The sequence below is a fragment of the Xiphophorus hellerii genome, chromosome 7 (assembly GCF_003331165.1).
Source record: "Xiphophorus hellerii strain 12219 chromosome 7, Xiphophorus_hellerii-4.1, whole genome shotgun sequence".
Lineage (NCBI taxonomy): Eukaryota > Metazoa > Chordata > Actinopteri > Cyprinodontiformes > Poeciliidae > Xiphophorus > Xiphophorus hellerii.
The window spans coordinates 28,336,224-28,393,435 of record NC_045678.1 but is presented as its reverse complement, the minus strand read 5'-3'; the positions used below and the strand labels follow the sequence as shown (position 1 = coordinate 28,393,435).

The 57,212-nt window shown below is 37.8% G+C and overlaps 2 protein-coding genes across 3 annotated transcripts in view; both read right to left on the bottom strand.

The window, feature by feature from the left end:
• Positions 1-15,571: 15,571 nt before the first annotated feature.
• Positions 15,572-47,627, bottom strand: efnb2a (ephrin-B2a). The gene is made up of 5 exons (XM_032568160.1): positions 46,827-47,627; positions 33,341-33,624; positions 21,048-21,140; positions 20,307-20,411; positions 15,572-16,977 (listed from the first exon to the last, which is right to left on the bottom strand). The coding sequence occupies exons 1-5, from the start codon at positions 46,937-46,939 to the stop codon at positions 16,565-16,567; spliced, it is 1,008 nt and encodes a 335-aa protein (XP_032424051.1). The 5' UTR covers positions 46,940-47,627; the 3' UTR covers positions 15,572-16,564.
• A 3,130-nt stretch (positions 47,628-50,757) lies between these two features.
• Positions 50,758-57,212, bottom strand: part of arglu1a (arginine and glutamate rich 1a) — a 9,000-nt gene continuing 2,545 nt past the window's right edge. Inside the window, exons 3-4 of one of the 2 annotated variants that reach the window (XM_032566674.1) lie at positions 54,215-54,298; positions 50,758-52,161 (exon numbers count right to left, since the gene is read on the bottom strand). In XM_032566674.1, the coding sequence (XP_032422565.1) occupies positions 51,997-52,161; positions 54,215-54,298 (249 nt within the window). In that variant the 3' untranslated portion in view covers positions 50,758-51,996. Of the gene's footprint in view, positions 52,162-54,214 lie in introns of both variants that reach the window. The other variant, XR_004339774.1, reaches the window with a different exon arrangement.

The window sequence follows — 57,212 nt, the reverse complement described above, 5'->3', positions numbered from 1 at the left end:
GGAAACGACACACAAACCTCTGAAGAAGAAACTGATCGCAACTTCCTTCTTTATAAAATGAAAATGAGGTAGCGTCAGATTTTAGTGGTTGTAAGATGTTTCTGTTGTCTTTCTGCCGCTAGCGTTAAGCTAACATGTTTGTTTTGGTTGTATTTACCCATAATGCCCTGTTTTGATGTCCACTTCCTGCATTCGGAGCGGTCTCCCGTTTGCTTCGCGTTCACATATGCATTCGCTTCCAGAGTTCACTTCAACCAAGACCGAGGTTTGTAGGCGGAGCAGAGTTTGGGTTTTTAGTCGTTTTTAGTTGAATTATTTTAGCTGGCGCCTGAGTTTGATTGCGCATTCCCACTTCTACAAACAAACCAGACTTTTTTTAAAGAGTGAACTGGATTAAACATGGCTGGTGTGAATGCAGTCTTAGTTTACCCACAAACAGCATCAAGTCAAAAAAAAATCTTTATTCTGTTGATGCTTTCAGGCTTAATTTCCAACTTCTAGCTCATAAACTAAAAAGATGATTTATCAACAGTGGAGCCAAAAAGTTTCCAAATGAACTGATATTTAATGAGGTCGTCAGTGTGGACGCCCTGTGTGTCGTTTCTCTGTTTTGTCTTTCTTTGTGAGTGTTCTTCGCTGTGTGTGCATCGCGTCTCTTTGCTGGCTGAGCTTCTGAGAGTCGTCGGAGACAGACTGGCTCTTTGACTTCGGCAGCGATGCTATCGCCGCTCGCTGCACAGACTTGGCTTTGTCTTCTTCGCCGCCTCTCCTCCGCTTTGGCTGCGTCTCTCTCCAGGTTTCCCGTTGCTCGTGGAATCTCTGAACGATGAGAGGCGTAAATCAAGACAGAGAAAATCAACAGTTTTCAGAAACTCTCCCGGGAAGTCGGAGAATATAGACGATAAGACAAAGCGTCTCTTTTTACCGTGTTTGTGCCGAGTTAGACGTGGGAACTTCTGGAAAAGTCAAATAAACTTTCCAACAGGTCACAGCGGGAAACCTAATAGGAACTTTTGTTCTGTCACTTCGGACAAACTTGTGGTTTCAGCTATTTGAAGCCACTCTGCTTTGATGAAACTGTAAAAAGCAACTCCAAATATGGCTAATGTGCATGCAGACCTGGTGGAAAAAATCATCTTTAACAAACAACAATTGGAGAGAAACATGAAAAGCAACAAAGGAGAAGAAGAAACAGAGGAAACATCCACCACAGCAGGAAACGGGGAATTTATTCATCATTTTTATAAACTCATCTTTCCTGTACTTTCAATTCACACAACATTTTTATTAAAAAAAAACAAATCAAACGTGATGTGTGCATATATGCCCAGCATATATAAAACTAAGTACTTTTATTTTCTATAGACCTAGTTGAGCTTTAAATTTTAAACAACGTTACTTTATGATTTTTGGTTTCTTCTGCCACATTTGTTGCTTAAATTCAATTACAAATGTGCTCAAAACTTTGTTGAATATTCCATTAAATAAGAAGCACAATTAAAATCACATTTGAACAAATAATTAACAAACATTTGGCGCCTTGATTGGCGGTAAACTGAAGCTAATGGCTATCTTTACAGTGGATCCCTAGTATTAAACAGGGATAGAGACTAGCTAAAATACATGAATACTTATTTTGTATTCTTATACTCTGAAAACATTTCTAAACACCACATATACCTTAATATACAATCTAAGACAGAAGCTAACATTTACGGCTTTCCTTATCTCCACTTTTTTTGGTTTCAGCCAATTAGCACCAAGGAAAATGAATCGAGCTCCTGGATTGGCCGCTTCCGATATGCCAGCCAACAGCGAGTCAAGTAGCATTACGCCTAGATATTTCAGTTAAAAAATGGTAGATATGCTCTACGAAGAAATCCATGAATAAGAAAATGATTAATTTCTCGTGAGGCGGAACCACAGGGCTCCATTCTCAGATCTCTGCTTTTCATATTTAAGTTACTGCGAACATTTTTAGACGTTAATTCGTCTAAACAAGGTTTAAGTTTTTCATCGATGTTGACAATAAATTTACAAGACTTTTGGTAGCCATATTTCTGCCTAAAAGCAAATTAATGTTGGTAAAAAATTGGGATTTGTTCACCAACAGACATCTTCAAATAACAGTATCACTCTATATGCTGATGACTGTTGGGCTTATTTCCATTCATTGCAGCAGCTTGGTGAAAGTGTCCAGCTTCTGTCTGGTCTTACTTTGACTACACTAGGAGATGAATGGATCTAAAATTGCAGAATTTCCATCATAAAACCTTTTGCTTGGACCTGACATCACCATCAGAACCTCCTGTATTGATCTTTCCTCCCTGGCCTCATATGAGAAAACCATTATCACAGATTTGGACGTGAAAATGGATCCTGCTCTAAAACCTGACAGTCATGTAAACAAAGTGGTCGATTCCTGCTTCTTGTCCAGTTGAGGCAGTTGTTAAAATAAAGCCTATTTAGTCTGAAAGCGCCCTGGAGAAAGTGGAAACATGCTTTTAACCTCTCGTCTTGATTACTTTACTTTATGAAATTAGTCCGGCTTATTTTGTCATGCCTGTTTCCTCGCATATCTTCTGGATTGTGAAACGTTTGACGGCGTTTTGATGCCGAGTTCAGAGATTTTCACCCATCCATCATCTGTTTTCTCTGACTCACTGGACCTGTGCCGTCCTTTTAATTGGCCAATTTAAAAGCTGTGGTAGATTTCCTGACTTCAGGGTGTGGTAAAGTCAAAACAAACTCCATCATCTTTGGTATAAGATCAGGTCTGTTTGACTCCAAGTGATGCTCCTGGGAGCCGTTAAACATTTTATCTCTTAGTTTGAACGTAGACGAACTCTGGATGCTGTTTACTGCCAGGATTAATGTTTTAGAGCCAGTTTCAGCCTGAATTACTGGGGATTTAATGCTGAACAGACAAGGGAGTTCTTTGTATCCTGAATTATTAGACTGACTCCTCTGAACTGTACACAGAAAAATGTGGATTACATTAAATCAGTTTCTATGTTTTATTTTTCCTTCAAACTTTATACAGTCTGTTTCCTGTCACTGGGTAAATAGAAAAAAGAAAGGATACATTTTTACCAAAAAATTCTGCAATTTTGAGATTAATCTCAGAAATTTTCTAGAAAAATTAAGGGCATTTCTGAGTTCAAAATGTCCAAAAGAATTGTGAGAAAAAAGTCCTACATTTTATGATTATCTCAGAAATGTTCTAGAAAAAAACCTCTCAGTTAAAATCTAAAGAAAATGTGAGAAAATACTGTGAAATTTTGAAATTCATCTCAGAAATTTCTTAGAAAAAACATGGACGATCCTGAGTTCAAAAAGTAAAAAAAATTAGCAGGAAAAAAACTCTGAAATTTTGAGATTAATGTGAGAAATTTTCCACAAAAAACTTTGAAATCACTGAGTTTGGATGCAAAAAAATAAAAAAATTCAGAAATGTTCTTGGAAAAACTCATAAAATCTCAGAGTCAAAAATTTTCAAGTTTTGAAACTCAGAAATTTCTAGAAAGATTTTTATTTTCTAGATGTCTGAGATTAATCTGAAAACTTCTAGGATTTTTACTGTAATTTCTTTTTCTATGTTTTTCCTGCCTCTTTCATTTTTCCACGGATCCTCCGAGCGTCTGTCGCCTTCCTTGCCGCGTCCCGCCGCCTCATCATCGCCTAATCACACGGATCAGTGGAGATTATCCAGAGACGAAGGTGGGAGAAAACAACAGGCTTTTGTTTCTGGACTTCCTGTTTGTTTCTCCACCACAATGGGCCGAACCTGCCGCCGATGATTTCCCCTTTCAGCCAGCAGCTAATTCAGCCATTTATATTTATGTATGCTAAACCCCCGTCACTCTGCCACTGAGACAATGGAAATCACGCTGAGATTTATGTTAATTTTCCAACAGAAAACATTAAGATAGAAAAAAGTTGGATGGGAAGTATTCACTGTAGTTTTTCATTTTGTGGAGAAATGGCTCCAACGTGTTGGTTTCCCCTCTGATGGTGAAAATGTCGCCATGCTGGGGGAATAACTGCAGCTCTGATTCAGGTTTATTTATCAATCAATCATCTTGATTGATAAATCATGTTGACTTGACTACAATGTAGCCAAGAATAAAGTCAACAATCTTCAGTTTATTAAACTAAATCTGAGTGTGGATTGTGCCTTTTTGACTTTTGGAGCTCGCATATTTATTTTAATTTTCTAGTCAATTTCTGAGATTAATTTTACATTTTCTGGGGCTTTTTGTTCTTTTGTTTTTTTAAATTTCAACTTTTGGAAGTGAGAAACTTTCTTGATGTTCCTAGAAAAACTTAGAGATTTGTTTCAAAATTTCTGAGACTTTCTTTAACTTTTTTTTTACTTTATTGCTTCTTTTGTGCAATTTCTGAGTTTAACCTAAAACAAATTTTGTTTCTTAATACAAATGTTCAACTTTAGGAAGTGAGAAACAACAGCAATGGGTGACAAAGCCGCTCCTCTCCGCCCACTAAGGGTTAAATTTCTGCTTCAAAACACAATCTGATTGGACACTGGAAAAGATAAATGTTGCGTTCAAGTTGTGCTAAAAGTAGTTAGCATGTTTAGCATACCAATGCTAACACGTAGCAGCAGCACAGACGACTTCAACATCTTTTTTAAGTGAAAATGTGGCTCATTTTGTCGATGTAAAGTTTCCGTTTGAATTTAAATGTGTTTATCTGGAGGAAGAATCCCAATCCTATCAAATATTGATCTATAAAAGGACAAATTATAAGCAGTTATCACCCCAACAGAAACCTGTGTGGGTGTGTGGAATAACCAGAGTCTCTTGGCAAACTTTTACATATGGTAACGAGTGACGCACAGAAAAATAAACGGCTTTGCTGATGAATAATCAAACTTTAGCGGAAACGCAGCAAAGCCAGTCGGATTAAACACTTTTAAACCTGATACTTTTGTTCCTCCTCTCTTCATCAAAGGAAGGCGTGGAGCAGCTGAGGAGCCTGGCTGTGAATGAAACACATTTCCACAGAGTCTGTTCTGACTGGGCCGCTTTCTAACGAGCTGAAGGTGTTGGCTGCGTTCACATTCCTCTGCAGGATGTCGACACCCAAAGGTTCACGTGTGGGAACGTTTTCACCATCAGCAGAGCCGAACTGAAACTGTTTCATCACTTCAGATTAATGTGATCCTCCTGCTTGGCATCCAGACAATCTAAACTTTCTGGTTTATGGTTCACATTTCTAATCTGACAATCATTATCCATATCAGATGTACTTCGGTTGGAGTTGATGAGGAATGAGCTACATTTAAACATCAAATATTCTTGGAAACCTCAGAGACTCTTCAACATCACATACAGCCAGTTTAGATGAACAAAAGAAGGGTATCCACAAAAATTTGAAATTTTTAGATGATTAAAAAATAGAAAAAAAACTAGAACTCTAAGTTTGAACAGTCAAAAATTCTCTAGAAAATAATCTGAAATTTTTAGATTAATAATTGAAATTTTTTAGAAAAAACAAGGAAATTTCTAAGTTTGAACAGTCAAAACTTTTGGAAAAAAGTTACAAATTTTGAGATTAATCACTGAACTTTTCTAGAAAATCAAGGACATTTCTGGGTTTCAATAGTTACGAACTTTTCTTTTAAAAAATCAGAAATTTTGAGGTTGATCACTGACATTTTCTAGAAAGAAACTTGTACATTTCTAATTTTCAAAAGTCCAAAATTTACTGGAAAAAAACCCAGAAATTTTTGAAATAATCTCAGAAACTTTCTAGAAAGACAAGGACATTTCTAAATTTGAAAAGACAAGAATATTCTAGAAAAAAAAAATTATATTAATCATTACAATTTTCTAGAAAAAACAACAAAAATTTCAAAGCTTGAAAAGTAAAAAAAAAATCTAGAAATAATGTTAAATCTTGAAATGTTCTAGAAAAAACAAGAACATTTCTGAGTTTGAAAAAGTTTTAAAAAAGAATTCTAGAAAATGTTTTTACATTTTCCCAAAAATTCACCAGAATCTTTAGTTAAATTTCTAATTTTTTGTTTTCATTTAGTGGGTAGAGAATCCAGAAATTGTACTCTACTTCATAATAAATAAAGTTACTCAAGTAAATGTAATTGAGTAAATAAATGTAAGTAGTTACTACCTAACTCTGGCTTTTAATGCTTCAAAATATTTACCTGGATGAATCTGCATCAACAGGGTGTGTTTATCAGGAGATTAACTGGGATTATTTGTACAGAAATAGATGAAAATATTAAAGGGCAAATAAAATATGAACCCAGGTTGAATGAGTTCAAAGGTGTTTTCCTGAATATACAGGAAATGTAATTTTTGTGTGATATTTGAGCTGATGACGAACGACTGGTCTGAGTCACTCTGCAGGAATCCGTGTGGGATTAGCTCCCTAAAGTAAAACAGCAACTTGATGGCTCATCTTGTTTACGCTCCCTCATGTTTCGGTGACGTGAGAGGAAATCAAAACTCCCGTGTTGAAACCAGGACTGAGACGTTTCTGTGCAGTTTGGTCCAGTCTTTGCTCATAAACACCAGGAACCAAAAGCTAAAACATCCAAACGGTTTCGGATCATGCAGCCGTTTATCTCTGATCAAAAGTTGTTCAAATGCAGAATGCATTATTTTCATGCCATAAAAACATGTGAGCAGATTTATACATCCAAACAGACAGGGGCGTGTCTACATTTTTTCTTAAGGGGGGCAAAATTTGTAGAAAGGTAGCATGTAGCCATCATGCTAATGTTAGCCTTATAGCTAAAATAGACATTTTAGCTCATTTTCAATGGTAGCCCACATGCTACCTACATATAGCTATTTTAGCTTTTACACTAATGTTTGTATACTGAATGGAGTCAGTGTTAGTCAACATGCTATTGAATGCATTTTAGCTAGCTTTGGCATTGTTACTAATTTTCAACATCAGATTGGAGTGTACTATAACCGTCATAGACTACAAATTGAAAACAATTGTTTAACACCTCCCTTTTCTCCTTTATGTTGCTGCGTTTCCTTCTTACTGTTCTTAAATATCACATACACCAATCTGCCAATTCATATAGGAATGGAAATCAGGGATTTTTCACCTCTGATACCGATACAGATAACTGATGTTTAGTATCGTCCAATACCGATACGATACAAAAAGCCAATGCTGAACTGACTTAAAATGTTTCTTTTTCTTTAAACACAGATCTCAATGTACTTAATCATAAATATATTTGATAGTCTGCACCAGTTCAACACGCTTAAATTTAGTTTAGTGAAGCATTTAAAAACAACACAACTTTAATTTGTTCAAATAAAATAAATAATGAAAAAAACTGAAACTAACGAAACCAAATAGGCTGACAAACCTTTAAAAAGTTTCAGAAAGTGCAATTAAGACTTCTAAACATAATGTGAAATAAATAATAAAGCATGACGTCACTAAGAGCAGAAAGCATAGAATTAGACAAACTAGATCTTCAGGACAATACTGCCATTCCGGCATAATCTCATGCATTTGCATGTAAATCTTAATTAATATGTAATTTCCAATTTTAAAAAAATAAACTTCAAACAATTAACCAACAACTAAATTATTAATGGTGGTTATAAAACAACAAAAGGAGCGTAACATTCAGAGGATTCAAACCGGGCCCAAACGGTTCTGAACAATGTTGAACTACAGACATACGGAGAGGTTAGGGGCCTGAGAACCCGAATCGTTCCCCAGGATAAACCCTTCAGCCTCGTCAAAATGAAAAAGCCATTAAAACCCCGCAGCGCTGCGTGCTCTGCTGCGCGAAGGCCAGGGAGATAAAACAGAAACATTGAACAGGGAGAACATCCTCCTCATCATCAAAGATCCGGGAGATGACGGACCACCGTGGGAAAGCTGAACGATTCGAGGCTCGGCTTGTTTTCTGTTTCCACCTCGGCCTCGCAGGCGTCTCCGTTTTTCCTGATGAACAGTCGGCAGGCGAACTCCGGCATCATGAAGACGGTTTTATTTTTCGGCTGGCGTCTCATAACGAGAGGGCTTTGAAGACAATGTGGTTAGAAATGACGGATATATCGCCTGTGGCTTTAATAGCTTAAATATTTGGTGCAGCTGGTGTGTTAGATGACGAAAAAAAAAAAAAAAAGGTTGGCGAGTACTTCTTGGTTTTGTGGTTTTCTGTTTTTTGGGGTGAATTTCTTTGTTTTACTGGGGACTCAAGTCAAATTTAAGTCACAAAAAACGTCTGATTTGATTTAAACTCTAAACACATGACATGAACTCTATGTCATTTCTCTAGAAAGTCCGGTTTGTTTCGGGAGGCGGGAATTCATAACACTCTGGCCGCCTCCCAAATCAGGAAGTTAGCTGTAGCGCAGGGCATCATGGGTAAATACAACCAAAACAAACATGTAAATCTAGCACTAGATTGGAGAAATGGCTCGTCGTCTTTTACCAAAGACAAAAAAAATATCCTAAAACAGCTAAAATCTGATGGCACTCTATTTTTGTTTACCTTTTGCCAAACGCTAGTCGCCATTTTGCATAACCGCCACCAGAGCTGTCAACTGCTAGTGTGGAAAAGAAAAATCTAGTTCACATCAGTTGGAAAGGCTAATAAATAGATTCATAAATACAAAAATGGCTACCAGTACATTAGTCAACTCAGTATGGAAAAATGTGTGTATGAACTCAGGTTAGTTAAAATGCTATGGTTAGCCTAAATGCTGTCACTAGCATGCAGGGTATCACTGGAATGTGTAGCATTTAGCATTGACCTATGCTAATATATTAGCTACACATTGCCTGATTTGTAGCTAACCTACATTAACCATACATTAACTTACATATTAGCTACATTTGGCCATATTAAGCATATTAGCCAAATTTAGCTAATAAAGTTTGCTGAATTTTATTATCTAATTAATATTAATATTAAGCATATTAATATGCTTAATATTAAGCATATTAGCCAAATTTAGCTAATATGCTTATTTTAGCTTAAGGCTAACTTATAATAAGTAATAAAACTAGCAAACCCACTTTAAAAACCAATTAAAACTTTATTAGACAAACAAAAGTCGCTATGAAATAAAATTAAATAAATAAAAACTGTTATTATCCTGCTTCTTGTTTGTCCAGAACATCCCACAGATGTTCGATTGGACTGTGAACAAATGCAGCCTGAGTTGATTCCCACACAAAGCCAAGAATCTGAGCATGCTAATCTAGCAGGCTAGGCCCAGAAGCTTAGCTGGCTGGCTAGCTGGTCGTTTGGCCGTCACAGCTATAATCTTACTGACTTTCTGGCTGAGCAGAGAGCTTTGGTGATGAACTGATTTGCAGGTCTGCAGAGGTGGAAGAGAGATGGCAGCCTGCTGGGTTCGTGTCTCTGCCTGGCCGTGTTTTGGCAGGACGTTGTCCTGACTCACTGGCAGCAGAGCTGGTTGCGCAGGCTAGCTGCCTGGACGTAGCGGCCAAAAAAAACAAGAGTGACTCACTGGCTTAAGGATAATTTGGCCCTAAGCACTGATAGGGAACATGATCCTGTAATCAGTGTGTCCATATTACATCAGGGAGAGAGCTAACATGGAGACAGCAGATCAAACTTGACTGCAATTACTGCAGCTCTGCATTAGCTGTTAATGTTGCTACAATATACAGAAACTCTGTTATGAATCCTGCTTTACTTTCATACCAAATCCAAACAGAACTAAAGATTGTTGTCCTCTTGTATGAGCAAAATGCAAATATTTAAAACTGTAAGAGCTGTAAGAATTTATCTATATCTGAAGATAACATCAACTCTTTAAAATCTTATGAGCTTTTAGTTCAGGGGTGTCCAGACTTTTTGTTTTTGTTACGTGAGCCAACATTATCAACTCAAAGGTGCTGATAATCCAACATTTTATTTTTTTCAACTAAAACAGTTTTGTTGAGAATTTGGTTCCTCCTCAACAATAAACATAACATATTTTAATTAAAACAAAGAAAATAGTATTTTTTTTTCTGTAAGAAAGGAATGTGCGAATCATTGAAGATACAAAACCTCAAAATGTTTCACGTTTTCTTTATTTAAATAAAGATAACCACATTACTCATTTATTTTGGGCTCGACTGAAGGAAACTGAAAAACATTTAGTCTTTTCTCAGCAATAAACACTTAATCTTTATTTTAATAAGTTATAATAGTTTTGTCCTAATTGAATAAAAAAGTTTCCATCTGCATCAAACACCTGAACTGGTGAGGCGAACTTGGTTTGTACAAAAACATCCCAGTGACCCTGGGATGGCCCTCCAGCCACACTTTGGACACCCCTGGGTTAGCTTCATTAGAAAATTGAAATGAAAGGATCCCAGATGAGAACTTTGGTACAGAATAAAAGAAAAAGCGTAAGTCAGTCACTGAAAGCTGGTGCCAATAAACACCAAAAGCAAATTTTCCAGAGTTTTGGGTCAATTCAAAAATAATTACCTACTTAATTATGTACATATAAATACCTTCATTATATTCTTCTGTACATTCAATTTATACACTGAAACATATTTTTTTTTAACATGTCCTGACATCAGAATAGTAAAAATCAATCCAATATGGCGAATGAAACAGCAGATTGTAAAGTGTTAAGATGCTAACATGAATTATACAGTTGAACTGGTGACACTATCTAAGTTTGCTTCAGACAGCAAACTTTATTAAATCCAACTGGTGTTCAGATTTTTAAAACAAAGCCTGGTTGTCAGGGGTAACCGTCACTCGCGGAAAACCGAGACTTTCTAACGTCTTGCAGCAGCTAGCATTCGCTACAGGAAGATGTATTAGATTAAACTATTTAATTAACTCAACTGCTCCGGGACTACAGGAGGAACTTAGCTTCAGCTAAATTTGGTTCAAAGCATCTTTTATTAATGTTTTTTGTTTTGCACATTGCTCCTGTTTTAAACTATCTAATGCATTCTCCAAACTAGGATTAGCTAGCTAGTGCTAGCTAGGAGTTAGCAACCTTTACAAACCTATGAGTCATTTTTTCTTATGTCCAGCTAAACATTTGTTTAGAACCACAAAATTGCCACATTCCTTTGAAAAATACACCTAGTATATATATTTTAGGTGCAATAAATTAGCTTTTTATAGAAAACTGCGTCCAAACACGTAGATTATCAATAAACAAATTACTTCATAAGGACAAATATTCCTTACATTATTATCATTCTATGCATATATTGCAGGAAAAACAGCTAAAGCTGCCATTTTTGAAAGTGCCGTTATATTTTAAAACATCCGTGTTCTTTAGCGTCATTTGGGCTAAAATGTGTTAGCATCGTTGCTAACGCCTTTGCTGCTGCTGCAATGTTTCACATTAAGTTCCCATCTCCTTCAGGCGTATTAGGGTCTGGCAACTTCTCACGCAAATATCTGTTTTTTAAATTTTACAAGAAAATTGTTAATTCTCATTAGTTATAGTAACATATCAGTAATTAGCAACAGGCTGTAATGAATGAGGCTGCATTATGCATGTTATTAAAAGCTGAACCATAAAAAGAGAGTAATAAGGCAGTAATAATCTGTAATAAGTGGTAACAAATTGTAAAAAGACAGTAATAAGACGTTATTTTTCAAATTCACGAAGCACTCACAGACAGCGTGTCCATAGGAAAAACATTTTATTGAAAAACATTTTCAGTTTGTAACAGACTGGTGGAATGTGTGTCATTTATCCTCTTTGAAATTAATTTAAAATTCTGAATTTCAAAATGTCTTTTTTTTTCTTTTTTAATCTTCGTCACAATCTGGGCCATCTGACACTGCGAGGAACGAGGGAGCTGTAACCGTGACATGACGAAATAAAACGGGACAGACGATAAACGATGCAAATATAATACTGTTACTTACAAACTGGACTGAAATAAAACCATCAACGGAACATAAGAGAGAAAGAGAGAAAAAAAACAAACTAATTTAATAAATATTTATGGTACACACTTATGGCACAAATATGCAGCAGTCGGTTTGGCAACTTTTCTCTTTTTTTATTATTTTTTTAAAACCAAATTACCATGGAAACAGTGCAAAACGGGAGGAAGTGGGGAGGACACGGGCTTTCCATAGAGCGCTAGCTAAAATACATAGCAAAAAATTCAAATTTTATACAAAACATCTTACTTTAAGAGTTTATAAAAATGTTTTTTATTGGGTTCTGGTCAATATTTACATAAGCTATTTACCAAAAAAGTAGTATGCTCTGTTTTACTGAAGTGTAATCCACTTTTTCTTTTTTTCCATTTACTTTCCTACAAAGGTGAATAAGGCTATTGTAACAACCCAGGATCCATATACAATACAAACATTAATGTATTTACAGGTTCTTACCTACAGAAGTACGGTGCAAATTTACTGAGTCAAGTGACCAAGGGCTGACCATACGAGCAAGGCATTTTACAGTCGCCTGAGGTGCTTCCCCCAGGCCGCCGCCGCCGCGCCGCAGAGCTGCAGCCGAGCGGCGGCTGAGAAAAGGACGCCAGATTCAAAGAAACTAAGGAGATTGTCAGATTCTGCCGCAGACAGAAAGCAACTAAAAAGCCATTCCTCTGTTTGTGTTTGTCTTTTTTTTGTTTTTCGCTTTTCCTCCACCTCTAAATACCTGTCCAGGTTCTGTTACTGACGCTTTGTCATGATTTCGTTCTTCACAGTTTGCACTACGGCACGTAGTCAACACTGCAAAAACACAAACGATTACTATTACTTTTGTCTAGTTTCTACTGGAAACCTCTGAGTACGTTTGAAATAACACAAAAATAACTTACAAATAACTTTTCTGCAAGAAATAGGAGCTTGTTTTAAGTAGACCTGAAACGATTAATCGAATCAATTGTGATTAATCAGTTGTTAAAATAATCGATTAATCGTTAACTGGAGCATACAGATAAAAAAAAGGCCTTTTGCTGAAAGACTGCAGTCATTGTTGTTATTAAATCTAAACTGTACAAAAAATATATACATTTAGCATTGAAGATGAAAAACCTTCTTTATCTCTAAATACGTTCTACATAGAAATCAAATAGCATTTTTAGCTTCATCTGGTTTAAATTATGTAAAAAATCTCCTACTAAGCATTTTTTGCTGTTAAATTATTAATATAGAAAATAATCAATCGAATGCAATACTTTTTTAGCTGCAGATGCATCTTTTGCTACAAACAATCAACACTAAAGAAATACTGCATTTTAGGCAACACTATTTTTATTTTCTTAATTTCAAAAGTTATTTAATTATTTGATTATTTCATTCTTTTAATATCATGTAAAAATCAGGCTTAAGTGGCTTAATGAAAATTTGCAGAATATACCAATCTGGTTAATCGATTAACCATCAGAATAATTGATTAATCACCAGAATAATCGATTAATCGCAGAATAATGAATTAATCGCCAGAATAATTTATTACTGAAATAATTATAAGCTACAACCCCAGTTTTAAGTCAAGATTATTTTATTTATAGTAAGAAATTTTTCCCAAATGAAATAATCTGCCACTGGATATATTCATGTTTTCATCAGTATTAAGGAATTGTTTATTTAAAACAAGCTCCTGTATCTTGCTAGAAAGTTCATTTTAAGTTAGTTTTCTCTTATTTCAATTGTACTAAGATTTTGCAATAAAAACTTGACCAAAATACCCGGTAAGTTTTGTTGTTTTTGCAGTAAAAACTGAAAAAAAAGTAAAAAAAAAAAAAACCAGACAGACTCATTTTGTTAAGTTGGTTTGTTGTTACATCTTTCAGTGGTTAAGAACACTTTTTTCTTTTAGAATTGATTAAAAAAATAAATAAGAATTGCATATTTGCAGATTTTGTAGCCTCTCAGAGGCACAAACCTCAGATAATACAAGGCTTGGCTTTTTCGGTGAAATTTGATGCTCATGAATCGATGGAGATGCGAACAATGGGCTGATAAATGCTCAGGGAGAGGCCTAAGTCACTGCTGAGATGCTGCATGAAGCCACTGACACACACACACACACACACACGTGAACACACACATGCATGGGGAACATGGAGGGCGTGTATGAGGAGAATCGGGCACACTGGGAACTTTCCTTTGGGACAAACGGCTACTCTGCACCTTATTTTGGGTTGGGGTAACTCGCAGACGAAGCCGGGACCCGAACCGTCCAGATATCAAATAATCAAAACCTAGATTGCATAATGTGCACTTATACCACTTATATATTAAAATTAGTTTCTTCCTCTCCACTCCGCCTGACAACACCTGTGCTCTGTGTCTATCATAAATAAATTTTATTATCTTATTTTTGTATTTTTTTTCATCTTTTAATGTCCTTTTTTCTCTTTTAAATGTACATCTATTGGATGTAAAAAAAAAAGAAAAACTGAAAACTCACAGGAAGGAAATGCTAATGGAGACTGAAAACAGTGAAAGTTTAAGCTGATGTTCCTGTGCTTTACAGAAAAGAATAGGAGAGCACCGGCCAGGCTGAATTTTGGGTCCTTAGGGTACCCTTAGTCATCACCGGACCCCTGAGGGATCCGTTACAGTACCTAGAACTGCTTCGCTCTGACCTCCACCAGGTCTTACAGCAGTAAGGCGAACTGGATTTCTTATTGCCCCTGTGACGCGTCATGGCCGCTCTCCCATCTCCGGACGTCGCCGCGTCTCTCTCCGGCGGAGGAGAGTGGAGGGACGAACGTTTAAAAAAAAAAGGAGGGCTTAAAAGTGCTGCGCTATGCAAGAGAAAAGTCCTCCACCTCCTCCTGTTTTCAACTGAGCTGCTGCCACGCGTGAGCTTCAATGACACATCGGGGAAAGGGAAAGAAAACTCTATCTGCACTCGAACTATTCCAGAGGATTACGGCGTCGCAGCAGGACCGCTGTAGACGGAAAGTAAAATAAAGGAGGAAGTTTCTGCAAAAAAAAAAACAACTCAGAAATTGTGAGATTAAGCTCAATAATTTTCTGAGCTAAAAATGTTGAAAATTTGTGAGAAGAAAAACTCTGAAATTTTCAGATTAATGTAAGAAATTTTCAAGAAATAATTTGGACAATTTTGAGCTCCATAAGTTGAACATTTGCAAGAGTAAAAAAAAAAAAAGAGTAGTTTAATCTCCAACATTTTCTACAGAAAACTTGGACAATTCTTAGGTCCAAAAGTTTAGAATTTGTGAGAAAAAAGCTCAGAAATTTTCAGAGTAATTTTTAAAAAACTTGAACATTTTGGGAGTTTGTAAAGTTGACAATGTTTGACTTTTGGAAATTTTCTAATTTTTAAATGTTGAACGTTTTGATTTTTCGAGCAGACATTTCCACGTTTCAACAAAAAGTCTCTGAAATTTTGAGATTAATCACAGAAACGTTCTAGAAAAAATACAGCAATTTTCTGAGCTCATAAAATCAAACATTTTTGAGTGTCAGAAATGTTTTGAGCTCAGAAATGTCCAAATGTTTCTAGAAATTTTCTGACATTAATATAAAATTTTCGGAGTTTTTTATTGCAATATTTCAACTTTTGGATTTCAGAAAATTCTATGTTTTTTTATACAATTTCTGAGATTAATCTCAGAATCTCTGATTTTTTTTTTGTTTTGTAAATTTGCAGAGAATTTCCTTGTTTAATCTACAAAATTTCTGAGATTTTTCTCTTTCTCACAAATTTACGACTGAGCTCAAAATATTCCAAGTCCTTTCTAGAAAATCTCAGAAATTAATCTCAAAATTTATTTTTATCGCAATATTTAGAATTTTGAAACTCTGAAATTTTTACGTTTTTTTCCTAGAAAACTTCAGACATTAATCTGTGATTTTTTTTGGCAGAAATTTGCTCCTTTTTTTCTGCCCAAAGTGGCCGTGATACGCCGTCGTAAAAGTATAAAAAACAGATATGAACGAAACCAGTAAATGTGGAACTAAACAAAGAGACTCAATCTTTTTTTTTTCTCTAAACCTTCAAGTAAAACGCGAAATAAGACCGAGCTGAGGATGAGGAGGGATGCTGTGATCGACAACACGTCACATTGACCCGTGAGTCTGTTTCTGTGCACAGGTGAGTGTTTGTGTGATGGTAGTCATGTGGGTGGACAGGTGAGTGGGTGAAAGTCCCACAAAAGGTCCGGTGTGGGAATCCCTCTGCATCCCGCTGGTAAATCCGCTCAGCTGAGTTCAAGCTCCGCCCACTTCCTGCTTTTTCTCCCATCGTTAAAGTCTCTGTTTCCAAAACAGCAGTCTGTCTTTTTCTCACACTTTCAAAAACTTTCACATCCATAAATCCATCCATCCCACTCACTTAATCCCGGTGGACGAAAACGAAGAAGAGGCTGTCCGTTCCGCTTCCCGGCGAGCGACGGCGGCTTCGCTACTCGTCCCCATCGTCTGCGCCGGCTGTGACCGACCCGGAGCGAAGGGCGAAAACTCAGAGAGGAAACGACTAGTGACGAAACATCAGAGGAGAGGAGGAGGAGGAGTCGACAGAGAGGAAGAGCGGGGCGGTTCGTTTCGCTCCGACCGGGGGCTTGTCCGGGTTCTGCGTTTTCGTTTTCCCGGCCCTCAGACCTTGTAGTAGATGTTGGCGGGGCTCTGCGGCGGCATCTCCTGAACGATGTAGACGGGGTGTCCGTAGTCCCCGCTCACCTTCTCGTAGTGCGGGCAGAAGACGCTGTCAGCAGTCCTGAGCGGGATGATGATGTCGCTGGGCTCCGAGCCGTTGTTGTTGCCGCCGCCGCCGCCGCGTTTGGGCGTGGCCAGCGTGCTGAGCGACAGCGTGGCCGTGTGCTGCGGTGAGTGCTTGCGGTGCCGCCGCCGGTACTTGAGCAGCAGCAGGACCAGCATGACGATGATGATGATGAAGATGACGCTGCCCGAGGCGATGCCCACAAAGATGGCCACCTCGGAGCCGATGGCGCTGGACGATTTCCCGCCGCTGCCGCCGGAGCCGCCGCCGTCTTCTAATTTGGATTTGTCTGTAGGAACAGAAAGAGAGCGAGTCAGTACCAACCAGAACTCTGGGACTGATCCAGAACAAGTCGAGAACAAGGCTGTTCAAAGTGCGGCGCAGGGGCCATTTGTAGCCCTCTGAATGACTGATGCGGGCCCTCGTCACAATTCTTGGGAAGCAAAATATCTACAAAAAAACTCCTGTTAGAAAGAAACGTGGACATTTCTGAGTTTAAAAGTCAAAGATTTTTATGAAAAAAATATCAGTTCAAATTTCAATTTGAAAAATCAAAAATTTGCTAAAACAATTTAGAAATTTTTAGATTAAGACATTTTCTAGAAAAAATTTTAATTTGAGTTTCAAAAGTAAAAACTTAGCTTGAAAAAACTAACTTAAAAATGTTTGAGTTTGAAAAGTCAAAAATTTCATAACAAAAACTCTGAAATTTTTAGACTGATCAAAGAAAATATCTTTAAAAAAAAACAGGGACATTTCTGAGCTCCAAAAGTTGAAAATCTGCTAGAAAAAAAATCTCGGAAATTTTGAGATTCATTTAAAAATTTTGCAAGGAAACAATTTCTAGGTTTCAAAAGTTGAAAATTAGCTTTAGATTTATCTCTGAAATTTTCTAGAAAATTTCCCAATTTTGAAAAGTTCTATTTTTTTTTTTTTTTTCATGGACTCCTTTACGACGGTCATGACTCGCCGTCGTAGAACCTAAATGCAGGACGGAGACGGAAACAAAATTTCCTGCTCAGCTGATCTTGAATATTCCTGAAACTTTCCGTCCAAATCGATCACAAACGTTTCAGCCTTTAGTTTGTTGAACATGGATCAGCCGTCGTCCCTCGGTTTGCAGAGCATTTGGGCCTCAGAACCGCTGATGCTGCAGCGATGCTGCCGGTCCCGAGCAGAGCCACATACTCCCAGCCTTCAGTGTTGGATCAGAACCAGAGCGTCCATCGCTGGGAGTCAGAGCACAGCTTGTCTTCCATAATTGATGTTTCACGGCTGAATCAAATATTTCTATTTCTCTGGCCCTCTGGGGCTTTTAGCCATAAAATCAAGTTAGTTTTTATGTCTTTCAAAACGCAATTTATCCGAGTGCAGCTTGGATTTCCGCTGATTGCCCTACTTTCAAGGTTGAAGTCTTTGCTGAATTTGAATAGAAACGGATCAGATGTGACCTTTTTTTAAACAAAAGCTTCCAGTAGAAGAGTTTCACTCTGAGATGCTGCTCCGTTTTAAGCAACATGCAACAGGAAGCCAGAGCTGCCTAACTTCAAAATAAAAGAGCTGACTCAGATTTATATTGTAGTTTAATGACGGAGTGTTAAGGTTTGGGCTGCAGGTACTTTTTGTTTAATTACAAGAATAAATTCATTACATTTGCAAAAAGAAGAAATTTTACCAGAAGGAATTACAAGAAAAAAGTTGTTTTAATAAAAAACAAGCTTGAATAATATATTTTTTTCTAGTAATATTCTCATTTCTGACTTTCAAAAGTTGATCATTTTTGTTTTTATAGAACAACTTATAGAACATTATAGAACATTTCTGTGATTAATCTGAACATTTCTGAGTTTTCAAGCAAATTTTCAACCTTTATTTCATTTTTTTGTAATTTGTTTTATTGAAAATTTTTAACTTTTTACATTTGGAAATAATCAGGTTTTTGTTTAGAAAATTTCTGAGATGAATCTCAAATTTTTTTAGTTTTCTAGGAATTTTTCAACTTTTTTAACTCAGAAATATTCCAAAGTTGAAACTAAGAAATATCAATGTTTTTTCTAGAAAATTCCTGAGATTAACCTAAAATTTTCTGAGTTTCTCTAGAACTTTTTTTTTTACTTTTGAAGCTCTGAAAATTTTTACATTTTCTTCTAGAATTTTTTATTTAATTAATCTCAAAATTCCCGAGATTCTTAGTAAAATCTAAACTTTTGGAGCTCAGAGATCTTCATGTTTTTTTTTCTAGGACATTTCTGAGATTAATCTAAAAGATTTTTGAGTCAATTTTGGCAGAAATTTACTCCTCCTTTTTTTCTACTTAATTATATTTTTTAAGGCGGAGCCCCACTTCTTTTTAAACGTGTAGCTTAACCTTCATTCCAGATTTCTTAATGTGGATTTTTCCTCTCTCTCTCAACAGATCCCAAAAACTGACAAACTCTCCATCGACAGAAAGAAAAGAGTCACATGTTTGTTATCTAATGTTACATATATTTAATCCCTTTCCTTCTGTTTTGTCTGACATAAATAATGAATATTCCCCAGTTTCATTTCCTGGGCTTGTAAAGGCTCTTGATTGGTTTTATTTCAGTTGTTTTTTCAGAGATCCAGGGGAGCGTTTATGTGGGTCAGCCTGCATTCGTCCCCAGGCACTTCCTGCTTCTCGTGGAGGAAATTACTGCTCCTGATTTTCTTACACAGAGATTTTTGAGCTGCAATCCAATAGCAGAGATAGGAGGCGCGCAAACGAAGCCGCTCGACCCGAAACAAGCCCGTTTCTGTGCGCCGAAGACGGCAGACGGCGACCGGATCGTTTTCCTGAAAATGTCACCTTAAAGCTGAAAGGCGAGCGGCCGGGAGACACCTTAGAAGGACCAAAGATGCTTATCGGTTTTATAGGCAACATTCAATTACCGGCTGATGATTTGCTGACCTTTCTGTTACCCACACACACACACACACACACACACCACACACCACACACACACGCACCACTGATTTTGTGCAGCTCCTTGACCCTAACTCTAGAAAGACGGTGTTTTAGGGCCATTTAAGGGAAAAAAGGATAAAAATAAAACAGAAATTTTGAGACTAAACTCAAAAATTTTCTAGGAAAAAAACGAGGAAATTTCTTAGTTTGAAAAGTCAAAAATTAGTTATAAAAAACTCTTATATTTTGAAATTACTCTCTGAAAATTTCTAGAAAAAATTCCTAAATTTCTGAGTTTGAAAAGTCAAAACTTTACTACAAAACTCTCAGAAAATTTGAAATCAATGTCAGAAATTTTCTAGAAAAAACTTTCAAAACTCTCAAAAGTTGAAAATGTTCAACTTTTAGGAAAATATGGGTTTGAAAAATCAAAGATTTGCTAGAAAAAAATCTCATAAATTATATAGAAAAAAACTCAAATATTTTTGAGTTTCAAAGGGCAAAAATTTTCAACTTGAAACTCAGAAATTACAAAAACAGAAGAAAAAATCACAAAAAGAACGATTCAAGCTCTTTCTCATTAGAGCAACTTTTTCTTACATTTTTAAGACGCTGTTGTGGTAAAATTGCATCTTTATTCCCCGAAGTTTATGAGTTTATTCTTATGAATTGAAATTAGAAATCGGGCTCACCTCGTGTCAGCTGGACTTCGTTTTTCTCCCTCTCGTCGTCCGGCGACCCGGGCTTGTAGGGCGTTCTGGTGGGAATGTCTTTGGGTGAAACGGGATCAGAAGGATCTGAAAGAACAACATGGACACGGATTAGCAGGCAATCAATCAATCAATCAATCAATCAATCAATCAATCAATTCCCCCACGGGGACAAGTCAAGCATCTATCTTTATCTATAAAGACACATCAGTAGCTGCTACCAGTATTGACTGTGTCGGCTGTCAATACGTATCAATTAACTCTTTTTTTTAAGGTGGCACACCACTTTTAGCCAATGGTTTTAAGGTGGAGCAGCATTTTCAAACAATAATGGCGTGGCTTCTTGTGTTAATGAGATTAAAAATGACGATAAATCACCAGATTTCAGCCTAATTTCACAGATTGAATTTATCCTCAAACTGAGCTGGGTCTGGTGGAACCATTAGCGTCGGGATCAGGAGAATACTGGAGCTGCTCGCGATGCTCTCAGCGTGCACAAACGCTGCATCTGCTGGGCTATGAATCATGGGAATTATGCATGTAAACTAGATTAGCATATGTGTAGGGAGTGCAGCTGAAAGCATGTGAGAGCAGCTGTACCGTGTGTTTGTGTATGCATTGGGGTTGGCTGGATTACAGCCCCAGGTGTCATGGAGACGATGGAGCCGCCTCCTCTGACCTTATTCAGTGCTGCACATCGCCTGCAGATGCTGCGATACTCACTCTGCCCCACTTTCATGACTATCTTCATGGACTTGGTCTTGCACACGCCCCCTTCCTGGTTGTCGATGCCCTCCATGGTGCCGTTGGATGTAGCTGCGGGAGGAAACGGAGAGAAGCTCGGAGTCAGAAAGGGCGGAGGACAGAAGGGTTGCCAGGTCTGACTGATAGTTTCCAGCCCAAACACAAAGCAAACCAACTCCAAAAGCACCTGCCACTAATGAAACTCACAGTTAAAAGCCAGATTTAGTCATACATATAAGCGTAAATGTCATCGACTGCTTTTTGTGACAATGCAGAACGTTTTTGTTTGAAATTTATTACTTTCTGAGTGGAACCAGATCCCACTGTGCCAGCTACGGTCTGAACTCTCTGAAAACAAAACAGATTTTGTATTTTTTGTGGCTCTGTGTCCTTTTCAATCATGCTAAACCAATGACTAATCAAATTAACTAATACGGTAAGTGCAACAGCATGGCATTTTAAGAAAATGTGCTTTTGTGCTTTTCTGCCACACAATGACAACTTTTTCCAAAGCGTTTCCTCTGAAGACTTAATATAAACTCGCCAGATGTTGGGAAAAGCGGTACAAATTGTAACAATCCACCCAAAGTTGTTTTTTTTCCAGCCCAACATGTTCAAAACCAGTCCAATTGGGATTAAAACTGCCCAATCTGGCAATACACTGCAAAGTATCCCGCAAAAAGCTGTTTTCCAACGATGACTAGCATTGGTGTTAGCGTCAGGTTGTCAACATAAGGCACTAAAGATATAGAATAAAAATGGACGCTACAAAAACACTACAAAAACTAGACAACAAGATCAGAAAAAGGCTTTAATTAAGAGAAAAAAACTGCGATGGAGAAGCTAGTTGTGCTAGCTTGACTTTGATAACTTTACCATGTGGATGTGCTGTGGAATTCAGTGAGCTTCGATTCAGTCAGCAAAAATTTAAAAAGGCGACCCATACGCCAAACTCTGACAGATCATCAGTAGAACAGGTGTTGAAATTAGCTAATTAGCCACCACTGCTTAGCTGTTGTCTGCAAGTTTTCAACGTGTCTGAGAGCGAGAAGAAAAGAAGAATACAGTGGTTTTGAGTTATTCTTCAACATTATTTTCCTCTTTGTTGTGGCACTACACTAAATTAATAACAACAACATCTCCAGGTTTTATTTTGCCAGCAGAACAGTTCTACAGCGGCAGCCCGGCGATGGATGGCAGGTGAAAGAATCGTCTTTTCACCCGCCAGCGTTGTGCACATGTGCGAAATGTCTGGACGCAAACAATAAAATTCAACTTGTCTATGTGGAGACACATGTGAGGGGAAACAGAGCCTTCCTCCGAGGAAGGATATGAGTCACTCCCCTTTAATAAAATCACAGTTTGCCTGTTCATCACCTCGGCCGCTTCTCTCCGGTGGAATATTTCACATCCCCTGAAGTCAATTAGCCTGAGTAATTGTGACTGTAATATGTCTAACTGCGCTGATGGGCCTTATGAAGGAGGCTGTTAAGGGAGCGGGGAGAGGGCGGCGATGACAGCAGACATGTTGGCAGGCTGCGGGTGGATTCAGCGCTTTATTGTGCATTAGCGCTAACGACACCCAGGAGAGCGGTGGCCGCTTATTAAAGAAGACGTTTTTTTTATTTGAAAAGCCTAAAATTGCTCAGATCTGAAAAGCAGACTCAGTTAGCGGGTTTAAAGGAGACCGAGACGGGCTGATGAGACAAAGGGAGCAGAAGCAGAGAAGCAGACGGAAAAGAACGGCAGAGACAACGAAGCTACCAAGATTTTATCAACTTTTCAGCAACAACAAAGGAAATAATCTACGGTTTTTCTTCGTATTGTGGTTGAATTTATCTGGCTTACAATTGTTTGGATCGCTAATGGTTAAACACGTAGAGCATAGACGTTAATAATGAGCTAACAGAAGCTACCGCTAACTAGCAGCTACTAGCTGTAGCCTCAACTGACAAAACTGCTGACAGAAAAAAAGAACCAAATGACCAAAAACAATTATTAAAATGGAAATAAAAGCAGCACACAAACAAAACCATGATTGAAATAGGTGATGAAATTCATAAACAAAACAATAAATAAAATTTGCCCTTCAAAAAATATTGAAGGAACTGGAACTCAAAGACATTTTAAATATCCAAAACAACAAATAAAATTAATTATAAATAATTTTAAAAAATGATTTATAATCATCATCAAGTTTTTGGTAGAAGAAAAGAGAGAAAGGAGAAAAACAATAAATCATGCAAATGGATTTTTTTTTTTAATTAATTGATTAATTGGTTATGAAGGAAGTGGATAGGTGGAATCAGGATGTTTTCTGAGTGACAAGAGGTGTCACTTTGGGGAAAATGTGCAAAAGCTCCACCTTTCTGCTCATTTGCTGCCCCTAGAGGTGAGTTGGTGGAAGTGCGTCCGTATTAGATCATGAGTGAGTTGTGGGGGGTGATGGGGGCAGCAGGGCTTGTGGTCTATCAGGTCAGTAACACAGAGGCTAACGAGCTGCCAGAGCGTAGAGGCCTGGCCTCCCGCCAGCGCTCAGTGGCCTGCATTCACATCGACCGCCACTATCGCCGCCGCCGCCCCACCCACTCCTCTCCTCCGCTTTGCTTCCTCTCTTCCCTTCCTATCTGCCCATCGGACCTTTCGGATCCCACCTCGATCCATCGCGGCTGGGATTCAGTTTCTCTTTTTCTCCCTCCCTACTGCTACCAATCATCTTGATCTGAATCCTCCTGCCTCAGTAAGACGGTGATGTTAGCGGACGCGCAGCGCATGCTAACGAGGACCGGGCTCCTCGTCTCGCTGACCTGAAGCACATTACGGACAAAGCTGCTTAAAGGATCCCACCCCCCACTCTTCCTCTGCATGTTTGTGTGTTTTCCTTCATAAACCTGTTAGCAAAACACACGACAATCCGGCAGGGACGCCTTGAACATCTTAACGGCAGAGAAGCGTTGGGAAGGGGTCAGAGTTCACGTGGTGGGAAAGAAAACATTTCCCACTTCACAGAGGCTTCTGATTCTGCGGGAAAATCAGCAACATTTTCAACTTTATATTCCTGTTTTCCCATTTAAATGCGGGATAAAAACACGGCGGGGTCGGTGCCAAGGCTGCAGTCTCGGCGGGCCTGACTTGGATTTAAACAGAATGTGATTGTTGAATCGGCTCAGGCTGGCTGAAGGACTTGGCCCTCCTCGGTCCAGTCAGACGGGGCCAAGCTGGAGCGGCCGACAGGCGAGCTGGAAAGAGTTAACCGACTAATCCCAGCCCCTCCGAAATGGATTTAGGTAAAACTCCAGGAAGAGGGCAGGAAAAATAAAACATTTTATTGATTTGCTTTGGACAGACAACACTGGGAAACGCTGACAGGAATACCATGATCCACATTTTGTTGACTCTGATTTTATTCCATTCTCACTGAGTTATTTTTGTTTTATTCCATATATTTAATCAATTGCTGCCTATGTCTTACAATATTTAATAATTTTACAGTGAATATTAGAAAAAAAAACTGGTTTAAAAACACATATTACAATATAAGTGTTCATATCCATAGATAAACAGTTATTGATTAGTTTTTTGTTTTAAATATCTCAAATACTTCCAAATTGGACGCATGACATTTCCTGTTTCATCCACAGTTTTCACTCCACACTGTGTTTTTTTATTTTTAAGCAGTTGTGGACAAACCTTAAACTGCTGCTGCACCAGTTACTCAACACGTTGTTGCTAGGTAACCAAAGAATGAGTGAGTTGCTAGGTAACCAAAGAATGAGTGAGTTGCTAGGTAACCAAAGAGTGAGTGAGTTAGTTGAGTGTCAAACTATTTTTATTATCTGCAACTACGTTCCATCATATTTAGCCCAAAAATTAAATCCATGGATTAATTTATTTAGTCTACTGTTTCTATGTGAAAAAAAGAAATCATCCTCATGCCACTGATTTAATCCAAATTTAATAAAAAACACAAGAACTGAGGGTTTTTTTTTTTATCTGAAACTTCCTTTATAATAGTTAAATTCATGTCCAATCTGACCAGGAGTTGTAATAGTAGCGACTATAAGAGAAAAAGATGTTTTAAAAAAAATTAGAAGCAGCTTATTTTGAACATTAACGCAACTTTAATGTGAGGTTAGCTTGTAGAAATGCGTCGTTCCAACGTTTCTCTTCATGAAAAAGTGTAGCTAAATGGCTAAGCAGGAAAAATGCACGTTTTATTTCAGGTAAGTGACCTTAAGTTGACCTTATGTTGTCTACCAAGCTGTGAATCAGAGTGTGAATGGGTGAATTTGATAACTGATTAGCGAGTTTAGAGAATTGCTACGTAGCTCTGTAGCATCTGGTAGCACAAGATGGCCAGCAGATAGGAAACCTATCTTTAAATAAAACTGAAAAAGAAGAAACTTCCACCTATTATAAATTAACATAGCTTTATTCTGAGGGTTTTTTAGAAAATAAACACTGACACACAAGATATGAACGTTTTGTCTGGTTTACAGTTGATGCTAACATTAGCACCTGCTATCGGTGCTAACAAAATCAGTGCTTTCTGACAGAAAGAGATAAAAAAAGAAGGAAGAAAGTTCAGAAGGAATCAGAGACAGAAAGAGTAAGCAAGGAAGGAAAGGAAGAGAGATTGGTCCCAAGCAGATCCTAGCAAACATCTGCGAAGGTGAAAAGAAAGTGAAAATCATCAAGAGGTAAATCCTAAAAAAACAGAACGAAGAAACGAATGTGTTTAAAATCCTGGACGCATCAGCCTGTTTGGCTTTCTCTGAGTTCAGTTTCATTTTCTCCTGTTTGTCAAATCAAGACGGCGGAAAATCCGCCAGTTTAACAAGACAGTCAATTGTCTTCAGATAGAGACTTTCTAAAACGCTTCCCCATCTTTTGTACCATAAAATAGAAAAAGCCGAATTGGAAAATCGACACCAGTTCTTCACATTATAGAAGAAATTCACATTAAACTTGTGAGCAGTTTGAATTGACCTAATAAAACCGATCTGCCATGTTTCCTGTACAGGGCCGGATTTACAGGGATGTGGGCGCCTGGGCTGGAGACACTTTTGGCCCCCCATCCACTCAGGAAAAATTATTTTTACTAACGCAAATTAGAATAAATTAGTAGGTAAAAACTGTACATTGGCAGGTATGAACTGATGCAATTTAAAAACTCCATGTTGTTTGCAAATAAATTGACTTCATAATTTTCAAATACTTGAATATTGTCAATATGCATAAAAATCCCAAGGATATTAACACAATTCACCTGACTTGTACCTGTGAGTTTTCTATAAAGTACAATGTTTACAAAACCTGCAATCATTAAAGAAAACGCAAAAAAACTAAATCTTAAAAAGTACTTTTGTCTACTTTCTAGTACAAATATCTTAGTAGACTTGAAATAAGACAAAAGTAACTTATGAATAACTTTTCAGCAAGATATAGGAGGTTGTTATATGTAAATAATTCCTTAATTCCAACAGCAGAGCCCTGCGCCGTTACCTAGCAACCCCAGTCAAGTCCAGCCTGTTGCCTAGCAACCCAATCTAGTTCCACTGAATGATTACTTCACTTAAAACAAGATATTTTTCGAATGTTGTAAGTGAAATAATCTGCTAATGGATTTTTTTAATCAATATTAAGAAAATATTGACTCTAAACAAGTTCCTGTATCTTGCTGAAAAGTTACTTGTGAATTAGTTCTAATGTAATAAGATATTTGCATTGAAACTAGATGAAAAGGACTCGGTGAGATTTTGTGTTTTTGCGGTGAAGAAGAAAAGAAAAACCACGAGGCCCCCGAAACACTGGCGCCCTGGGCTGCTGCTTTCTAAAGTCTTGCCCTGTTCCTGTGTGCAGCCAGCGCACAATGCAGCACCGAAAGACGACGACGGGCCAATAAGTACTGGCAGCCTTTCGGATCGGGTCAGAACAGAGGGGGCGTACTGATGGACAGAACCAGGATGGATTCGGGGACGGTGATCTAAACGCAGAGCGTGAGGACATCACCACAGAGCGGAGGTTACAGGCTGGTTAATGCCCGTCACGGCGGTGCGCGGTAATCGGCCGTGACAGCAGGCGCCTTCGGTCCCTTTCAGGACCCCTGCGACCCCCCGAGAGAGCCGGGTCACCGCGAATACCAAAGCTGCCTAACAACCATCTCTAATCAGCAGGAAAAAAAGGGAAAAAACCCACTTAGAACCTATTGTTTGAATCCATTTGGGTTGAATTTAACATCCAATTAGTGCGCCACTGAAAGGAGTTTATTTAATTTAAGGTGCATGTGAATATTTCCCACACTGGGACTGTAGCTGATTCATCCACTCAAGCATTTTAATGTCCCTAGCTGAGTTCCCACTACAAATCTCTGAGAAACTTTGTTGAAGGAAACCGTCACAGTTCTGCGATGTTTCCGTTAAATAAGAAACGCAATTAAAATCACGCGTGAATAAGTTATTAAAAACGCCATCATCGTTTTACCGCTTCCTGTCGTCTTCTTTGTGGTTTCTGCCAGTAGTAATGTATCATGTTGTGAACCATGTGACTCGTGTGATGCGGAGTAATGTCACCACAATTTTCGAAATTGCCAATTTAGAAATTGCAATATGTAATTGCCATTACATATTTGTAATGTTTCCATTACAAATATACGCAAAACTATGTCAATATTCTGCTAATGTAGAAAAAAAACAGGATTCTGGGGTTTTTGCAGTGAATGAATGAATCGTGTGAAATGTGAAAAAATGCTTTCTGTTGCAGTTTTGTGAAATAATTTCATCATAATAAAAAAATAAACACTTCCTCTAGAACAAAAATATGAGTTTTTTCAAAAATCATCTTGTTTCCATCCAGCAAATTTATTTTTGTTATTCCAATTTGCTTAAGTCTTATTGGTCAATGGAAAATGATTCTGTGAATTAATTAAAAAAAGGCCCATTTTATTCCCTGCAGCTCTCAGATTCTGTTGCAAGGAAAACTGATCAGATTTCCCTCTGACTGTCGCTGCAGCTTCGTCCTTCTCCTGCCCTCCTCTTCCTCTCTTTAGCTCTCTTTCCTCGCCCCTCCTCACCCTCGTTAGCTCTCTTTCGTCACTCTCTCTGGCCCCTTTCCCTCTTTATTCATCCCTCTCTCTCTCTCTCTCCCTCCTCCTCGGCGCACGTAATCATCCGGCTCGCTCGTCCCTCGGCTTCGGGCCACGCTGCCGCAAAGGATCACATCAAGCCCCGTCTGCACTCGACTGTGGCACCATTGTGCACTTTAAAAAAAACAGAGACATACAAACGGAAACGGCGTCGCTTTCCGTACGTCATCGACGCTTGCTGATTTGAAATGAAAAAAAGCCCAGAAGTGTTGGCAGCCGACTCAAAGGAGGCAACGTTAATCCAATCGGTCGAGCCTCAGATCCGCACAAGCGATGTGAGGCCGATTGTGTGGAGAAATGGAGGATTAAACGGCGCTTAATTAATTACGTATTGAGTGCTCACTCCAAGAGACTAATGAAACCCTGGCGGTGAACTTTTCTGAGGCGCTGTCACAGTCTGATGGGTCCTGGATGGTGCTGTCAAGAACGGAAACACACACACACACACACACATCAGCGGCAGTGGCTGGTCTGTTTTAGCTGAGAAATTACAGCTTAATTATAGAAAAATCTGCGATATACAGTAGTCACTGCTTTTCAACACAAAAGATGTGGAAACAGCACCCCCTCCGGCCAACAGCGGAATTACGTCAATGAAAATAAGAATTTTGATTCACAGATGAAACGATTCTCTTTCAAGTGAACGTTTTGGAGAAATTTGAACTTAATGACGCTGTTTTTTTTTTTACTCTTTCTGAAGTATTTCCAAAACAAATGCTCTGCTGAGAAGTGAATTTTCTGTAAACAAGTCAACATTTACCCCCAGAGGTGAGAACATGGTGACTGCTGTGTGTGAGCACAGAGGAAGTTCACTGTGATTTCCTTTTAGGTTTATGATCCCATTATATTGCTCTGGCATCTCTAGCTGCTCCTTTCTGGAACAAACAATAAAAATATTTAATCATTGGCATTTTATGTTTACAATAATGTGATGGATGTCCGCTTTAAGGAATAAATAGTCTCTATGTGTCAATGAATGCTTTTGTGTTTTTTAATTTAATTTTTAAATAGTGCTCTACTGAGAAGTGACTCTTCTATAAATAAGTCAACATTTACCCCCAAAGGTGAGGACATGGTGACTGTGGGATTCTGTTGTTAATTATGCATCAGTCAGTTCTAAAAACACAAGCTAAGATGATGAAAAAGCTCATCAAGACATATAGAAAAACAGTTTATTCTTCCCCAGAAGTTCCTTTCGCCCAAAGGTGAGAACATGGTGACTGCCGTGTGTGAGCACAGAGAAAGTTTACTGTTGGATCCTCTTATCAAAAGTAAATTCCTCTCAATTCCCATTAAACTTTAAACAGTTAAACCATTAAAGCTTCAGGATTGTACTGTTTTTGTGTAATTCCCTCTGAAATAACAGTACAGGAATTAACTTCTATCTGTGAGTGACAATTGATTTATCTAGAGTCTTTAATAAAAACTTTATTAAAGGGTAATCATTCTTATTTACGGCTTTAAAATTGGCTGAAATTTCTATTTACTTTGATTTCTTACAGCTAAAGCTGGAAGTTGTGATGAGACGGGCTTTCCTGGAAATTCAGACAAATTAAAACACAGTTTATGAGTGAATAGAAAAGCATTAATTTCATTAAACAGATGTAAATAAACAGAGCTAATATATGACTTACTCTCTAGGCTAACTGGTTTATAATGTCATGAGCTTTAACAATTATAAATTTAGATTCAAAATTAGTTCTCATGAAGTTTAAACTAACACAATAAGCTCAGTCTTATAGCTGACAATAGTTTGCTAGATTGGTTCAGATGTTCACACGAATCTTAAAAAACCCAGCAAAGTAGAACTTGTTGTTCTTTACAGGTTTTGCAGAGAAAACTGAGACCGGAAGAGCCGGTTCAGGACTCAAATATATTTTTAAAAATGGTCCTTTGTCTTGCATTGCAACCTGCCAGACAAAATATTTCAGCTAATGAAGTGTTTCAAAGCAAATAAGTCAAAAAGCAGCATGCAAGTGACTCATCACGTTGCAGAGGCAACAAATTAATCATCATAAAAAGGGATTCTTAGTGTTTATTCTTATTATTATTGTAGACATATGTTTTAATCAATCATATTATGTAAGATTTAGGATTCCATAAACAATGAGAAGAGATTGAGGAGAGATCAACGTGACTAAAAGCTAAAATACAGGTCACAGTGACAATAACACTCTTCAGTGCGGAAGTCATTAGGGAGAAAAAAAGACTCAAAATTCACTATTTTCGGAGCCGTAACATGTTTAGAGGAAACATAAAAATCTTGGGAAGCTTCTAGAAAAGTGACTCTTTTTTACATGGAGCCATATTGGCTGCTCATTCAGGCTGCTAATATAGCTGCTACGCTAACAATGCTAAGTGCTAATAGAAGATTTCAAGGAGAGCTTAAAATATAAACTCACATTTTTTTTAGATACAAATGCAGAGCTGTTTTAATTTTTAATTTTGTTAAAAAAAACAGAAACCAGTGTATTTTTTTTATAAATATTTGTTAATATTATATTGATAAGTGTCTCAATAGGTGCTTATGTTCAATAAAATTAATATTTAAGGTAATCTGTTTAGCTCTAATAAGAATATTTTGAAAAATAAAAATAAATGCAGAGCTAATAAAATGTTTTTATCATCAATCCCAGCAGGGCTGCTATGAGTTTCTATATTTAGAGTAAATGAATTTAAAAAGCTTAAGGCCGTTATTTATAGTACCCAAATCTGAGAGATTAACACGGTGAACAAAAATTGGCCACAAAATCTCTGATTGGTGGATCTCTAATTATGTAAAATAGAAAACTGCACCAGAGCACAAATTTATTTGTATTATAATCTCTTAATAAATCAGTACAAAAGGGGTGAAAACCATGGAATATTAACAGGTTGTGTGCGGTTTATTTGTATTTATGTTAAGACCCAGACTGATCCCAAACGCCTGCACGCTTCCTGTCGTCTGCACTTGTTTTCATTCCCTGTCTGAGCGTTTCAGCTCAGAAACTTCTCCTCATGTCCCTTTTTAAGCATCGAGGAGCTGAGAACATCAGCAGAGGAGAATCTGCAGGAAAATTGGATTTTCAGCCCGTCTTACTTCAGATCCAAATTGATGTTTCCCACCGATCCTTTTGTTCCAACTTGTCGAATCAGCAGCTGCAAGGAGGGGATTTTTTTCCAACATGCAGCAAGAGAAAATTAAAGATCTGGATTTATACCAGATCCAATTTTATTCTTTTTTATTTGTCTGACTTCTTTTTTTTTAAAGAAATGACAGAAAATATTTTCCAAGAAGTGACTTTTATTTCAGTTATTACTTCTGTGAGTATTTCTGCTACTCTGTACTTTGACTTGAGTAACTTTATTATTAAGTATAGCTCCGTTTACTTGAGTAAAATCAATACTCTAATTAGTGCGAGTAACTTTACAGAACGAAGAACAAACATGTTTTAACTAAAAATTAATCAACATGCCGTTTTTGTCATAAATTTTAAATTGAAAGGAACTGATTCTGTTTGATTTTATTATTTTGTATTTATGTTGTTTATATGAATTATTTTTATTTTGATATTTAAAATACCAAAATGTCCACATTCATGTGTGTTTTGGTCCATCTGCTGATGTAATTTTTAAATAATAAATGATATTTTGATCAGTTACTCAGTACTTCAGTCGTTATCGAATGCTGAGTAATTTCTTGGACGTTTTACTTCAGTAAAAATATATTGAAGTAGCGCCACTTTTACTTGAGTACAATCTTAGCCTAACTCTTGAGTAGAAAATTTAATATTTGCTGTTTTGTAGACCTGAATTCAAACTGTTGTCAAACAAGATGGCCGCCCTTGGTGCGATGACATCACAGAACTACGGAAACCCAGTGAGTACATTGGTGTAAAAAAAAAAAAAGCGAGATTTTCCAAAACTAAAACTTCAAAAACAAAAAAAACTTCCAGAACTGTAAAGCTAGACGTTGCTCATCCTCCTATCACCCTAAAGAAGAGTCCGATCCGCTCCGTTTGCTCTCAAGTCGACATTCAGAAGCGCCTCGCCGTGCAGGTAACGCGCAGCGCCGGCGGATCAAACCGCAGAGTCTGAAGCAAACGCCTCGCTCTCCTTTCTTCCCTGTAAGAAATACGGCCTTCCCCACTGTGACAGCTCACAGATGGTGGTGGCAGAGGATCGCAGATGGTCCGATCTGCAGCTCAACCCCCCCCCCCCCCGCACACGCAGCCGCCCCCCATCGCCGCCACACAGATGGTTCAGTCCGCCTCCCATGTTTCAAACCGGGGGGCCGGCGCAGAAACCCCGTCAGAGCTTCCTCTCAGGATGGCATTAGCAAATCGCAGGAAAATCAGCCAGGCGGAGTGGACACACCTGCTGGCCACCAGCTAAACACACATCGACTCTGAGGGGGAATTATCTAGAGGAAGGTCAAGGGTCACTGGGAAAAATTTTAAAAACTCTGATGTTTCATCAGAATTCTGACTGCGGATCGCAGAAGATCGAAGGCAAAATTATGAGAAAAAAGTCTGAATTCAAAGAAAAACAGAATTATGAAAAGAGTCGGATTTCTGAGGTCAAAGACAAAATTCTCAGATTAAGCCAGAATTTCATAGAGAGAAAAAAAGTTTGAATTTGAGGCAATAAAGCCAGAATTTTGGCATTAGCACCAGAATTCCGAGATTAAAGTAAAAATTTGGGAAAAAATTGTCTAAATTTTTAAGTTAGAGACAGAATTTGAGACAACAAAGTGAGAGTTTTGAGAATAACACCGGGATTCTGAAATTAAAGTCAGAATTCTGAGATTAATGTCAAAATTCTGAAATTGTCAGAATTCTGAAAACATCAGAACTCTCATTTTCTTAGAGTAAAGAGATTTATCAGATTAAAGACAGAATATGAGAAAAAAAATCTGAAATTTGAGAAAAAAAATAGTCAAACTTCTGAGATTAAAGATCAAATTCTCAGACTAAAGCCAGAATTTTGTTTAAAAAAAACATCAGAATTTCAGGGGAAAAAAGTCAAAATTCTGAGATTTAAATCAGAATTGTCAGATTAAAGTAAATTTCTGAGAAGAAAAAGTAATTATTATTTTCTCAGTGGCCCTAGTCCTCTTAGTAACCCGGATACGTTCCTGAACACTCACAGATGATGTAGTAGTCCTTCCCCTTGAAGAACTCGAGCCCCCACAGGTTGGGGCTGAACTCCTGGAACTTCAGCGTGAACTTCACGTCCTGGTCGGGCTTCACGCAGTTCAGCAGCGGCGTGTCGGCCTTGGTGATGGTGCAGCTCTCCAGCTGCTCCCTGGGCACCATGTACACCTTGTAATACTCCACGCCGTCGACGACCCCGCCGTCCACGCGCGGGCACACAATATCCAGCTTGTCCCCGATCTGCGGGTACAAAACCACGCCTTGGCCCGGAACAAATCTGGAAGAGAAGGAGGGAAGGTGTTACTGGGGTGGTAACGTTTAGACTGGCGAAGGTCGGCCATTTTAGATGACGGCTGACCATCGTAACTGAATATGATGCTACATTCACATATGGGCTGGACAATAAATCAATAACAAACAAGTGACAGGCACCTGATCAATATCAATAGACTATAGATGTGAAAAAATTTAGATCATTTCACTGAACTCCAATCCAGAACCACACAGCATTCTGGGAAATCTAGGCAGAGGAAAGGCTTTCTCGCAGCTAGCTAAGCAAGGTCGGTGGAATCAACTAACTCACTCACTCTTAGGTTACCTAGCAACAACTTTTAAAGTAACTTCTGGTTGCCTAGCAACAACTTGTTGAGTAACTTGTGCAGTTTAAGGTTTTTCTTTAGTTAACGTGTTCTATAGTTTTTGTACGTGGGAAGTTAGGATTCATCTGTGTATTCAAAATAGTAATAATAATAATAATAATAATAATAATAATAATAATAATAACAATAATAATAGTAATAATAATAATAATAATAATAATAGTAATAATAATAATAATAATAGTAATAATAATAATAATAATAATAATAGTAATAATAATAATAATAATAGTAATAATAATAATAATAATAATAATAATAATAGTAATAATAATAGTAATAATAATAATAATAATAATAATAATAATGCTTCACAACTGCTTAAAAATAAACAGCAGCACAATGTAGTGAAAACTGGGGTTAAAACAGAAAAGGTCACAGAACCAGCTCGCCAGTATTTCAGGTATTTAAAACGAAAATCGAATCAATAATTTCATATTGATCAATATGAAACGCTTATATCGTGATGCGTTTTTCAGCCATAGCCTACATTCACACTGCAGGTCTTGGTCCTCAATTCCAATTATTTTTTATGAAAATAATTTTTTTTCCGCATGGTCGTTCACACTAACTAAAAGTGAATATAATAAGACGGTTTATATACCCCGTGACCTGCATGCGCAAACAAAACAAAAAATGTCAGCACAGGTCAGAACAGCATGAAGGAAGCTAATACAAAGAAACCAAAAAATATCATAATTATGATATTCAGCCACTGTTCACGTCCAGTCCGGCTTCTTCTGCGGTATTGACATAAATGTCCGATTGAAAGCGACATTACTGATTTGAAAACGATCAGATACAGACCCTATTTAGTACCACTGATGGGAAAAACAAACTGATTTTATGTTAACATTTGGAAACTAAGTGAAAAAACTGGAACATTTTTCAACAACCTAAAGTCGGAAAAGGCCAAAGATCCAACAAACATCAACCTCCTTCTGTTTCAGGCATTAGGAACCAGAACCTGCCTCTGATTGGTTAAAAATGAGAAAGAAAAAGCTGATGAGTCAGGTTAAAATGCTGGTTGCTATGGAGATTCCCTCCCTTTCTGAGGAGCAGCACAAACAGAAGTATAAGGCTCAAACAAAGTGTCCTGTTTTAAAAGCAGTAAAGTGCCTGTGAAAAGTTTTTTAACAGAAGGAAGTGGAAACTTCTGGTCGTCTTACATGGACATTTTTATGTGCCTGGAGCGTTTCATGTAGCAGATACCAACAAATATGAATTCAGAGCTGAATCCTAATGAGAGTTTTGGTGTAGGCTCTCTGCAGTCTGGAGTGATTTGACAGAAAACAATAAGTCCTGTAGGAGTGGAGAACAAATTGAATGAAAGTAGATAAAAATGCCAACGTTTTGATGTATAAACCGCATTTATGGAGATGAAGCTACAGCAATGAAATTAGTTTAAATCCAAAAGGTTTCTGCAAATGTCACAGAAACAGAAGACATACGGTGTCAGACTTTAAGATGAACATTTAGTCGTAAAACCTCAAAACATCATAAACCTTATGGAAGGCATCAAAACACTTGCAGACATTCTTAAGGAAAATAAACATTTAATTAAAAATTTGGGGGGTTAAAATGAAAAAAAAGCATAAATGCTTTGCAAAAGGAGGATGAATAAATTTTCTTCAATAAGATGTTTTGAGGAAAATTGTGTTTTTAACACAATTTCCAAACAGATAAGAAGATTAGTTGCAAAAACGTGTTGCTGAGGTTTTTCTTGTGTCATTTTCTTGAATCTGAAATTCAAAAACAAAGATTAAAAAAGCTTTTTTTTTTGGATAATAAGTCAATGTTTGATGATTGTTGAGTCACACTGAACTGTTACCTAGCAACCCAAGTTAACTCTAGTACATTTGGTCAGCTGGTTTTACCACTGTGCAATGGCTGCTGAAAAAGAAAAGTGTTTTTTTTTTGTTGTTGATGATTTACTATTTAGAAATGACTTGCTGCAATCTTGTTGGTTGTGCAGGAGGCTCTACTTTTGCTTTTCAAACATGTATAATTGTATAATAGTGCATCTGTTTGCAGTCATTTTCACATGCGAGTGTAACGCTGCGTTAGGGCGCAGCCTATCTGGATTTAAAGTGACAAGACATCTTAAAATAGCTAAAATCTCATTATCTAAGAATGTGTTTGTGCAAAAAATGTAATCAATATAGAACTAAACTGTTCAAGGTTGGTTGGTTGTGTTTATTCTGAATCTTTCCCTCACATATATTTGGGACAGAAGTTCTTGCTTTTCCGAGAATATTCCATAAAAGTGAACTAACTGGAAGCCATGGGAATAAAAGAGAAAGTCTATTATTTCAGGAGTAAAATCTTGACTTTGCTGATGGGGAAAAAACAACTTTTAGTATCAGCAAGAGGATTTATATATGAGCTGCCTCCATTTGGTGCTTTTTAGCCAAAAGAATCCAAATGATCGCATAAACCATCATGGCTCCTAAAACCGCTGCATTTCTTCTCCAAACATCACCTTGTTTGCTTCAGGCAGCTGCGGGTCACAAACAGCAGCAGCTAACTAGGCCGTGGTGTTTCTCCCTCTTCCTGTGCCACCCGCAGAGATGCGCTCAGCGGCGGCTCGCTGCATCCAGCGACAGGCTCAGGGAGAAACACAGGCAAAGGGAGAGAGAGACTCTACGTCTCCGCCTCGCAGCGCCATCTGCCATCGTCCTCTACCAGTCTGAAGGAGACGGAGGGACGGAGGGACAGAGGGACGGTCAGTGGAAACTGGCCTCTAGGCTGCTGCTGCTGCTGCTGCTGCTGCTGCTGCTGCTGCTGCTGCTGCCGCCTTTATGTGTGCAGCGTCCATTTACGTGTCTGATTGAAACATCGACATGCGGCGCAGCATGAGGTTCCTGCAGCGGCGTATTAGGGTCATTGTAGACAGACAAAAAAGAGGAGACATTTCTGCCAAAAAACTGGGACTGAGATTAATCCCAGAAATATTTTGGAAAAGACAGATTTCTCAGACTTAAAGGTCAAAAATTTGCTGGAAAATAAAACTCAGAAATTTTGACATTAGTCTCAGAAAATGTCCGGAGAAGAGAAGGACATTTCTGAGCTCCAAAAGTCGACAATTTTTGTGGAAAAAAACTCTGTGTTTCAAAAGTGAAAAAGTCATGCATTTTTAGATTAATTGCAGAAACTTTGCAGAAAAAATAAGAACATTTCTGAGTTTAAAAAGTAGAAAATTTTCTAGAATGTTTTCTAGCAAATGTATCAATTTTCCAAATCAGAAATTTCTATTTTTTTTTTATTCTGAGCTTAATCTCTGACGTTTGTTATTTTTGACTTCAAACTTGTAGCATTACTAGTCATACTACTGTGACTTGATGAAGTCGGTATTATATCTGTGAAGTCATAATACCATGACTATTCTCTTATTTTGACTTTGTTGTTGTATGAGTTTCTTCTCATAATATTTTGATATTCTCGTAATTTTGTGACTTGGTTTATGTCATTTTTTTTCTGATACTCTGTCATAATAAACAAAACAAAAAATGCAGTAGAAAAAATCATATTATGTATTTATTCATGTATTTATTTATTGGGTTTTTACGTTTATGTTTAGACAGAAGAAGACGACTGCCTCTGTATGCTTTAGTATGAACAAACATGATTTTCTGCAGGTCCAGTGAAGTGCTCAGCATTTTTTCATGGGAGGTCACGGCCCCTTCTGCCCCCCTCGTAGGTTCGCCTCTGTCAGCAGCCTCAAACCCAGCGAGAAAAGAGATTTTACAACAGATTTTAACAGATACTGAATGGCAGGTGTCGCCCCCTGCTTGTGAGGAGGCAGAATTCATGCATGAGGAATTTTTATGTTGATTTTATCTAAAAACAAACTAAGAGTAACAGAATTAGATACTTCTGGATGCTTTAATTTTCTGGACGTCTACTATTTTTTCCAAACCTAAATAATTAATGAATAACTAACAATGTTCAGAGTCGGTGAGAAGAAGAAGCTCGTGCTGCGAGGTTATCTTGGCTGACACTCTGAGTGCGTTTGGGAATAAAGAATAAAATCCTCTTGGTATGCAGAAATGAGGAGGTGGTGATAGGATGTGAAGCTTCCCGGAGTGGGAAAACCTCCAGGCTGTGTTTGGATGTCTGTGGGATAAATATGAAGTAATTGCTGTCTGAAACAAACAGATCTGAGAGCTGAAAGTGTAAAAAAAAAAAAAGAGGAAAAACTGTGTAGCGGCTGTTAAAACCACCTGAAAATCTCGTTTCCTACATTCAGGACAAGTTGGAACTCGGAGTCCGCAGAGAAAAAACAGGAGTTTGTACAACATACTGGATAAACTGATCATTAATCCAACTATCATTTCTGAGAGGCTCACGGGGATTTCTGGCTCTAAAGTAAAAATCTTCTCCTGAAAGGGCAGCAAGTCTGAAAAATCTCAAAGTTTAAACTGATAAGTGCAAGAAATCCTTTAAAAAATGACCAAAGATTATCGTACAAATAGAAAAAAACATTTTATTTTGTAATATTTGGCTCATCATTTTATTCTTGTGTTCATGTTTAACACGTTCATAAGTGAAACTTTATTCAATTCCAATGTACTTTAAAAATAACTTAAACTACGGCTGGAACTTTCAATTATTCTAATTATTCTGATGATTAATCGATTGATCTGATAAAAAATGATTCATTCTGTATATTTTTTATTTAACCGTTTAAGCCCTTTTTGTGCAATATCACAAACTCATAAAAATGTAAATAAACAAATAATTAAATAAGAAAATAAACATTTTATTACCTGAAATGCAATAACAACATTCCCTTTAGCTTGATTATCAGCAGCAAAGAAAATACTTATAACGTCTAGAAAAATATGAAAAGCTCGGTCTTTTCTACTTGATTTAACATCAATACAGTGTAGAAATTATCTGCTTATTGTTTGGATTAACAGATTAATAATTGGAAAACAAAATGTGTTTAATAGGAGGCGAAGTTTTAGGAGTCCTAATATTTACAGAAGTATAACCTCTAAATAAGTTGTTCTTTCAGCAAAGTGCCATTTTCAGTCTGCATTATTCAGTTAACAGTTTATCTATTACTAAATTAGTTGAGGATTATTTCAACAACTGATTAATCACGATTAATATGATTAATCATTTCAGCTTCTGTTCAAATATTTTTCAAAAAGAGACCCAAAATTATAAAAATATTCCACTATCATTATTTATTTACCAAAAACAAGTTTTGAGTTTGATTCAGCAGCTTGTTGGATCGTATTTAAATACTTTTTAGAGGAATTTGGGTTCTGATCCGACTGAATTTCCAGGAGTTGTACGTCCGTAACGCCTGAAATCAGAAACTACAGGAACATAATTCACTTTTCTGGCATTCTGCTGCTGAGCTGCGTCTGAAACGTTCCGGGGGTCCAGGACGCCGGACAAACCCGTTCCGTCTCCCATGTAAATTATAACGCCGTGACGCCATTTTAGCTGGTTGTCCAGAAAGCTCTCAGAACGTTGCAGCTGATCCAAACAGGTGCTTCGGAGGGGGATCGTGTTCCCGCTCTCCTGCCGTCTCCGCTCGGACTCCCACAACATTTTTACTACACATAAAGCCTTTAATGGACCACAGCCTCATCTTATCTAAAGCAGCTCATTGTTCTTGATCAGCCCTCGTGAATTTTTCCCCTCGCAGTCTGCCGGACCTCTGGTTGTTCCCAGATTCTCCGACACCAGCCTGGGAGGAAGACCCGTCGTAATCTGGGTTCATTTGTGGGACTTAAAATCCTAAATCAGACAGAATTTGACGTTTAAAAGCGCAGCTATTTATTAAACTGATAGGGAATGTACTTTGCTCCATATTTTCTGCGAGTCACAGTGAATTTACTGAGTTTTTTACTTCAGTTTGAGCTACTGTTACCATAAAACCTGCCTACAAATGATTGAATTTAAAAGAAATGATGGGAAAAAAATCAAGTGACCAAGTTTTTGAACCATTTTTAACAATCAATATTTCACTTTTTTAGTGTCCGAGAAAGTCTTTCAGTGAATAAATGTACTGATTCTTCTTTTAATGGATCCTTTAGTTCATATTTTATATAAAAACAGAAAACCAGAAGCTGAACCTTTTAAAAATTTGTCTTACACTGCAAAAACATAAAATCCTACCAAGAAATTTTGTCCTAGTTTTAGTGCAAATATATTAGTTCACTTGAAATAAGATAAAACTAACTTAGAAATAACTTTTCAGCAAAATGCAAGAGCTGGTTTAAGTAAGTAATTGTTGAATATTGATTTTAAAAACTGCTGGCTCCACTGGCAGAATATTCCACTTATTCTGAGCCGTTACCTAGCAACCACAGCCACGCCCAGCCTGTCGCCTAGCAACCCAGTTCTAGTTCAACTGGCAGATTATTTCACTTTTAACACAACATGTTTTTCCATGTTAGAAGTGAAATAATCTGCCAGTGAAACTAATACTTTGTTTTTTTAAATATATATTCAAGAATTATTGACTTAAAAAATTCCCATATTTTGCCGAAGTTACTTTAAGTAAGTTTTGTCTTATTTCAAGTGAACTAAGATGTTTCCACTAGAAAGTAGATTGTAAGATTTTGTGTTTTTGTGGTGCGACGTGAACTAAAAAATAACTGTTTTGATAAAATGATGACTGTAGGCCAGCATGAATAAATGACACAACTTTAGGTTTTTATCTTTGGACATCAGAATGTGAAATGTAAGTGAAATTGTATCCGCAGAATTTGAAAGAATAAGAAACAGAAATCGCATGTAAAGGACTTTTGTAGCCAAAGAAAACATTTTCAACATGTTTTCCCCGTTTTGGTTCCTAAATGTTGGCAGCAGAATCTTGTCTTGATATCTGAGCTTTTCCTCCTTTTGTACTTTTGCTTTTTTTTCCCAATATTCTGCAAAATACCTTTGTTCACTGCAAAAACACAAAATCTTATCAAGGATTTTTGATCTTGTTTCTAGTGCCAACATCTTGAAAGACGATTAACCTTAATATTGATTAATAATGATTAGTTCTAATGGCTTCTATGTTAGTTTTGTCTTATTTTAAGTGTACTAAAATATTTGTGAAGAAACTATAAACTATTTTGTAGTTTCTTGTACATTGTGTTTACATGTCATTATCAGTCTATTTATTGTCTGTCTGCTTTGCTTTCTCAGCGTTTTGAGCTACATTTGTAAAAAAATAAAATAAAATAAAAAATGTAAAAGATATTCAGTCCAAAGTATCGACTGCCATGTTTCACACTTCCTGCTCCTCTAACCTAAATGCACTGCAAAAACACTAAATCTTACCAAGTATTTTTGGTCGAGTTTAGTGCAAATATATTAGTAGACTTAAAATAAAACAAAACTAACTTAGAAGCAAAATAGGATCTGGCTTTAAGTCAATAATTATTGAGAAGAATTTAAAAATTACTAGATTCACTTGCAGATTATTGCGCTTGCAACATAGAAAAATGTCTTGTTATAATTTAAATAATCTGCCAGTTGAACTATTTACTTTTCAAATTATATTCAAGAATTATTCACTTAAAACAAGATCCTACATCAACTTTTAGTTCAATTTTGACTTTTTTTAGGTGAACTAGGAGATTTGCACAAGAAATTAGAGAAAAATACTTGGTAAGATTTTGTGTTTTTGCAGTGTAGTTAAAGACTAACGAGACGGATTGAAAATATTTGAAGGAATCTAAACAACGATGTGATTTTACTCTGAAAAATTTCTTGTTTTGAGCAAGCTTTTGCTTTTGCAGTAAAATCCTGGCTGTGTTGTTCCTTATTTATTTCTGTTTTTCCTTCTTTTTTTTTCTTGCTGTTTTCTGAAATCCAAACCGGGACAATGTTTCCGCTCACACGCCGTGTCCTGATCTGCAAACTGCTGCGTAACGAGAACGCTCAATAAACGCTGACAGAGGAAAAAAGCCAAAAAAACCCCAGTAAAAACGGTACGACCCGACCGCCTGAAACGTCCCAAAAGGACGAAGACGAGAGGCTGAGAGGACGGGAGAGGACGGCTGCAAGCTGCAGACTGCAGCAATAAAAGTGAAGGAAGGCAGAGAAAAGGTCACGGAAAACCGCTCGGAGAGAGGAGGGAGGGGTGGAAAACAAATTACAGCATTCCCTCTCATGATTGTAAATGTGTTCAACACACACACACACACCCACACACACACACACGCCGCCCACCAACAGGCTTCAAGGCACGCTTGGCCCTTTAAAGTCTTCCTAAAACATCTTTTTTTTCATCCAATCCCGCCATAAATATTCCAGAATCAAAGCGCCTGGAGCGGTTTAACACGGATCAGGCTGTAAAAAACATCCAGTGAGGTTTTAACGAAGCACGTCAGGCTTCCGGTTCGTCCTGCTCACCTGTTTTTCCGCCATGTTTGCGTCCATCCGAGCCGCCGTGCGCACATTTCCAGCTCCTGTTCTGAACGCTTCATCAAACTTTCCTGAACACGACTCCAACACGTCATCTCAGGTCTGAATTTAAGGGTTTTATTTTTGTAAAACTGCGTTAAGGGTGGAAAAACACGAATACACTGCAAAAACAGAAAATATTACCAAGCATTTTTATGTAGTTTCCACTGCAAATATCTTAGTGCACTTGAAATAAGGCAAAAACTAACTTACAAGCAACTTCCCAGCTAGATAAAGAAGTCAGTAATTCCTTAATATTGATTAAAAAGTATTAGTTCCACTTGCTGTTTATAACATAGGAAAATATTATTTTGATATTTGAAATGATCTGCCAGTTTAACTACATTATTAAAGAATCATTGACTCTAAACAAACTCCTACATCTCAAAGAAACGTTACTCTTGAGTTAGTTTTGTCTTATTTTAAATGTACGAAGATATTTGCTCTAGAAACTACACACAAGTCTTAGGTTAGATTTTGTGTTTTTACAGTGTATGGGACCTTTCTTTCATTACACACTGCAAAAACACAAAATCTTACCCAGTATTTTTGGTCTAGTTTCTTTTGCAAATATCTCAGTCCACTTGAAATACATTTTCTTTCAATAATCCTCAACAGTTACTTCATATTGATAAAATATTTATATATATTTGTTACACTTCTGATAAAATGTTTTTCTTATGTTCTAAGTGAAATAATCTGCCAGTTGAACTTTTTCCATGAATATTAATGAATAATTGAAGTATTTTTGGTCATGTTTCTTGTGCAAACTAAGACAAAACTTACAAGTAACTTTTAGGAGTTTGATTAAAGTCAATATTTCCTTAAAATTGATTAAAAAATACTAGTTCCAGATTTTCCACTGAAAACGAGAGAAAGTTAAAAAATCTTAGTTTTGTGAGCTCAGATGAAACGAGACCAAAGATACTTGGCTGGATTTTGTGTTTTTGCAGTTTTTGCAGCGTTTTTGCAGTTTTTGCAGCGGTTCATTACGGATTCAGACCAACGCGGCTGCAGTGAGGGTTAATCCATGCAGGTCTCTGCAGAGAGAAACGGGGTCTTTACTCCCCTCTACCTTTCATCCTGTAATCCAGACCCAGACATAATTACCCTCCTTCCCCTGAGAGACGCAGAAACAAAAAAAAAAAACTCTTCCCCAGTTTAACTTCTTCTTCTTCTCTTTTAGACAAAGTTGGGCTCTAAAAACGAAAAGTCTTGGATTAATTCTCCTCTTTTAAAGAAAAAAAAAAACCTGACAACTTTTATGCAACTAAAAAAAGAAAATCCTTGGTTTAGAAAAGGACCCCTGAGGTGCCCCCGCCGCTGCCCGGTCACAAAGGGCCTTTGGGGCTCCTCTGTAATCTCTTAATGAACTGCAGCGGAGGAGAGGCAGCGCTGCTTTTCCATATCCCGTGTAAAGCGGGGCTCTCTTTTGTTTCTCCCTCCCAGCTACAAAATGGATTAGTGGTTGGAGGAGGCGCGGCGATGTGAGCAGGGGTCACTCTCTTGTTTTTCTGACGAGGCTCGTTTAAGAAAGGCCAGCAACAATGAGGTTTGATCGACGGAGAAACACACACACACATTAAGCTGGAACCAAGATTTAAAGTTTAGACCATAAAAGTTAGAAGCGAGAGCGCTAAAAACCCAATGCTAACCGACCCGATGCACCGATCTGCTGGTTCTTTTGGCCTGTACCGATTTACGTTCAGCTGATTTTCACAAATTCTTGTTTTTACCCGAAAACAATCAACATAAAAAAGGAGAAAAAAAACTTAAGGATGCAAAAGTAATTCAGCCAAAATCTCCTTAACTTTGGGAGATCGGCTCACTGCAAAAACATCAAATCTTACCACGAAGCTGTGGAGGCCTTTTTTAAGGTCTATAAATCCTTAATACTGATGAAGAAGTAAATTATTTACTTATAACATGACATTTTTTCATGTTATAAGTGAAATATTATCGTTACCAGTAAATTACTGACTTTAAAAAGCTTATATATTTTGCTAAAATGTTTCTTATAAGTAAATTTTGTCTTATTTAAAGTGTATTAAGATGTTTGCACTAAATTAGACCAAAAATACTTGATAAGATTCGATGTTTTTGCAGTGCCGAAACTTAAACATGAAGCCGATTTTATCGGAGGTTTGACTGACTGTTCCTGTCTGCAAGTTGGTAGTTAACGATAATCACCTTAATGTTGCCAACTCAGCAACTTTCCTGATATTTTTAACAACATTTAAGACAAAAAATATCAGTTTTGGCCAAAATCGGAATCGGCTTTTTGAAGTGATCGGCCAGAAAACTGCAATCGGTGCACACTTTAAAAGAAATGATAGCGGATATTGTCTTCAGTCAGAGGCTACTTCCAATTTGCAGTAAGACAGACTGCTACAGGAGCTCCTCCATGTCCCCAGCTGTCACTATCTACAGTAACTCTGTAAGTAAATGAGTTTTTTTAAATTTGAATCTTATGACTCATCAAAATGAAAGAATTACGTATTTATTCCGATTTCTGGATCTCTAATCCGACTTTTATAGGGTTTAATTTATAGGCTGAAAATGGTGGAAGTTGGTATAATTGATACATTTAATGATGATTGTAGGAAAAATCAGATTTTCATGAATTCGACACATAAGGGAAAAAAATGACTCTGTTCCGATTAAATTGATTCAAAGTGACTCGTTTCTGGTGCTGTGGATGCTGAAAACAAGTTGAAACTTTGTACTGAGGTCAAATAGATTCCAAAAATCCAGATTTAACTTTAACTTCTGAGCTCCTCGTCCAGAAAACTCCCACCCCGAGGCCTCACACGCTCCAACGGTGGACACATTATCACGTTTCCAGTTGATTTCCTAAAGTTAGAGCTGATCTGCAGCTCCAGGTTTGGTTATAAAGGCTTCTTCTTTCACTATTTGATCAATTTTTGCAAATTTTCCTCTTTCTTTCCCATCATCCTAGCCTCTCATGTTCCTCCCTAAAATCTAGATCAACCATCCAGAGTATTAAAGCTTATAAAAATCTGCCAGTTATGGCGTTAAAATGGTTATTTTGCTGTTTCTGTATCATATATTAATCTTTTTCTACTAATTTCAAACAACCAGGCAGTTTGACATGCAAAGCTGAAGTTCAGTCGAGTCAATTTTCAGATAACTGACTTATATCAGTCAGTTTAGCAAAAAACTGAGTCGTTTTCACATTTTTAAGTGTTAAAATAACTCCAGAAGGGTTCAATTCAGCAAATTTGTTGTGTCATTTTATTTAATTCGTCTGAAAAGAGTCTGATTTTGTAAATGAGTGAGTTTGAATGGAAATTAAACTCACTGGTTCACATTTTAATAATAAAAAACACAGTTTGCTGAGAAGAAACTCGCAGTTTTCAGCTCAGTTTAGCACCAATCCGTGATCAGTCACTCAAACCTTCACCAGCTCAAACTCGCGGATTTGAACCAAAACTAGCTGGTAAAGGCGCAGTCCGGAGCTTAAAATGCGCGTCACTTTGCGCCACTGAGTCCATCTCGCCGTCAGGGAGGCGCAGTTTGGAGTTTGGAGTTTTGGCCGTGACTAAACGGACACAAAGACGGGACCCACTCCGCCCCCGCCGGCAGAGAGCAGCGGCACACAGCAGCAAAAACAGAAAAAGAAAAGAGAAAAGAAAGACACGTCTTCTGGCATCACTAGAGGACTTAAAGCGTTTATTTCTGACGGCAGGGGGGGGGGAAAACGCCGAATTTGTTCCTGAAGTTACGCAGAAAAGGAGCCCAAGTTGAACTTTTATGCACAGAGACGGAACTTAGCGCAGCGGCCTGTTTAAAGCTTTATCGCTGCGGCCACATTTCCAGCAGAAATTTTTCTGAAATCCGCCTTATTGTTCTGAGAAAACATTTCGACACACACACACACACACACCCCAACACACACACACACACACACACACACGCAGAGAGGCCCGCTGGAGCTCAACTAACAGTCAGAAACATGCTCCGTTCTCTCCACGCTCCAACACAATACATTCACATTCCTGAAGTTGGAATTATTTTTTAATAAATTGTGTGTATTTTTGATATTTCTGGCGGCGACATTTGATGTATTCACCCTGCAGTGCGCAGCGCAAAGTGCGCGTCATTTCTCCGCACATCGAGCTCCGTCTCCGCTCTCTGCGCGTAAATATTCCCCTGCTGAATGTGCGCACACTGGGATTGTAGATTTATTCAACCAGAATGCACTATTTTAGTGAAAAGCTTTAGAGGAGCGGATTCATTTTTTTAAAGAAATACAAAATAAAATAAATGTCAGATTTGGTGGAGGAAGAGGGGAAAAAATCGGTAATAAATGTTGCAGTTAATTTTTTGAAATTATTCTTTGCGCAAAGATGAGTGCGCATTTCGCTGCACTTACTTGGTGTTGGTCGTGTTCCAGTAGATGGACTCCAGAATGAGCGGCCGACACAAGTCCAGTTCGAAGGCGAGGAAGAAAACTCCAAAATAATATCTCCACATCGAGTCCCCCATGGTGAGCCCGCGCGCCTCCGGGATGGATGCGGTGCACACTCCGTCTCAGAGGGGGAACAGCCGTGTGTGTCCACGCAGAAAACAAAATAACAACAACAGAAAAGCAAAAAGATCTTCAGATTATATCCCGATCCAGCGCATTCGGACCCAACAAGCTCCGATCAGAGCATCTCCAAAAAAAAAAAACCAGAGAAAAAAGAAGAGCGCACGGTTGGTTCATTCAGGGCGCAGCGCGTTAGAGATCCATCATCCTTCAGAGAAAATAGAAATCCCTCTGCGTAAAAAGAGCCAACATCCAACAGCAGCAGGCTGAGGTATTCCGCGTTCAGCTGGAGCTGGAGGTGGAGGTGGAGGGCGACAAACTGTGGGTGACAGCAGCACAAAAATGGAACAATGAGGTCGGATGGTCGAAATGAACAAAATGAGCGGATGTGTGGATGAGAGAAACCAAAGGAGCTGGGATGGAGGTTCTCATTCTAAACAGGTCCGAAAAGAAAGAAAATAAAACTCCCAAAGTGAGGAAAGAAGGACAGAAAAGAAAGAAAGCCGAGCACGCAGGCGGAGAATTAGAGTCCCGCAGATCCGTCCTCCCGCACCGCAACGCACCGCACAGCGACCCGCACGCAGGGAGGATGTCGCCTGATCGGCTGCTGCTCTCAAGCCGGGCTGGGAAGTAACTGAGAGAGACGCAGACTGGGAATATTTGGCGGAGCTGCTCCCGACCAGGCCGCGCCCACCGCCGCCGCTGATTGGTGGAAGTTAAAAAGAAGCGGATCCGTCAATCAGAGGCGGCAACTGGTTCGGCGGGGTGAGAAATTACAGCCGAGCCCTGCTAATGTCAACGGGCGGCTCCTGGGTGACTGTAAAGCATTTTAATGACGCGACACGTCACCAGACAATTGTTTTAATCAATAATAATAATAAGAAGAAGAAGCATAAATATTAAAAAGAGAGATAAAGAGAAAGAAAGAGAGAGAGATGGAGGGAAGTCAAGTGTAATACCTGCACAGGTGAGGAAAGCAGAACACATCCGGGTTATTTTAATTTTCCCATTTCTGGATTCCTGCAGGATTCCCAAAGAACCGAACTCCTCATCCGAACCGAACGCGTGCAGCCGGTTCATCCGCGTCAAGTTCATTTGAAAGCCAACAGCGCCCACTAGCGGCAAAAACTATCAGGAGAAAACAGAGAAGATTACATTTTTATCATCAAAAGTAAAATTATAACTCATCAAATAATTAAAATAAAGATGAAATCACAAGAACACATGCAGCTTTAAAGTGGTTCCTTCTATTTTTAAACTTTTCTTTTTGTTATCCCACCATGAAGGCTGCAGCTTCATCCATAAGACAAAACATTTAAATTAGTGTTAATGTTTTTATTTAGTTTTATGAGTCATTATCTTGCAACAGAAATGATTCGGATATAAATCCAGACATGAATAAGTTTATTATTTGAAGAAAAGTGAAAGTTATCAGATTATTTTAGACCCAAATCAAACTTTATAATCACTTTGTGTAAAAGCTGCAAAAATCCTGACAACTGAGATTTATTTACTTATTTTGTCATATTTTTATTAAAATCTCTTAAACTTACAAATGAAACATTACAATTTGAGTAACATTTAGGATACATTTCATTCAGGTTGAATTGAATCCATATTCTAAAGCAGACATGTTGGCTTAAATGTGTCAATATACGTACAAAACGACTTAAATTCAACCTATAATTAAATCTTCTTCTATGAAGGCTGCAGCGTTATCCATAGCAGAAATTGTTTATATAAAATGTAATTACTGTAAATAGATTTACTAAAATTTTTGATTAGATATGGATCAGTATTTTCCAGCAGAAATTATTCAAGTTTAAATCGAGACAGAAATAAGTTTTTATCGACAGAGACAAATAACTGCATTCATCACAACTTCTGGGCTTAAACTTTTTGTAGAAAATTCAGGTTTTCAAATCATTGAAAAAAAAGGTTTTTAAATCATTTTCTCGTATTATAAACATGTGAGTAAAGCGATAATACTTAATTCAATTCGAGTCAAAATTTTCAAGGAGAAATGAAGGGAAAAAATTATTTCGCAGGGTTTTCATTAAACAAGAAACATAATTAAAATTACATGTGAATAAGTTTCTTCATGAGATAAGTCATTAAAAACATGTAACACCATCATCCTCCGACCACTTCCTGTCCTCTTCTTCTTTGTGGTTTGCGACAGTAGTAACATCCGGTTGTTGATCATGTGACTCAGGCGACGCAACCGTTTCCATTTCAGTTTTGCGAAATTAACTAATTTCCATGCTTCCAAAAACAAACACCTCACCTAAAAACATTTTATTTTGAAATTTCCATTGTTCTATTAGGCGAGTTAGTTTTCAACATGTCAAATTGCTCAATTATTTGGTCAACAGAAACGCAGAATACAAAGTTGATCAGATATCAACTTTGTATCTGATTACTACTCTACATTATATCTCCACCATTCCAGTTATTTATATTCAAACGTGCTGTTTTACAGTGTAATTCGCTCTGAAAACATTGTTTTAAGGTTTTCACGCCTCCTGTTCGCGACCGGCCGCTAATTGAACGGACTCTCACCCACTCACGCTTCTCCAGCTGTGGATTGAAACGTGTGAACTGCTGACACTCCTCCGCGACTTAATGTCATCAGTTTTCGGAGCTTTGCTGCGGATTGCGGCTGCTGGTCGAGCCGATCACCACCTCCATGTAGCAGCAGCCTGATAAGGAGACCAACGCATCCTGTTGCAACGAGCAGCCGCCGATTGGATGCTGATTGAGTTGCTTTAATTCAATTGGAAAGTGTTTTTAGGGAAATTAGACACCACAAGCTGCAGGAAGCTCTTTGGGAGTTTATATCAGTGAATTTCTTTAGTATTGACCTATAAAAACCGCAATATGTTTAACTGTTATCTAATTGATTAGGTTAATATATCAACTACAGATTTAAAGTTCAGATTAAATATATTTTTAAAGAATAAAACCAGTTATGGAGGAAGGTAGGCAGCAGCGGGGCACTGCGGAGAACACAAGCCGGGGTGAAGCGCACCGATCCGGGCCGCCGCGTCGAGGAACCCTCGGGTGAAGATGGAGTATGGAGCTAAATTGCGGCCAAAAAGTTTGTTCAAAAGTTCTTCTAGAATAATAATTTAAAAAAAACAAATTCTCAAATCTGCCAGATTTAACCAAATTTGCTGCTTTTGACTAGTCAAAGTTTCAGCTGAACACAAGGAGTGAGTTTGATTGTTCACAAAATATTTGGACAAATTGTATAAATATCTAGGATATATTTAACATATTAACATGATTTGAGTGCATTTTGTTAAAATAAACAACGCAAAAATGTTTGAGCAAATAAAAAATTTTGAGTTAATAAATGATACAAAAATAAAGTAACATTTCAAGATAGAATCTGAAACTAAAGTATAGATCAGAAATATAAATCTGATACGGATATCAACTTTGTATCGATATTTTAGTATTGTATAGTATATTTTAGTCAAATTTCTGTGCATTTTTCCTAAATAAAGTGCAAAATATCATCTGAGAGTAAAAATTAAAATTATTAAGTGGAGTTGATAAACAATAAAAAAGTAATTAATTTTCAAGATTTCAATCAACCTGGAGGAAATATACAGAAGCAGCTGTTTTATTGGGATTATTCTGCATAAACTGGCCCACAGCTGTCTGAAAAACCAGAAGTGAAGCACATTCTGGTTCATAAATGGTTTTACTGGTATCAGGAGCTGAAATCTGCTGACTCTACTGGTGAAATAATGATGAGACCTTCAGCTTCTGTTGGCATTCAATGGATTTATTCATCTGTTCAGTCCTTTGACAATTTAAGGGGGGAAAAACTCACATGACAAAATTAAGATTCCACAGAATAAAGTTATTATACCCACCTGAGGTCAAATAAATCATCCAAACACACACACACACACACTCACACACACCTGCATTCTCACTCTGACCTCGTCTTACCTGAACTCGTGTCTCCTCTACGACTCGGCGGCGGCTTCGCCAAGTTAATTTACTACAACATAACAGTTCGCACACGTGGGGGGAATTTTGTCGGGAAACAAACCAGAGTGTTTTTCTTTCCTCCCCACGTTTTCTGATCTCTATCGCTTTTTCATAAGACGGTTTTAAAAGGGTTACACGGAACAGGAAATGGCTTCTGTCCTCCGTTTCCTGTCGGACCGATCACCGGCAGGTCGGGTAGCTGAGGCCCGGTTCGCCTGCAGAACCAGATTGTTTTAACGTGACGGGGAGAAACGTTTCCGGAGGGGTGGAAGACACGGAGTGGGTCAGCCGGATGAGAAGCTTTCTGTGCTTTTTTATTTATTGTTCTTTAAAGTAAAAAAGAAAATTGACACTTTATTTGAAGTGCTGTGCATAAGACTGACATGACATCTGTCACGAACGTGAAGGAGTCCAAATAAATGTTTATAACCGCTGTCATGAACCGTCATTCTGTAAATAATGACACTTTTAATGCACTTTTAAAAGAAAATTTACTTTAAATTTGAATTATTTATCAAATATAGCAACGCTGACACTTTTGATGCAACTTTGGATTAAAAACGTCATTATTCACCGAGTGAGCTTTCATGAGAAAAGTCAAACATTCATTCCCGTTCCCTGATGTTTATAACAGGTCATGTCAGTCTTGTGAACAATGCTTCAAATTAAGTGTTACCAAAAACAGAGCGACAGCCACCCGAGCTGCCGGCGACTTTCCCCTAGCAGGACTACCGCTGGTTACACATAAGACTCCCAGACTACATGAAAACTTCCAGGTCCCTAAAAGAGAGAAAATAAAAGCAAACAGGAAGAGTTCGTTCTGTCTGTTTGTTTTTTGTTTGTTTTTAGGGGCGGCGATGAAGGAGCATCCTCCCCGACCTTTCCTTTAGCACTTCCAAAATGAAGCGAGCAAATCCACAGCGGACGACACGGAGCGGGGCTGAACCATGAAGATGAGGATGAGGATGGAGGGGGCGGTGCAGGACGAAGGCGGGGCAGCGGAGTGTCATTCGGTTGCCTTCAGGGAGAAGGACAGCTTGGGTCTGGACTTTCCCTTCCCCAGGATGATTTTCTGCTCCTCTTTCTGCTGCCGCTGCCGGTCCTGCTCCAGCTTCATGCGCTCCTCGTGGATCTTTCTCTGCTCCTCCACGATCCGTAGCTGCTCCTCGGCCTGCGGGCGAGACGAACCGGGTCAGAGCAGAACCAGGGCACAAACAGAACCAGGCCCGTAACAAACTCTGTCCCAGACGTTACCACAATAAACAATAATATTGTTGTTTTTGGGGTCATTTTCAAGTAATATAATGGTAGTAATAATGCAAAAGCACATTGTCAGAGATCAATATATTTTAAATTCTAAGAAATATTTAAAACTGGAACTGGCAGACATTTTAAATGTCCAAAATAAATAAGCAAAACAACAAATAAAATTAATTATGAAGTCTTTGTAAATAAAATTGTCCTTCAAAAAAAAGGGTTAGTTGAAATCATCAAGTTTTTTTTTGTAGAGAGAAAAGAGAAAAACTTTAAATCATACGAATCGATTCATCTTACCAAGTATTTATGTTTAGTTTCTAGTGCAAATATCGTATTACTCTTGAAATAAAACAAAACTAACTTACAAATAACCAAACGTGCTGGAACTCAGCTCCGGTTGCTAGGTAACGGGCTGGAATTCTGCTGGGGTTGCTAGGTAACGGAATGTATTCGGCTGAGGTTAGTAGGTGAGGGGTCAGTGTCTGCTCATTTGTGACTCAACTATCAGGAGGTTTTTGAAGCGGCTCATTTTCCAGACACCAAAACACATTAACTGGTCACCAAAAGGCAGCTGGTTGATTTTTTTAAAAGCAGTAGAAACCCAAAATGGAAGCTTAAAAACATACAAAATTCCCATTTTGCATAAGAATAAGGTGCTTTGTACCAGATGTAGCGTAAGCTGGTTTCCATCTGTAAACAATCCCTCAAGGAAGCTGCGATTGCAACTATTTTAATTTTGTGTGGATTTGCAATTTTCAACAAACAATGGAACTTTTCGCCCCAATGTTTTCTGTATTTCATTCTTCTCTGACCAATCACTGCAACCAATGTTTGGTACATTTGTGGATTGAAAACAAAAACAACAAAAAGAAGTTTGGATCCGTTAGAAAGTGTTAAGAGTAGGAATAACTACCTGAGGAAAGGACCAAAGGAGAAATAAGTCTAAAGAATTATGGATTAAAATCAATTTTTTAAAAAAACAACAAAAGTCTGGGTTATTAAAATGAAAATATAAAGAACAATGAGTGGATCACTGTAATTTGAGCCACAGTAAGGAGGCAGCATGTTATCAAACTTAATATTTCCATATTAACTGCCCTGTCTGGCTACAGTTGCAGATCAGATGAACAAAGAAAAAAAGCTTTTCCACATGTTACATTACAACCAGACTCAAACATCTGGATTTTTTAAAAGATCAACAACAAACAGGGCATGATTGGGAAGGAGGAGGAGGAAAAGGATACCAGGTTTTCAAATGTTTGTCCCAAAACCACCAGAAACATCAAAGAATCTGCAGTGGGTTTTTTTCCTTTAAAAAAAAATCAATGTTTGATATATTTATTCAATAAAATAGTTAACATGGTAAATAAAACTGGACTGATATTTATTTCCATTGTGTTTATTTTTTCTGGAGGAGGAGGTTGTTGGTCATGTTGTATTTGTTTGGTTTTGCTGGGCGATAAATTGTCCCAGTACTTATCACGATAAACGATAATATTGTAGTTTTGAGACCATTTTCAAGTAATATATTAATAACAGCATTTTCCCTCTCGAAGACCAGTTAACTTTAATTTTGTAAAGAACTTAAAAAGGGAACTGAAAGATATTTCAAATATCCAAAATAAAAGCGACAACAAAAAGTGATAAATAAAACGGTATTAAAAACTATTTATATATGAAACCAAAAATAAAATAGATTTTAATGTCTCTGTAAACAAAAAAATATTAATATGAATGGAAGTTGTGAATATTATTTTGATTTATCACACGATTTATTGATTGGCCAAAATTTTCAGATAACTTTTTATGAATAATTCTTTTGAAGAAAATTGATTTTTAATCTAATTTTGGTCCCAAAAATCATAATCAAATCAAATTATGAGAAAGTAAAAGACTCCCTGGCCTCGTCTTTAATATAAACCAGCAACTAGATTTCATTCCGGGTTCAGAACCGGGTCGAGTCGTACCAGCTTGGCCTGCGCCTCGGCGATCTTGCGGTTATTCTCCTCCAGGATTTTTTCCAGCTCCTCCCGCTTGGATTTCTCTTCCTCCTGGATGGGTGACATGGTGCCATGTTAGCGCATGAAAAAGTCACAAAGCACACACACACACTCTCTCTTTCTCACACACACACACACTCAGCCAGTCAGTCACTCCACCACAGAAAGTCTCTTCAGTCAGCCTGAATTGTTTTCTACAAACATAAAGAAACTGAGCGGAGACGTGAACGCCTCCCTCGACTACTTCAAATCTCTTCCTGGAAGAATTCAAATGTCTAATTCACACCTACTCTGTTATTTTAAAGTTTACAAAAAACAAAAACCACAAACACATTCATCACATTCAGAGGACAGAAACATAGACTAGAGAAAAAATACATCTGCTGCTTTTAACATCATCAAATGCAAGAGAGAAGAAGAAGAAGGAGGGAAGAGTTTTGGCTCACCAATGAACGTATACCTACGCATTTTCCTTGCCTGTGTACCTACACAACTGGTGAACGCATTCGGCAATAAACGGCTGAATATTTACTGTCCCGTCCGGACCGCGGCCCCTGCAGAGACAGAGAGGCGCTCCTGGGGTCGAATATGGCGCGCTCCTCTTTATAAGTCAAATCTGCTTTAGCGCTCTCTCTGTGGGGCTTTTTGTTGTCTCTGTAGAGAGCTGCTGCACAAGGTGTGTGTGTGTGTGTGTGTGTTCGAGGAGGACCCGACCACGGCACACTTACAGTAACAGGACACAAGTCACAGGTGAGCTGAAAGGCTGCAGCGCCAGCTCGGGTCAAGAGCTAGTTAGGAAGGTGGTGAGGTGTGTGTCCGAAAAACAACAACAAAAAATAATAAAAAATATATATAAATAAAACACATCAACAGAATGACACCGAGCAGCCACCCTATGGGAGAAGCAAGTTATGGTACAATAGAAACCAAAAGAAACATCAAACTGTGGGAAATAACCAGTCAGAAAGATATTAATTCATATCATCAGATAAAACCATCGGATAGCCGCCGAGAACCTGAAGGGATAAACCGTCTGTGAGTCAGATGGGATGAACATTTCCACACGGATCCGGTCGGGTTTTCCCGAACTTTTCTGATGAGGAAACCAAGTAGAGACAGAACGGGAAGAGAGAAAGGAGGAGGAACCTTTTATACTGAATTATTACATCCCCTCGTTTTATTGCACTGCAACGCTGCTTAGGTCGACGACATATGCTAGAAGCTACGTTTCTGTCCATTGAGTAACATTCAGGTCTGTTGATTTGAACCGAAGCTCGTTGAAACAGTGTTTGAAAATGCTAACGCGAAGCTAAAGTTAGCTTCCGATTCTGAAAATGAAAAAAAATAAAAAAACGTAGCTAAGCAGAAGGCCAGAAGTCAAAGTGCAGAATAATCTGGAACAGGCCGGACGTGTCTTTTTGTTTTAGTTTTTAAAGTAGAGCTCATTAAAGACGATCATGGTAGCGAAACATTAAGTGGAATCGACCGTTAGCTATTTCCCAAATAGAAAGGTCCAATCAGAGGCGAACTTTAGCTTCTAACTAAAATGTTTACGGTAAACAGCAGGATTGAAATATTTTCTCAAATATATTAGGATGATGTGCAACAAAGAAATTTCATTTAAACATCATTTAATTATCTTCCAATTTGTTCTTACTCAGCATTAGCTCCAGCTAGTGGCTTTAGCTCCTGGTAATCGTGCTAGCTCCAGCTAATGTTGTTAGCTCCAACTAATGTTTTTGGCTCCTGCTAATTGTTTTAGCTCCTACTACTTTTTCTAGCTACAGCTAATTCTGCTGGCTCCTGCTAATCATGTCGTGTGAAACTCTTGCTACTCAAGTTTACTGAAGCCAATTGTGTTGGATCCTGCTAGCGTTGTTAAGAGTCTTGGTGTTTTAGTTTTTAAAGTAGAGCTAATCATGTTAACTCCAGCTAACACTATTAGCAGGAGCTAATCATGTTAGCCTCTGCTACTATAGTAAAGAGATTAGAAGCCGATCACGTTTGTTTCAGCAGATATCTCAAGTTTAATGACAATGAAACTTTGAGGCAGTTTTCCTCAATCCAGACGTTTTGTGGGCCCCACACATTCACCTCAACCACCTGGACTTCTGATATTGTTTAAAATAATGTAAATGTATACAATTATTGAATTAATTATGAATTTTTTAAATACAAAAATCACAACTTATTTAGGCCGACATGTTCAGCTAGTCATGGTGTAGAAAGAAAAGGAGAGGCGCAAATCATTTTTATGTTTAGACTGTCAAATAGGCTGACCAGATAAATCAAGTTAATCTCAACTCCTACTTGTGATTCCAGTAAAATAAAATAAAAAAAAAGTATTAAAATTGTAACAAATGAACCAGAGAGCAACATTGCGATGACAGTAGATTATTAAAACATTATTTGTGGGTAAAATTTTCATTCCCGAGGAGTTCAGGAAACACATTCAACAATATTACTGGACGTCCTGACGTTGTGCGTCTACATTTAATTATTCAGAGAATTTAAAAAATAAATCCTTCATCGGGTTTGCTGCTGCAAACAAACAGAGGTAAAAAATAATATGATTTAAATCATGTCTGAGCTTTGCAGGGATACGTTTGTTGGTGTGATTAATTAAACAAAAAATAATTTAGCTAAACTGGGAACAAGTTTTTACTGAGTAAATATGATTAACAACCAAAACTATAATTTAGTATCTTAACAAAGATGGAGAAACAGTCAAACCTACTAGGAATAATCTGCATTATTGTAACATTACTATCGCAACAGAGGTTGCTATTTAACTTCTGCAGTTAAATAGCAACAGGATCTGGGTTAGAGTGAGGTTAACGTTTCATATAATCATGTTTTTAATAATCAGTTTTGCTAATAAAAATATGTCATATGTGTCAGTCGCTGCTGCACAATGTCGAAATCAGAGAGAATGTTTGTCTTCTTGCTCTACAGTTTCTAACTT

Excerpts from the sequence above, each read along its gene's own strand:
- efnb2a (XM_032568160.1), bottom strand. The coding sequence starts at position 46,939 with ATGGGGGACTCGATGTGGAGATATTATTTTGGAGTTTTCTTCCTCGCC. Across the intron at positions 33,625-46,826 it reads TGGAACACGACCAACACCAA|ATTTGTTCCGGGCCAAGGCG; the intron begins GTAAGTGCAGCG and ends CTTCTCTTCCAG. Across the intron at positions 20,412-21,047 it reads AGTCATGAAAGTGGGGCAGA|ATCCTTCTGATCCCGTTTCA; the intron begins GTGAGTATCGCA and ends TTGTTCTTTCAG.